Source organism: Cryptomeria japonica, chromosome 6 (assembly GCF_030272615.1).
Source record: "Cryptomeria japonica chromosome 6, Sugi_1.0, whole genome shotgun sequence".
In the NCBI taxonomy this organism is placed as follows: domain Eukaryota; kingdom Viridiplantae; phylum Streptophyta; class Pinopsida; order Cupressales; family Cupressaceae; genus Cryptomeria; species Cryptomeria japonica.
Genome location: NC_081410.1, coordinates 186,482,635 through 186,554,723, shown reverse-complemented (window position 1 = coordinate 186,554,723; position 72,089 = coordinate 186,482,635). Strand labels below are relative to the sequence as shown.

The window sequence follows — 72,089 nt, the reverse complement described above, 5'->3', positions numbered from 1 at the left end:
TTTTAAAGCGCGCACATTAATTGCCAGCAGAGACATTGAAGCAGCTAGGTGGATACGTTGATTTGCAAACGCATGTGTCGAACTGAGACCTGCGAGGTAAAAATCACAAAAACTCTAAATTTTGATTAGAAAATAGGGACGTGGGTCCCATCGGGCGTGCCAAAATGAAGAGGGGAAAACATGCAAGGTTAGATTCAATGGTTAAATACTAAAATAAACATTCAAAATGCAAAGAAAACCATTTTATACCTTGCTAGTTACCTTCTCCTTTGGATTGAGCCTTCGGTGAAGTGGAACGCGCTAAATGCTCCACTTGATTGGATTGGCTCCTTGTCGATATGTGGTTTCTCTCCAATGCATAACAAGTTGAGTAGAGAGATAGAGGTAAATGGATGGATGCAAATAGATGGAGGGTATGAAAATGGATGCTAAGTGATTGGGATGTTATTTGACTATAATGATGATGCTTGAAAGGAATTTCTAAATGGCAGCATAAGATTACTTGAGTATGAGATGAGAAATGAATGGGAAGAGACCCCAATGTATAGATTGGAAGGGAGAGGAATGAACGGTTGATATTGAAGATAAATCAAGGATGGAGATTGAAAGAAGGTGGGGACATGGATTGAGAGGACAAGGTTTGGAGACCAAGAGATTTCTCATAAAGGCATTTATTATCTCCACACTCCACGAGGTGCATAGGGAATAGATCCTCAAGTACCTTGGGGAAAGAAAAAGGAATTTAAAATACCTTGGGAGAGGACAAGGGAATTAAAAATTCTCAAATAATGGATTGTATGGGGAAAGGAAATGGGAAAAGGAATTAAAAAAAATCCTTGGGAAGGTGAGAGACATAGGAGAATGTGAGATTTTTAAATCCTTGAATTGACCCAATTAGGTGCATTTAAGGTTGGAAGGTGAGGAGGGTACAATAAGACTTAGCCATTTATGGCTATTGGTTGACTTGGTGGCTAATCCTAAGGATAAGCCACTACCAAATGATTAAGGGAGGTGGTTAGATCAAATAATAGAAGATTAGAAGACAAGTGGAATTTGTAGGAGGATTTCACAAGAGGGGAGAGAATGAGTGGAGGAATTAAAAATTGAGGGATAATGCTAAGTGGGTTTCTAGAAGAATTAATTAGGCTAAGTGTGAATTAGGAAAAGTGATTTGTAGGAATCGTATGATTTAGTTAATTAATTTGAATTAATTAACTAAAGGGAATTTTAGAAGAATTAGGAATAATTAATTTATTAAATAAATCAGTTTTCTGGACTATAGTGATAGGATTATTTAAAATAAATTTAATTAATTCTGAGAAAGAAAAAAAGGATAACGTAATTAAATTTATTAATTAAATATTTAATTTAATTAATTTTGGATGTCTACACTTACGACAAATTTGCACAATACCAATGATTAACTTATAGACAACAGACGAATAAAATATCATCCTCCTTCCTTGCTCTTCTAGTTCAAGACATTTTTGAGTCACTTGGGAGGCATGATACAAAAATTAAGATACAACAGTTGAACAATTTTGTTTAAAGTGTTTAAACTAGGATTAAAAAGATATCATCGATTTATATTTGTTTGTAATGTTGAGTTTGATAGTTGTTGTGTTTTGATAAATTTCGATGTTCAATGTTGAATTTCGTGATCTTTGTTTTACGAGTGTTGTCTCGTTGTTGTTTTGCCTGTTGTGTTTAAGCTCAATAGGGCTTGTCCCAACTAGGTTCAGGAATGTGCCCCCAGTCCAAAAACAAACCTTTATTACGGATATATAAGATGATCCAAGCCAAATGAGAAATTACATATAATGCATGATTATGTACAAAAGGCTTTATTATGGATATGTAAAATGGAAACGAGTGGATGCTGAAAGATGCATGAACTGATAGATGGAAGAGCTAGTTGATAGATAGCGCCTATTTCCAGGTTTTCACCATCTATTTTTATTGCACTTTTTCTCTTTCTTTCTTTTTCACTTTTTGGGGGATTTTTTGTTTTTTCACTTTTTGGGGTTTTTTTGTTTTTCACTTTTTTGGGATTTTTTTCTTTTTTGAACATAAAAATTTATGAGATGCATGTCATTGATAGGCTCATCAAAAGGATAACTTGCTAATGTTAACAATTGGTAGGCCCCATAACCATATGCAACCATAATGACAAATAGACCCAACCAGTTTGGTTCAAACTTCCCTTTCTTTTCACAATCTTGTTGGTTGCATCGATTTTCTTTTAGTACTAGATCTCCAACCTAAAACACCCTATGCTTGACCTTGTGATTGTAGCTCCTTGACATCCTCTCCTAATATGCTCTCAGATGATTAGAAGCATTATAGCGATGCTCTTGTAATAATTCCAACTCTTGCAGTCTGGATACTCGTTGTTCTTCATTTGGAATGAGACCTTTGAGTGATACTCACAAAGATGGTATCTCAACTTCAATGGGCAAGATTGCTTCAAATCTGTACACAAGGGAATGTGGTGTTCCTCCAGTAGGTGTGCGGATACTTGTATGGTAGGCCCACAAAGTAGGATTTAATTGAACCTGCTAGTCTCTGCCAACTTTATTGATTGTCTTTTTTAGAATTTTTAAGATAGTTTTATTGGATGCTTCAATTTGACCGTTTCCCTTAGGATAATATGATGTGGAGAATCTGTGTTGGATCTTAATTATCTCACAAAGTTCTTACACATCCTGATTTTTGAAGGGGCGCCCATTATTAGTTATGATGGAGATGGGAATGCCATAGCGACAAATAATGTAATTCCGGATAAAAGAAGCAATTTGTTTCCCTGTGACCTTAATGAGAGGTGGCACTTCAATTCACTTTGTGAAATATTTTATGTGTGTCAGGATGAACTTATGTCTATTGGAAGGAGGATGGATCTTGCCCACTAGGTTGAGATCCCACTGAAAAAAAGGCCACGAACTTGCGAGAGGGTGCAACTCCTAAGCCGGTGCATGTATGAGATTACTATGAACTTGGCATTGTTTCCATTTCTTAGCATACTGAAAAGAGTCTTTTTCCATAGTAGGCCAATAATAGCCCAATTGCATGAGTTTCTTGGCAAGAGTAAGACCACTTGAATGAGTGCCACAAATACCTTCATGAACTTCTTTCAAGGCTTTCTTAGATTCTTCATATTTGAGGCACTTGAGGAGTGTACCATCCAAACCTCATTGATAAAGTGTGTCAGCAATGTTGTCTAACGAATGGATTTTTAAATGAAGTTTTGCTTTTGGTTTCTTGATAGGTTGGGGAGAAGAGTATTGTATTTCAAGTAAGTATAAATTTGACCATAACGAGAGGAATTGGGTTTGACTAGGTAGAAAATGATTTGGATGTCAGGACAATCATAGGCTAGGCAAAATAGTTCTTCCAACAAGAATTCATAATAATCTTGATTTTCCTGTGTCTATAGGAGAGAAGAAATCATAGCCATGACATCTATTACTTTGTTGTTAGTCCTTGGGATTTGTGCAAAATTGATTTCAACAAAATACTTTTTGAAGTCATATGTTGGAATCCAAGAACATTGAGAGGGGGGGTGAATCAATGTTCTATCAAAATGATCAATTTTAACCTTATTAAAACATGTATTCACCAACTGGTATACCGATACATATAGAATTGAAAGAAGTAAAGCAACCAATAAGTCAATCACACAAATGAATACCATAACACATAATTATACGTGGAAAACCTCAAAGAGTAAAAATCATGGTGGGATTTGTGACCCGCAATATCAATCCACTGGCCATATGAAAAGATATTACAAACTATAGGGGCTTGCACTTGCAAGAAGGCTTACAGCCTAGAGAAAATTTCTCAATCACAAAAGGAGCCTCACTGACTACATACAAATCTAGACTACAATCTGGAGAAATGATTGAACTGCAATGATAACATCTCCTATGTCTGAATACAGTTTTGGTTAAGCTCTGTTTGTTCCAGTCTGAAACCCTAAACCCTTACCAAAATACCTCTTACATAAATATCCTCACATACATGATCTCTCTTATATATTTCGCATCTCCTTTACATTGCATAACCTTACATATCCATATCCTTGCCTATATACAAAATGATCTAATCAACTAACCTATATACCCCTTTACAATCCATCATGCCTTATGTCGGCTTACAAAGATAATTACAATATGAATATACATGTCGACTCAATAACATAAATACATGAATATCAAAAATAATTATCGATGTTGGATCTCCCAAATGATGTTGGCCTCCAATATTGATAACCTGAATGTGAACTAAGTCGGCCTGCAATGCCGGTAACAGAATTCCTTCCAACCTGTCGGTGCCGGTGAAGTGTCTACTAGTACACAACTAAACCAAAATATGAAGCCGGAACATGTTGCCATGCTACCATCAATGACAACATATTGAAACCAACCAATTGAGTGTCAATTGCCAACAATCTCCCCCTTTGGCATTGATGGCAACACTCGTGTGAAAAATGATCATGATTTCCATCTGTCGGTTTCATCCTGAGCCTGCTCCCCTTGAGCTGAATATCCATCAATGATCATAATAAAAAATACTCCATACCTCTTGAATATTTTTCACCTATACTCCCCCTTTGACATCAATGCCAAAAATACCAAAAAATACCAAAAACCAAGACGAAGAATGAAAGACTGTATAATGAATGTCCCAAAATACCTTACCGGAGCTAAATATATTTGAAAATTTCCGGATAGGCCTTCTTCAAAATCTCTAGATAAGTATCCCAACCTGATTTCAAAGTGCCAGAAATATATACAAGTCCATTTATCATATGGGCATATGACTCTTTCTCATTAAGCTCTGTGGGTGTGGGCTTACCAACCATATCTATACACTCCTTCTTACGTACACTAAATGAATCCAACCAGGGACTCACCAATCCTCTAAGATCTCTATCTCTCCTTATTATTTTATCTTTTTCCCTCTCAAGAGCTAAAACTTGGGTTTCCAAAACCAAAATCTGACCATCTATAGATGTAGTCAATGAGTGTGAACCATCGAAAGAATTGACTATACCTACAATATCCTCCTAAATATCTTTAATCCTTTTATCTGTCTCTCCAGTAAGTAAACTTGTGTTACAACACACTCTATAAATATTAGTGCACTCCCTTAATGCATTATCAATCAACTTTAATTTATCATTAATCTCCTTCCTCTTTGACTCAATCATCTGATCAAATGTAGCTCTCTTTGCCTATGTAAACCTCTCCAATGCCTGTCGGTTTGATATCTGCTGTAAAGACTGAAAGTCCTTTGAAATGTGCTCTGAGATTACTTTAAGATTGACGAATGGGCTAGCCTCTTTGTCAAATTTGCACTCTGGGACAAGTCTATGCAAAACAGTGATAGATTGATCAATAAACCCTTTGTCCATAGATCCTTCCTTCATCACTTTTTTGTGCAGCTATCATCACGATTTCAATAGAACTCATCTCTATTATGCTTTTCTTTTCAACCTGCGAGGTGTCAATTGACAACAATGATGGACTCACTACCGATTCCTTGTCGGATTCCCTTTTCTTCTCCTCTAATGGTTTAACTTTTATAGCTTCCTCACTTGCACTAGTGGCTTCGCCACTTGGTGGAGTCTCAGTTACTGCCAGGTCCTCCTTAGGAACTGTGTCCTCATCCTGTACATTTTGATCCAGAGGACTGTTGTGCTCAACATTAGTAACCTATACATTTGCAACCTTTACACTCTCCGATTCTATCGATATCTCAACATTTGCCTATACATTAGTCTCTATCAAGGGCTCTATATCCAATATCTTAATATTTTTCAAATTTGAGGGTGAAGTACCCACAATACCTTTACCTTTCTCTTCAACCGGGATGTCTGTAGTATCTGTCTTAGGTTACGGTTAAGTATAAAAATCATGGTTTGTTGAAAAGAATTTAACCCATGCTTTGTGGGTCTCCTTGACTATCTCAATAACCCTACCTAACATAAGACTGATTATTCTGTGTTTGTTGTGAAAGATCTTTCTATCTGCAACCTCAAGTGTCCTGTCCATCTCCTCTCGAGTAATAGAAACACAAATAGATAACAACTCATGAATCTTTATATGCATGTCCTCTTCCATTACTGATAATCTTCTAGCATCTAATATGTCATATAATTATGTCAGTATTTGGTTTTCAATTTCTAACAAGGCTTTCTTATAAATATCCAAATACAACAAAACCTATTCCTCTACTTCTCTCTGTTCATCGTCATCCAAATGCTCATAATAAAATTGCACATTCTTCAACATACCATCTTTAGGTATTTCATCTACTAATTATCCACAAGTCTTGGGTGGAATAATAGTTACACTACTAGATACAAGTGCAAGATCAATGTCATCCTTCTTCTTTCTTCTTCTAGTACCAGATGGGGATAAAGGTGTTTCTTTTGGTGCTATTTTCTATGCCAGTACCCTGATAGTAACTTTCCTAACCTGTTGCTTCTTTGCTTCTACCTTAGTCTCTTCAGTTTTCTTCCTTAATACCCTCTTGAATGCTAAGGGTGTGTCATCATCAAATCCATATTCTGCTGCAATTGGCTCAATGAATATTTTGGCTCTTTCCTTTTCCTTCCTTTCTCTGAAACAACATCAATTAATGCCTTGATGTCCTGTGAAACCTATTCCACAAACTTGCTTGCCTTGCCTTGCTGCTTCTCCCTCTTCTTCCAGTTGAACTCAGTTTCAACCTATTTCTTTTTCTGCTTAGCAGTACCAAAGTTTTTTACAATTTCATCAATAGGTGTATCAATTAGCAACTGTGCATAAGCATCTAGAATCTGTGCATAAACTTCATAGCCCATTTCCTCAATCCAAATCTTTTGGGGTTTTACAACTTCCATCAAATTTTCATCTTTCTTAACCACAAACCATATTCAAATGTTCCTTGTAAGTATCTAAAAATCCTTTTCACCGCACTCATGATTTTCTCTAGGATTGCTTTGATATCTTGATGCAATGCAAACAACATTCATTATATCTGGTCTAGTCTGAATCAAATATAGCAGACCTCCAATCATAGACTTGTATCTTGTAGGATTTATCAGTGCAGATTCATCTTTCCTTGTCAATGTCTCACTTGTAACCATAGGAGTACTAACTGGTTTAGAATTTCCAATACCAATTTTTGTCAACATCTTCCTAACATACTTAGTTTGACAAATGAAAATACCTTTATCAGTTTGAGTAATCTGCAAACCTAAGAAAAATTTCATCACCTGCCCAATCTACATTTAGAACATTGACAGAGAGCAAAATTAGGGTTCTGATTTGCTCTATTTCTACATTGCTTAGCCATGTGACCAAATTTATTACAAACAAAGCATCTACCATTAAATTTACATGCATTAAGTTGCCTTAACGGTGCCTTATGGTTTTGATCTTCATTTCCAGTACCAGAACTCTAACCTTGTTCAAATCCAAGTCCACTGGAATCTCCATTCTGTCTTTGTCTCTTCAATAACTCATCTAGTTGTGCTGAACTAATCTTGATTTTTTCTTTATACTCACTTGCAATAGCCAGATCATCTCTCAGAATTATCATTTGTCTCTCAGGCTCTTGTTCATTACTCTAGGCTTGTACTAAATCAGTTCTCAACATATCATTTTCATGAACCAACCTACCACATTCTTCAAATTTGTTTTTCAGAGATACAACAAAATTTTCTTCCTTTTTCTTTTGGTCTTCAATCTCATAGTTATAGCTTGCATTTCATTCCTCATAACCATGTTCTCTTGACTTAGCTTCATATATCTCTCATTAAGGGCATCTTACTCATCATTATCCTTATTCTACAAATGTTCCTTCCTCCTAGCTTGAAAAGATGTCAGTCTCTCTTATAGGACAAGATTGAATTCCTAAGTAGAATAAAATTCATCTTGTAACTTCAAGTTCTTCATCCTTTCAGCATTATAATCTTCAAGTGCTACCTCAAGTTGCTTCTCCAAACTTATATCCATGGATTTGAGATTCAGGATCTTCCTCAAGCTATTAAACTTCCTCTGAGGCACAAGGCTCTGATACCAATTGTTGGAATCCAAGAACACTAAGAGAGGGGGGGTTGAATCAGTTTTCTACTAGAATGATCAATTTCAACCTTATTAAAACATGCATTCACCAACCCGTATACCGGTACATATAGAATTGAAATAATTAAAGCAACCAATAAGCCAATCACACAAATGAATACCATAACACACAAAAATATACGTGGAAAACCTCAAAGAGGAAAAACCACAGTGGGATTTGTGACCCACAATATCAATCCAATGGCCATATGAAGAGATATTACAAAATATAGGGGCCTGCACTTGCAGGAAGACTTACAGCCTAGAGCACACTACTCAATCACAAAAGGATCCTCACTGACTACATACAAATCCAGACTACAATCCTGAGAAATGATTGAACTGCAATGATAGCATCTCCTATGCCTGAATATAGTTTCGGTTAAGCTCTGTCTGTTCCAGTCTAAAACCCTAAACCCTTACCGGAATACCCTCTTACATAATTATCCTCACATACATGATCTCTCTTATATATTTTGCATCTCCATTATATTCCATAACCTTACATATCCATATCCTTGCCTATATACAAAATGATCTAATCAACTGACCTATATACCCCTTTACAATCCATCATGCCTTATGTCATCTTACAAAGATAATTACAATATGCATATACATGTCAGCTCAATAACATATATACATGAATATCAAAAACAATTGTCAATGTCAGATCTCCCAAATGATATCAACCTCCAATACCAATAACCTGAATGTGAACCAAGTCGGCCTGCAATGCTGGTAACCAAAGAATTCCTTCCAACCTGCCGGTGTCGGTGCTAGTGAAGTGTCTATCGGTACACAAAGAAATCAAAATATGAAGCCGAAACATGTTGCCATGTTTCCATCAATGACAACATATTGAAACCAACCAATTGAGTGTCAATTGCCAACAATCATCAACCCTTTATTTGTAAGGCATTAGTTTATCATCCTCTATTTGATATTCATCATTAACTTGATTGATACCAATTAAGAATCTCCATAAACATGTAGCTTTGTGATGTTTCATTCTATGGCCATTTTTATTCTGATGATTAATGCCTCATATTCTGCCATATTATTGGTGCAAGGAAAGCTCGATCTGTATGACTTTGGAATGGTATGACCTTGAGGTGTTATAAATAGTATACCTGCTCCTAATCCATGTTGCATATAAGAGCCATCAAAATATAATTTCCAGGATTTTTTTGTAACTGTGAGAACATCTGCATTTGGAAACTCAATGTGTAATGGATTTTCATCATTCAAGGGTGCTTCTACTAGCTGATCGACAATCACTTGACCTTTGATAGCTTTTTTTTGTCGATGTAATCAATATCAAACTCGCTAAGGATCATGACCCATTTTGTTAATCTCCCTGTTAATGTTGCATTATTGAGGATATATTTCAGTGGATCTATTTTGGCTATCAACTTGACGAAATGTGTTAGCATATAGTGTTGCAGTTTTTGAGACGCAAACACTACAACTAGACATCCTTTGTCAATAGAGGTGTAGTTGAGCTCATATCCAACCAGGGTCTTGTTGATGTAATATATAGCTCGCTCTTTTTCTTTGTGATCTTGTTGTGCTAGAAGAGCTCCCAATGATACATGTGTGGCTGATATGTAGAGCAACAATGGTTTGCCTTCGATTGGTGACATTAACATGGGTGGATTCATCAAGTATTCTTTTTTTTTATCGAAGGCTTCTTCGCACTTATAATTCCATTTGAATGAAACATTCTTGTGTAGCAAATGGGTGAATGGATGACACCTATTGACTAATTGAGCAATTAAACTTCTAATAGACTGCAGTCTTCCTTGCAGAGAGCATAGTTACATTATGTTCTTAGGTGATTCCATTTCCATGATTACTTTTACCTTAGCCGGATTTTGTTGACAAGTTATCTCGAAAACTAGTTTAGCGCTTTGATGATAAATTCTAGTGCATTGAGATTAAAGATCAGTACATAGAACCTCTATTTCAATACATGCATCACCCAGAATAGCACATCCCTATCACGTTTCTGCACATTTACAAGATTCAACTCTATTTTTTGCTTTTTTTCTATTTTTAGCACATATAGGCAACAAAATAGCCGATTAAGAGAATCTTTTAGTGTACTGTTTCTTTAATTAGTGCACAGAATGAAAAGAATAGCACATAGATGCTCTGTTTTAGGGCATTCGTTTGTGATTATAGAATTTCAATTTTTGGAGACTAATTTGCACTTTTTTGTATTGCGGGTACATTAATACGTTGTCAAAGACCAATATCTAAAACTACTAACAATGTTTGCAAGGGCTGGAGTTATTTCAAATTCATTAAATTGGGAATCTAGCTTTAATTAGGTGGTTAAAGAACACCATGTCCTATGTGTTTTTGATGATAGGTGAGTATGCTCTCCCCTTCATTAGGTGATCAAACCAGACGCATCGAATCTTTCATTTCAAGTAGTGCATTACCTTAGAAGGCCTGCCCTCTCGAGTAGCCCAAAGGTTGGGTGAGAGGGGAATGACCTAAGTGGGAATGACTAAAGCCAAGTTCATCCAACCCACTATAAAATAAAAGTGGTCTTGATGAAAATCAAGATCAATGGAAGTGCTCAAGAATAGTTCCCCTCCATACCTTTGGGTATATCAAACCTCGGTTCTTAAGGCTGGGAGACCTTTTAATAGAGTTTATATCCCGACACTTTGAAAAAATTCCCTTAGTAGTACCATTAGAATAGAAGCCACCTTTTTAAGCCTTGGTGCGATAATTTTAGTGCAAGGGGATAACAAGTTTTCCCCCCAAGACACTCACCATCAGGCTCCTTAGAGGAGAGGCAGAAATCCTTAGCTTTACATAGGCTACTTGTAGCCTTCCGAGGAGAGGATGATTGGGTCATCCTTCCAATCCTAGAGGCCCCTATCTGCCACCTCTTGACAACGACAATAGTGGGTATCCCCTCTTAGGGTTCTTACACTTGCGTCATGGAGATTCCAAGTTGTGGGCTAAGTTACCGCATTGTATCCACTCCTTAGGCTATAACTCCTTGAACTATCTTCTATGTGTTAATACCCATAGAAATTTGGGCTTTCTTTGAGCCTTGAACATACAACTACTTGAATGCTAGCTTCTATGTTTTTAAATAATTAATCAAAACATCATCCATTGAAACACATAAAAAGTTAATCCGGGATAAACATCAAACTATCAAACTACTTAACATCGAACATCACATAGTAGTTTAGTGCACCACTATCATGGAACAATGCATTGATAGAAAACAATACCGCATTAGAGTTGTCAACTAGAGCATAAAGTGAAAATAGTAACGCATCTCTATCAAAGAGAAATGCCTAACTTTCAAACATTAGTGCATCCCTATCACATAGCAACACATTAGCAACACACATTAGCACATAAGAGTCATAAATTAGCGCATACACACCCTAGATTAGTGCATAGGCTAAAAATATTAATGTATCATAGAAACAAAATAACACGTTGCAGAAACCCAGAACAACGCATTACAGAGACAAATTAGTGCATTGATAGGACATCATAGCACATAGATATTACAAACCAACACATTAATTGAACAGTGTAGCGCATACATAATTTATTTTAGTGCATTGACATTTTCACAGACCCAACAAAGAGCATAATCTAACATTTCACAGAAAGTAAAACACAGATTCAGATACCCTTTTTAGAGTACCTTTCAGTTTTCTCATCCTCAGATCAATTCAAACTGGGAAAAACAGATCTTACAAGTGAATCCTTTTTAACAAAGCTTATGATCAAATATCCTAAAGTGCATAGTTGACATCTCTGATCTTTGATTTTTCAGCATAGTTTCTTCATCAAGATTTATCATCCTTTATCATGAAACAAAGGCTTTTAAATCATACCAACCTAGTTTAAACAATAGAACCTTTCCTGTTTGACTTGGTTAAATCACATCAAAACTTGCACTCCAAATACTGATCAAAAGATTAAAAACCATAATCACTTGTATGCCAGTTTTGATTAGATACTAGAAGAAGAGACTTAGACAACAAAAACAAAAACAAAAAGCTACAATGGAAGAATAAATTCCTTTTAGATCACGCAATCAAGATGATGACGATGAAGAAGAAATATTGGAAGAAACAATTAGGGAAGTGCAACAAGATCCCAGATTTGGGAAATTCATGGAAAAGGTGTTAGAGTTTGATAAAGAGAAATATTTTATGATGTTGGCAAATGTGGGTATGAAATTTCCTCAAGACTTTGATGTAACACGTTTAAAACAAACTGAAGGGACAAGTGAAATGTAAAACAACAAAACTCAAACTAATTAAACTCAAACACTTGGTGACAAAAACAAAGATAATCAAAATAGTGAAACAAGAAATAATGTGGACAATCCCCTCTTAGCACTTACACAACAAATACAAACACTCCAATAACAAATACAAGATATACAAAGAGAACCACCAAAGTAATAGTCTTTGGAAGACACTTATCCATATCCCTTTGACATGAGTTTGAACATGATACCGTTTCCACCAAATTGTAAAATTTTCAAATACGATAAATACAATGGCAAAATTGATCCCCAAGATCACGTAAGAGAATTTTGCACAATGAGCATGGAGTTTGCACATAATGAGACATATCTTGTGAGGTTATTTCCAAGGAGTTTAGGTGGACAAGTTATGGAGTGGTTTTCAAAATTACCACCTGGTATTAGATCATTCACAGAACTTGTGGATAAATTTGTCTCTCAATATTCATACAACATTCAACATGAGATTACCATGCTTGATTTATGCAACACAAAACAGAAAAATGGAGAACCATTCATGAAATTCTTGCAAAGATGGAAGTGGTTGTTTTCTAGATACTCTCACCCTGTACTTGATAACGAAAAGATGGACATTGTCATTCACAATATAAATAGTGAAATGAGTTATAGATTCAAATTACAATGTCTCTGAATTTTGAAAAAATGATTGAAATGGAATCAAGATTGAAGATGCTTTGGTTAAAAGAGGATTATTAAAACTTTATAAAGAAGGAACTAATCCTTCCAACAACAACAATAACAACAACGATAAACCAAAGTTTTGGACCAAAAATAGAAACATTGTCAATGATGGAGTGGTGGACTCTAACAACTTAAAACCAAAGCAAACCATCTTTAATCTATCAAGTTGTACACTAGTGGCTAACCAAGATAATAATAAACCTAAACCGTCTTTTCCTAACTTTCGTAGAAAATTTACACCCATTGGTGAACCACTTGGATCGGATTTGAAAAAACTTCTTGAAAATAAATTGATCACATTACCGAAAGTAAGAGATTTTGATCAAACAAATGATTGTCAAAGATTGAAGCATGTCATTCAAGACTTGATAGATAATGAGGTAATAATGGTAGGTGGACATAAAATAAATGAGTCACACAATACATTTAAAACTCCACTCCCAAATTACGAGAAGGGTGAAGTATCAAGACCAAGAGACAACAAAGGAAAATAAAAAGTTAATTATGCTCACGCCTATGACAATGTGGTTAATGTTATCGTGGTTTAAAAAAAAAACCATAACTTGAACCTACACATGTCATCGCGAGAAGTAAAGCTAAAGTAACTTTGTTGGGGCCAACAACTAACACACCATCCACTTCCAAACAATACAACATAGTGGATCAATTACAAAGGATACCCGCACAAACATCTATATTGGAGCTTTTAATGGACAAGAAATCATAATTTTAGCATATTCCAATCCATTCCAATATTGCAGTAATTTAAAACTAGTCCAAGATCTCATTGTCCCACATAACAAAGAAGCATCTTCTTCTACTTCTTCACCTAAGAAGAGTTCATTAATTTCAACTTTGGCAAATTTTGAGAAGAAGCTACAACTGAAAGATAAAGGAATAGGAATATTCTCTACAAGATTTACCACTTTCTCCTAGATTGTATGAGAAACCATAAACTTCAAAGCAACAACTAGTGTCAAAACCACTCAAAATATTTGACGGGGCATTTTTCAAAGCAAGAACTCTATCTGAAGAAATCGAAGATAAAGACATCTTACAGTGGGTATATAAAGATGGTGAATTTCAACAAGAAGTTAATAATGTCAACATACGGACAAAAAAATATGGAAAAGGATTTCATGTTCTAAAAAAAAATGGGATATGACGACAAGGGTCCTGTAGGAAAAAGAAAAGAAGGTATCACAAAGCCCATAAAACCTCCTTCTCAACATGCCAAGGACAAATCGAGACTAGGTTTTGGACAGGACATTCTAGTTCGCACAAAAGAAGAAGAAGCAACATGCAAACAACAAAACAAAGAAGCAACACACAAACAACAAGAGGAAGAAGCAATCCATAAACAACAAAAGGAGGAATATGAGCGAAGACAAGAACTCGCTATCAAAAGAGAAGAAGCTACCCATAATCTATATCAACAAATTTTCAAGCTACAAGCTTCCAGTGAGATTGACTCTAATGAGTGGGAGTGGGACTCATATCATTTTGAAGAATCCTCTGAAGGATCCTATTATGCAAAAGATGTTGATGTGGATATAGTTCATTCTTATGTAGGGCAAACGCTAGAGCACAAATCACTTGAATCAGAGTCACGATCTATCGATTCTAACTCTATTGAGGACAATCAGATACTGATTGAGACAGGTCATCTCGAGGAGAGTGACATCTTGAATTTGGAAGTAATCACTGAAAACTTTGACAACTCCATCATGACCCTTAACGCTTTTAAGACCAACCAATTAGACGATCCTTTACCTTCGGTGCATCTAGAACTTATTGATTGAGAAAAAAATGGACCCATTGAAGTAAACACTTTCCTGAACAATTATGTCATTGCCCTATATCTTAATGTTGTATAACCTATAGAACCCAAAACATCTTTCACTAGTGAACTCGATAACGCATCTTCTAGGCAGGGAGGTGCCAAATCTCTCAGTCGCAAAAGTAAAATAAACAAATAAAATATCAGATCTAATGTTGAAAACCATTTAATAACAACATTAGATCGAGGAAAAGTAAAAACAAATGATGTATCTGATGGTGAAAATATCCTTGAGGCGCTAGAGGATGGGAGATTCGACACTCTTCCTAGATATTATTAGGAGAGGTCTTCCATACTGATTGAGCCAATTGAAGCGGTTGACATTGGTACATCAGACAATCCAAAGATTCTACATCCAACAACATCCCTATCAGAGTAGGAGAAGTATAATTACATTGAATTCTTCAAAAAGAGAGAAATAAAATTTGCTTGGTCATATGCAAACATACCAAGGTTGGATCCCGATCTCATAATGCATCACTTAAATGTATCTCCACGAGCTAAACCGTTTAAACAAAAACTAAGAAAAATGCATCCTCACATAGCTCTCCTTGTAAAAGCAGAATTGAAGAAATTGTTAGATGTGGGGCTCATAAGACCAGTTGCCTATCCAAAATGGATGTCGAACATTGTTCTTGTTTTGAAGCCAAACAAGAGTATCAGGGTCTATACAAATTTCAGAGATCTCAATAAAGCGTGTCCAAAGGATGACTTTCCCTTGCTAAACATAAGTCCATCATTATGGACTTAACAATGTGATATGCCATATTTTCTCTAATAGATGGTTTTTTAGGATATAATCAAATCAAAATAGAATGCAAAGATCAAGAGAAGACAACTTTCACGTGTCCTTGGGGTACTTTCTGATGGCTTTTGGACTGAAAAATGCAGTTGCTACATATCAAAGAGCAATGACGACAATTTTCCATGACATGATGCACACTTTCATGGAAGATTGTGTAGATGACTTATTAGCAAAACCATACACTAGAGAAGCACATCTTGAGATCTTAGATATGATCTTTCAAAGACTAGAACAATACAAGTTACGTCTCAATCCAAATAAATGCGCCAGAATAATGTGTGCAAAAATATGTGAATTAATCCATTAAAAGCACTAAACACACATCAATGAAATATTATATCAAGGAAATAAATAGTAATAAATAAAATTAGTAAACCTCTCCTTGATGTCATCCCATTGTCCTCTATCTTCAAGGACCTTGCAGATCTATGGATTGGCTCTCAACAGCTACATGATCTACAAGATGACTACTTGAAGAATGAGTAGCTACACGATCTAGATGAAATACATGATTGCTATGATATGAAAATTATGCCAATATTGTGCTAAATGTAATGCTACTATGCTAGTATGCTAAATAATAGTACTAGATTGTAAAATTAAAGATCATGGATGCAAGATTCAAAAGTTAAGTAAGTAGAGCTTATGAATGAAAATTGAGACCATTTATAGATTTTCCAATGCATGAGATGAGGTGGCAAGATTCAATGATGGAGATTTAGCCTGGAGAGATGAATGGTTATAGATGGAGAGGTTAGAGAGGAGGTTGAGATATAGGACGCTTGTCATCCCTAGAGGGACGAGTGGCAAAGAATCTCCAACAAATACCAACAAGAAGGCAAGTGACATAGAGATGAAGGACACATGGCAAAGATGCCATGTATCCTCAAGAGAGAATGGACACTCAAAGGAGGTTAGGATGAGGAAGTTGGAGGGGATAGGGTTAGTTAAACCCAAGGTTAGATTGGATGGGTTAGGCTAGAAAGTGGTTAGTTTAGGTGGTTAAGACTTAGGAGTCATGTGATGATTTGGATTAGAAATTTAAATTAATTATAAAAGGACAATTAAATAAAACAAATTGATTGAATTCATTTATTTAATTAGGAAAATGGAAGAAACGAATTATGATAGGAAGAATTAAGGAAATGAACTATATAAATAAAAATTCTTAATTTATTTATAAGTAGAAGAATAAAGGCTTATTAATTAAATAACTCGTATTCAATTGATTCTCCCCAGACCAAATTTTAGTGTATACAGGCTCATTTTGGATTGGAAAGAAGGGGATTTGGTTTGGTTTGGATAGGAAAGGGAAGGGAACTACTTGTGCTATTTTCTCCACTCTTTCTTGGAGTTTTGCAAGTTTTGCTTGTGCTAACAAAATTGAGGTAAGTTGCTTATTTCCGCTCTTTTGGTTTATGCTTTATTTTGGAGTCCATACTCAGCCAAGTTAAGGGAGCACAAGACTTGCCCATTAGCGTTTAAATATTTTATTTTGAGTATAATTTAATTATAATTAATTTTTTTAATTTAAGTCATTTTGTACCCTCATAATGCTCAATTTTGTAAAATGCTTGGAAAGTAAAATTGATTGCACAAATTGATGTTGTTTGTATTTAGAACCAAAAGACACATTTTAAATTTTAAAATTTTTAAAATTTTAAAAATGATTTTCTTTTTAATGGAGATTCCTTAAATTTCATGTTTTCTATGTTGGAGGAATTTTTGTTTTGTTTTATTTTTTAGTTTGATTTTGAATGTTTCAGGATGTAAGAAAATATGTCTCCTCCATGATATTTTGAGCCAAACATTTTAAGACTATTTTGAAAATTTCATTGAGCCAAATTTCTTGCCTTGTTTTCAATGCCACATTCAATTTTAGGAATGCGATGAAATTAGGATGTGGGTGTTAGGGATAAGTAGAGGAGTGTCTTTTGATGTTTATTAGGGCCCAAATCAACTCGAGGATATCTTGTGTGGAACTCTCTTAAACAAGTGAAAAATAATGAAACTCACAAGAATTGAAACGAACCAAGATAATAGTGCCTACTAATCTTGGATTACTTGTATGGGCTCAGTATGAGCATGAAGACATGTCCACTTGAGGAGTGCTGAATCTTGTAGATTGAGTAGCCTCATCTCTTGTGAGAGTTGTACTTCAATTTTTCTTAGCTAATATGATGTTACTCCCTACTCCCTCTCTAAGATGTTCGCTGAGTTGTATTGATGGTAATATGGAATTTCATTCTCATGTTGTTATAGATTGATCTCATATTCTTGTATGTCTTTTTGATTTTGTGTGTTTGATGTGAGTGTAGAAATACTTCCCCTCTCGTGTATTGTGTGAGTGTGTTTGGACCTATGTGACTATCTCCAAACATAATGGGGTGGACCTAAGGGTACTGCACAATTGGATGGAGTGGAAAAAATATTTGGGGATTGACGGATCATAGAAGGAGCTTGAGACATGCATCAAGTTGGATAAATGCTTCAATAATAATTCATTCATATTTTTCTTAAATGATATAAAATATCTATTGAAGGACATTTAGGCTCATGTATTGTATTGTAATCAAATTATTGGACCTACACAGTGGACGAATTGTAAAAGGACCGCATATGTGTTACCAGTGTTATACTCACCTTTACATGCCTTGACATTGGAGTTGAGCATGCATGCTATCTTGTATGCTCTCTAATTTTTTAATATTATTGATTAAATTGAACTTGGGCATATTTATTTGGGTTTTAAAATGAACATATTGCTTAGAGAATAGAAATTTGTCATTGAAACACTAAACGGGTCATGAAAAATTAGGTGTCTCTATCTCAGGACAATGTCTTATTTCAAGACCATTTAGGGTCCCTTATGTGCTCTTGAAATGGATGGAGAGTGTGGAACATACTTCCCCCTTTTCTATTCATGTTTTGAACCTTGTGTTGGAGCCTTGAAAGCTTCCCAACCCCTTATGAACCTTCTCCTCTACAAGTTGGGGTGTCTTGTGATTGGTGGTGTAGGATCTCTAGGATCCTTTTGTCATTTTTCCACATTTTAGAGTCTAATTTTTGTTGTATGATTTCCTAGGTATTTTATGTGTTTTGGGCATGTTGTAGGCCCCAAGCCTTAGTTTGGGTCTATATAGTGAAAAGAACACCAACACCAAAATAAGACTACAATATTATTTCAAGACTATAGTGTTGAATTTTGCAATGCAAGCACCTGCAAGATCAAATGAAAAACAAGAACACCTTCCACAAATGAGAGCTGGACAAAAGAATGCTATATTGCTAAAAAAAGAAAGAATACAAAATGAGTTACAATTGTACAATGAGGTGTTTATGTAGAAAGCATGGTGCTAAATCTAGGAGTATTAAAGTGCAAGCATGAGGAGCTAAATAAAGCTCAACTATAGCTAACTAGATGCATAAAATTTAAACTAGGTGCATGACTAAAATAAGCATTCCTAAGTGAAGCAAAAAAGCAAAAGAAAGCATAACTAGTTGTAAAAAAGCAACTAATAACTAAATATGCTCTAACATATAGCACCGGAACATAACACTTGTGCTAGTATTGGACACTTGCACTAGTCTTGGACATCTACACCTGGGAGTTGGAGTCCTCCTAAGGCATTTTAGTCCATCTATACATCATAAATCAAATATTTGTAGACATTTTATGAGAAAAATTTATAAATAAAAGTTGTTCCCAATAGTCTTATTAGTCTCTTAAATTTTCTCTCTCATTGATAGGTATTGTTGTTAAGGAGTTATGCCAATTTTTTCCATGGAGGATATGCTTTGGCACCAAAATGTCTAGTTGTTGCATCTTAGGCCAGGGGAACCCTTCTCTTAGGGTTGTCATGAAAATGAATGAAAAACATGTATGTTATTCTAATTTGATCAATTCTTGTAGGAGGGATAGTTTCATTGAATGATCTAGTTCCCTTTCACGCCTCTTATTATTTTTCTCTTAGAGTGCAAGACTAAAATGTTAGTTTAGGACTCTAGTGCCAAAACATGACACTAGTGCAAGTCTTGGACACTTCAATTAGTCTTGGAGATTTGTACCTAGGCATTAAAGTCCTCCCGAGGCATTGTAGTCCCTCCATACATTAGTCAACAAGTATTTCTCAACATTTTTTGGGAAAATTTTGTGAATAAAATTTGTTCCTCACGGTCTTGTGAGCCTCCTACTTTTTTTTTTAGCTCATAGACATACATTTTTGTAAAGGAGTTATGCCAATTTTTTTCCTTGGAGAATGTGCCTTCACAAGAAAACATCCTATTGTCGCATCTTTGACTTAGGGACTCACTCTCTTAGGGTTATCGAGAAAAGGCATGATAAACATGTATGCTCCTCTAATTTGATCAATTCTTCTAGGAGGGATAATTCTCTTTCAGGTCCCTTATTATTTTCCTCTTGGATTTGATGCAATATAGAAATATAATCTTTCACCTAATTCAATGTTGAATGCTACTTGATTTGGTTGCACACTTTCATTTGAGACAAATTTCACCTAGTCTTTTACTATCCTTAGACACATGGACTTGACAATGAAAGAGAGAAACAAGAGACATGTCTCTTTGTTTAATGCAGTTATGCTTGTGTTTGTTGATTTCTTTGCTACTTGTTGGTTATACATTTTTCATGGGTTTGTGTTGCTTGTCATTCATTTGGTTTTTAAGTGTTTTATTTTTTGTTGATCGTACATTTTTCTTGGGTTCATGTTGCTTGTCATTCATTTGGTTTTTAAGTGTTTGATTACTTGGGTGATAATTAACTAAATGCTTTAATCTAAATGAATGAAAATAAAACACTATTCTATTTTTTCTTGTATTTCAACAAATTAGAATGTGATTTAATTAACTACTTCCAATTTCACAACATGAAATTTGTATCTTGCTACTAAGACTTAAATTTAATGACTATGTGATCATCTTTAAACATTTTTTTTTGTATGAAATTTTGAATAGTCTATTAATAAAAAATAAAATAAAATTCCTAAGTAGTGCCTCAAGGAAAGGATCTCAAGTTCACTTCTCCCCCTTAGTCATTTCACAAACAAGCGCATCAATTTTTATCCCAAATCCCCAATTTTCCCTTGGAAAACGGGAAAAAGAAACAAATATCACAAAAGTGCATAAAAGGTGACGGCAAAAAAGTTTCTTCCAGGTGGTCATTAAGCAAAAAAAATCTAACTTCATATCATACACCACATAACCATTGACCCTCGGTGCCCAATATACATTTGGACCCAAAAAAAAACAAACCCATAACAACTTATAATTCCTTTTATCAAACAGCCGGTCTTTCAAAAGCGGTTTTCGTGTTGATGTTTCTTGGTGCGGGAAAACCCCCATTTGTCGTAGTTGCCGCGGAAGATCGGGGGCGTAGGTCTTCTTCCTCCAGAGATCGACCTTCGTGGGGTTTGAGGATGACGCTGGTAAATTCATGGCGAGCTATGTTTTACAAAGGGCCAGGCTTCATCAACTAGGTCTTTAAACGAGGCGCATCAGACACGCCTTGCAAATACTTGCCTTTTTTTTCGTCTTTTTTCTCCGTGGATATGGGTAGTTCAGAAGAGATGGGCGAAGAAGGAAATTGTCCACCGGCGGAGGATGCAAAGAAGTATGGCGTAACCAAGCCCATTTCGATGTCGGGACCCTCCGACTCGGATCTGCAGAGGAATCTCGATTTGGAAAAGGTCGGTCTTCCAATTTTTAAAAGACTTGCATTTTATTTGAACTATTTGACCTGGGATTTCCGGCAAAATTTCTGTTGGAATTTTGATATATTGATATGTAAACTTATGACACATTTATCTTGATCCGCGTCTTCATCTCTTTCTTTTTCTGTGTTTTAAAAATACTTGTTTTAAATTTGTTAAATTCTCCTGGCGACGAACTTTGTCTCAGTTGTTGTGTCCAAAGATTTTTCTTCCCATAAATTCATCCGGTACTTGGACCCTTGCATCTCCGGTATCCAGGGTGTATGATGTGGTATTTTATTAAATTTTCTTTGTTTTGATGAGATGGATCACCAGTATTATCCAAAAGCACTTTCTTTTATTGACATGGACTGTGGAAATATTATGTCTCTTGCCTTTGACTTGCTTAAGCAAGCCAATTACTTTTAACACTTAGTTCATTTTATTTGACAAGTCTTCCAAATGCCTGCTTTTTTTTTTTGGTTTTCGTTTCCCTATGTCTCAAGTTTTAGGTTTTTAGTTAGAGATTCGGGATTTTCACGAGTTCAACATGCTGACATTTTCGTGGTAAACATTTTGAAATATGTCTGGAGTTAGCTGTATTTTGATATTCAATTTGGCTGATTTCCTTTGTCTGGTATCTTTTCCTTAAGCCTAACCCCTCACGACTGAGAGTTTTTTCTTTTTTTAAATTCAATATGGAATTGCACCTGGGATTGCGCTCTGGGTTTGCTATAGCGAATGTGTTGGATGTTGGGTTTGCTATGTTTCCTGGGGTTTGAACCCGTGGCTCTGTAATCCAAGGCACGATACTTTTATCAATGGAATTCATCCTATTTGATACTTTTATCAATGGAATTAAGCCTATTTGATACATTTATTACTAAAGCCTATCCTATTCAACTAGCCTTACAATTTCTTAAGTACTTACCTTTTTGACCTTTTTTGGTGATTTCTTTTCCATGTTACTACCTTATAAGGTTCTTGGGCTACGATTTCTGCTAAATTCTAGTTAATCCATAGGTAGACTTTTTTGCATGCACATGCGCACACATACTCCCAGTGGGATTTTTATGCCATTTCTGAGGGTAATTCCATTTGTCGAATTTACTTGGAACTTGCATTTAGTGTCTTGTGTGACGTATGTTATCCATATCAATATGTGTATTTTGGATTTGAACATGGTGCTCCACTTTGGAATTCTGTTTTCTTTCACTATCCTGTTTGACCAACTTTTAAAAGTATCGTTTTTATTATTTTTATGATTTTCTACTTCGGTGGTACTGTTATCAAAGGTATGGTACTTTTATCAATGGAATTCATCCTATTTGATAATTTTATTACTCAAGCCTATCCTATTCAAATTAGTCTTTCGATTTCCTAATGACTTAACTTTTTAATTTTTCTTTTGGTTCTATTTTCTTTTGGATATAAACCTTTAAGGTTTTTGGGCAATGATTTCAGCTAAATTATAGTTATTTCCAGAGGTAAGACATTTTCACTTACACATGCACATGTGGAGTATTGTACCCAATTTGAACACTTCAATATGTGTATTTTCAATTTGAACCTGGTGATCTACTATGTAATTCCGTTTTCTTTTATTATGTCAATTCATCCCATTTTGACCAACATTTTAAAGTACTCTTGCTTTTGTTATTTTTGTGATTTTCTACTTCCTATTATGGCCTTTAGGGGTGTTAGGTATTATTTTGAAAAAAATATCTGGAACCAAATTCATTCTGACATATTTTTGACTTGTAAGCTCTTCTTCATGGGGGCAACCATAAACTTTTTTTTTGATCGATAAAAGGCCGAAGCCAAAATTTTATTATTTTTTTATAAAAAATATTACATCTCCATTCAGTGTGGGCACCGGTAGGAAAGAATGGAGATAAGAAAACCTCCGGTCTAGCCCAGATCCCTTCTGGGATCAGATATTATAACCAACTGTACATTTTTACAAATCCTCATCAGAGGATGGAGGCTGACATATTAAGACATTTTAGATTCTTTCTGTACATAAAATCTTTCGGCACTTTCCGGTTGAATCCATCTTCCCAACTTTGGCTAATCCACTAATGCTTCGAGCTTTAACTTCTGTCCTGTTTCCCGAATAAACTTAAATGGCATGATTGTGGTGTATATTCTCTGTCAAATTTACCTGGGACTTGTACCTAGCCTTTTATGTTCTGTTGGGTACACCACATCAGTGTGTTGGATGTGTTATTTTATGTAGTTGCAAAACTTTTTCAACGTCTGCTAGGGTTTTATCATGCGGTTCCAACATGAAATAGTCAATAATTTCATTATTTGAGCTCAGCTTATTTCATGAGTCTTCCAATACATCTAGAGCTTGTCGTTTTCTTCACTTTTATTATTTAGGTCAAATTTTTTTGTTGAAGTTTTGAGGTTTCCACAGGCAAACATTGTGATATTTATATTTGAATCCAATTGTGTTTTATCAGTTATTCCCAAGCAATCATTTTGACACATACACTTGGAATCAACCATGTTTTGACAAATTGGAAAATTTCGTTGTGCCATGATCGAGGGGTCTTCCATTGAATTCACCTGAGCTATCCCATCAAAGTTATTCAGTGCTTGCATCTGGCCTAGCAGTAGGGTATGTTTCATGCAGTATTTTATCCAGTTTGAGCACTTTATCATGCCTCGTGGGTCTAATCTTGGATCCCCAATAAGAAAATCCATTATATTCTACCACTAGCCCATCCCATTTGACCAAATTTTTTCTATTCATTATTTTACACAGTTTCAGCACTTTATCATGTCTCGTGGGTTCTGATCTTGGATCCTTAATCTGCAAGTCCGTTCTTTTCTACCTTTTTATCTCATCCCAAATAAATTCTTAAATAGCTGTGATTTTCAGGAATTTAATATCATTTTCCTCTTTATATCTTTGTCATTTGAGTTTCTTGGCAATAATTTCTGTTAAAGCTTTGATATCTCCACAAATAAGCATTTTGACATTTACATTGGGGACCAGCTGTGTTTTGACATGAAAATGTTTTGAATTAAGTATCTGGAAATAAAAGATGGTATGACACTGTTGGTTCCAGATATACATAAAAAAATAATATCTGTTTTCTTTTAATCTTAGGGCTGAATATATGCATGATTTCTGTCTATGTTTGTGATTGGTTTGACTTTATGTATGACTTTTTTTTGATTTATTTTGCTTTGTAATGGAGTTTAAGCTACCTTAGGCAATGGTGCTTTGGTCCCAAGGAGGTGTTTTACAAATTATCAGCATATTCTCAGAGGAAAATTTATGGAGAGTTTGATAGAGTGGTATGATGTCACTGCCTATCTTTATCAGTAAAGGTGCATTAGACTGCATCCTACAAGAAGTGCAAGAGGAGATTTCATACAAATTTTATAGAAAATCAGCTCAAACATGCTAGCAATTTTTTTTCACAAGATAAATATTACACAACTGAATCAGTAGAGTTTGACTGGAACTCTCACACCAGATCTGGATTGATTTATATTCAGCGAATCTGCTGCAGAATAGATGTGTGATTGCCCTAGATGTGATGATTCCCACACTCTGTAATTGTTGAACTTGAGTTACTGGACCATGTCTGGTTATTTCTGTAGTCTGCCACTCCTCTGAACTCCTTAAATTCTGTCCTGGGCTGATATACAGGATTTTTCTTAATCTCAGCCATGGATTGTTCCACCTTATCAATCCTCTGTTCATGGTTACATTTCATAACCTCGACATTCTGAGAGAGTTTTTGAGTTATGATCATGAGTTTTTCCGGCTTGCTGGGTTCAGGGGAAGCAGTGAAAATGTCAATTATTCCTTTAACCCCCATCTTGAGGGTGTCGATTTCGCGCTCGACCCACTTCCAGCAGCGCTCCTGGCTTCTGGTGGCTTCCATGACAAGATTCATCAGACTACCATCTTTCCCCTGATTATCTTTCTGGACATTGATAGGGATGTCCAGTTTAATCCCTTGGTCCGTAATCTTCAGGCTGTGATCCTTTGCCACCAGCTTTTTCTTTTTGGTGAGGGGTTCGGCCTTGGAGATCAGCTTGCTGTTGGTTTTCTATTTACTAGCTGCCCATTTGGGGGGTTCTTGCTGCCGAGCATCTCAGGAGTGACCATCTTTTCCTTTTCATCCGCAGGTTCATATTCAGGGTCATCAACAAGAACCCCACTATCATCCAGGTCGATCTCCGAGTTAGAGACGTCTTGGACCTCCGTTTGCAGACCAATCTCGGCAAGCGGGGGCACAATTTCAAGGGATTTGGCGTGTTCCATGATAAGGACGATAAGTCCCTCATGAAGAATAGGGTTGCTAGGGTTTTCTAGGTGTTTTTCCAGGCTAATCTCAAGGGAGGAGGCAAGATAGTAGGGAACAAAGATAATTTTACCATGGCGAAAATGATTTAAAATAGTGAAATGGTAGGAGAAGAGACTTGCATACCTGCCATCAAGGGTGAAATATCTCATTATAAACTCAGCCATGTCAGCCCATGGGGCCATGAGGTCTTTTCTATTATAGCCGCCATCGGCCATCTTGGTGACTCTGGAGCGCTCCTATTCTTTGACAACTGTACTTAGGATGGTGTCTTTCCTCTATCATGTGGGAAGGCTTCCCTTATTCAATCATATTTAGACAAAATTGAAGAGCATTTTCAATATAAACAAGATAATAACAAGAATTTGTCGTTTTGAGATTTTTTTAGCTTACTCGACAAAGAAAATAGATCTGCACATTTTCAAAAGTAAATATAGATCTGCATGTTTTCAAAAGTAAATATAGATCTTTGATTGACGTGCAAAAGATTTCAAATGTACATAGACTTTACATTCCACACATTTCAACTAGCAGTTAACGGCATGGACTATAAAGATAAATCATTAATCATCATTTAAAGAGTATGGTAATCACCAAGAGAGCAAATGGAAGCACAACTTTCTTTGTCAACTTCTATTAAGGAAATGTAACAATGTTTCATCATGCAACTAGAGTACTGATATTGGAATCAGTAAACTGCTTATTGTGCTTTAGCAGAGGACACATAAGCAGTTTTGAAAACATTGGCATGGCAAATTTAAACTGCTCTCTGTAATGATCATAAGCAAGATCTGATCTTTATTTGCATTTTTTGAGGATTCACTACTACACAATTACTATCAAACAAAATAACAGATTCTAGGTTTTTTGGCACAGAAGCAGATTGATAGATCTATTCACTTGCACCATTTAAAAGGTAGTTTCAATCAAATAGATCACTGTGAAATCAGCTGTTTCACCAGATTCAGATTAAAAAATGTAGTTCATAGAATATCAAATAATTGGTACATTCAATAAACTGATCACAATAAGACTGGTAGCCTAGTGTCAGATATTCATCCACCTCTAGGTGAAACAGAGCTGTTTAGTACCTCCTAATCAAATCTGAGGCAGGAGGTTCAACTGGATTGAGTAAAACACCTTCAGATTTGTGGTCTCTGTCTTGAAACACCCAGGGATTTGATAGATATGCTGAACCTGCTGCGAATATCTTTTGATGTAATGTGGCTACAGAAAGTGTGTTGAAGCAGGTCATCTGAATCAGTAGAGTTTGACTGGAACTCTCACACCAGATCTGGATTGATTTATATTCAGCAAATCTGCTGCAGAATAGATGTGTGATTGCCCTAGATGTGATGATTCCCACACTCTGTAATTGTTGAACTTGAGTTACTGGACCATGTCTGGTTATTTCTGTAGTCTGCCACTCCTCTGAACTCCTTAAATTCTGTCCTGGGCTGATATACAGGAGCTGCCAGCCAAGAAACTGCAGATGGGCTGCAGCTGGTAGCACCCAGTTGGCAAAATTAATGATTTAGGGCCTGAGTGTTATGACAATGTTCTCCAATCTTCAGTTGATGGCGATCAGACATTGTAAAAATATTCTTGATTATTAGACGAAAGTTTCTAATCAGATTGATATTAGGGGAATGTGAGGATATTAGCAAGACAAGGATATAGGGTTTTTGTCATAACCTTAGAGAGTGGTTAGGATTTTTGTCCCAGCTATTGCCACTTCAAGAATGTCTCCCAAAATTCACACCAGTTTCTAGATGTAACAAGATATGTACTTGTTAGAAATTGGGCACAAGTGTAATGTCTCCTACTGGGACTTTCCTTAATTTGCCCCAGAATTCCTAAATATGAGGTATGGTTGATGTAAATTGTCAACTTAATACCTTAAATTAGAGCCTGCAACCATGTTAGTTATCAAAGATAAATAAACATATAATCCAACCATGTTGCAAATAGAATTCTAATCTCTTGTATAATATTCCTAAGTTGCCGGTACGGGTATGTGGGTACGGTACATTGGTATGGCAATTTTTTTGGGGGGAGTTTGGGTATGTCCCTACAAAAAATATAAAAACCATAAATATGTACATATATGCAGCCTAAAAAGTAGAAACAAAAACTAAATTTAGAATCACAAATATCATCCATATGCTAAACAAAACTTGGAACTATCATATATGATATAAATATAACAAATTTACTATAAGTCTAATTTGATATCCATTTGTCAAATTTGAATGTTATGATAAATATATCGAATTCATTGTTCATTGGTTCAACAATAAAATAACGCAATTAATAATCAGCATCATATGGGTCGCTAGAAAGATCAAGTTTAACATCATCATTGACATTAGATGATGTAGCTAGATTAGTGGAACCACATGCAGGCTCACTGCCACTTGCACTAGCAGCAAATTGGCTATTATTGTGTAATTTAAAAATTTGTAAAAATATCATTATCATATATATTTTTGCTTAAAGATTATGAATAATTTTCTTTTCACATTAAATTAAATTTAAATATTATTATATTTAACATTTATTATTTATATAAATTAAAATATAAATCATTAATTAATAAATTTTTATTTCGTTTCATTTAAAGCAAACTGATAAAAAAAATCTAAAACTATAGAAAAATTTGAAACAAAATAAAAATTTACATACCTGTCTGCCTGCCGTTGCCGTCCCCTAGCTCCCTTTGTCGCTTGCCTGCTTGCTGTCGTCCTCCTGCCTGACTGCCGTCGTCCTCCTGCCTACCTTCGTTGAAGGTTCTCTGTCGTTGCGCCCTTTTCTTCCTGCGTTGTGCTAGCCAAGGTGTCAAGAGCTCTTTTCTGCGTCCTTTTCTCTTTTCATTTTAGGGTTTAAATGACTTATTTGCCTTCCCCGAAAGTCAAAAGAAAAACCTCTCGTAAATCGCACGTGACGTGGATTCGTCGAAAAAATGCCAGCAATACGCCACGTCAACATCAGATTCTTCGGGATGCGTGGGTCAAAACGCTGATATGTTTCAGCGACGAAATGGAGGAATCCTGTCCGATTCCACAGGGATTCCAGTTTGAATCTGAATCCATGTCGAATTGTACCCGGATTTGGGGGAAAACCTAGGTGCACTGGTAACCTAGTAATATTCAGAATATACATATGGGATTCCTTTAAGGTTCTACCCAAACAACCCATCATCATTATGGAGCACCAGTTGTGAGATCATACGAGGCGCCTTGAGATGTTCCATCCAGACCAGGAGCACGGAATGACAACGTCATTCGGTCTCCCAGCCCCACTTGGGGTGTCTCTACCGGAATGGATTCCTAGCTAGTTGCCTTCTTCCTCATATCCATTATCTCCCCTCCCTAATGGAATGGCAGACTGGATATGAGCTTTAAAGGAATTGACTTATCTATTTTTTCTTGCAGAGCCTACACAGTAACACAGATAACAATATATTTAAGTATGTGTATAACAGTAACTGTGTGTTATTAAATAGTATTCTTATTTCATATCAAATAGAAGACGGTAACAGTTCAGCTTAATCAGAAATGATGTGCATCATAAATCATACCAAAATTCTCAGAGCAGTAATTATCCTGCTGTCTTAATTAATGATGATGGGACTGAAGTTCCTTGCTTTTCAAATGCTTCTATTTTTCGATGCCTCCTTGAATGCATGGGTGTTGTTCTCCTATACCCCTTCATCGGGCTTGAAAGATTATGTTGTCTGCCAAAGTGGCGACTTTTCAACAGTGGACACCACACCTTTGTTAATCACACCCTTTCACTTAATTGTTGTCTCCTTAATTTTGTTTCCATTAACCATTAGTTTATTAATCGCTGTGATTATGAGAGCCTTAATTACTTATCGCTGCCTCTGGTATTTAAGCCTACATGCTGTGATTACATAATCTCTTCAATTAATGTTTGTCATTGCCTTTGGTTTGTTTCTATTGCTGACCATATTCTGGTTAATATTAGTTTGAATGCTGCTGATTACCACGCTATGATCTTACTGTTCTATCACGATTTTTTTGGGAGCTAAAACTTGCAGGAAAAACTCACTGAATTTTTGGTAAGTTTGTCACAAAAATTTGGTGAGTTTGTGGCCAAAACTTGGCTGCATAAAAAAAGGCGCAGAAGCATCAAGAAATTATCTTTTTTTTTTCTTGGGTGTTATACTGATGAATCTACATCTGAACTTGATTTTGTCTTCACAATTTGCCCAAAATTATTCGATATGAGTAACATTAGAGTGAGTTTGCCCAATATTTCCTCCATCCTGACCTGTTATAAGACAAGTGAGCCTTAAGTTGTTTGAAATTTGTTGTAGAAATTTCATGATTGAGGATTTTTGGAGCACTTCTAATTTAATGTGCCAATGCTGATTGTGAAGTGAACTCCCTCGCAAGACTTTCTTCCTGAATATTGTTGTGTATTGTGCTATTGGCCTATTCTCTTGCATACTGAATGAGTAATATTTTGTCACTTATTTGCTGGGGCAAAACACAATGATTATACTTGAAGGCACAAATGTGTATATAGCAGTACACAGATAATTGGGTCTACCTGTTGCTTCAATCACTAAGAACATTCATATTTTCTTCAGATATGCATTTCCGATAGTTCCCTTCAAGGTGTCTAACAATGAAGATATGTGCATCTGTGATGTCTCAAAATGTTTGTTGCATTCCTTCATTTGGATTCAGAGAGAGAAATTATAGATAGATTTTCCATTCATGAAGACCACCAGCATTTTTCAGGCCAGCAAGTTGTTGCTTTCTAGTGATGTGTAGGCAAGGCAAGAAATCATATAAAAGTCCATTGACTGCTCTACTTGCAAGAGTTTATCATGTATAGAGTTGCCAGTAATAGCACCCTACTCAATTATTTTTAGCAATTGCAAGCATCAGATACATGCAGTGACTAAATTCCCTGGATTTATTTCCAGCGATGTGGTTGAGCAGGATAACAATGACAGTTTTTGAATTGTCAGTGTCAATTTGGAGTAGGGTTCGGCAATGTGCTTGACTGCCTATCATGTCATGTGGAGCAATTTTTTATTTGTCTGATACCCAGTAAAAGTCATGTGGAGCAATTATTTATTTGTCTGATACCCAATAAAGGGTGGATTTATTTTGCAATTGCTTCTTGGATGATCAGTAAGGTAGACAATCATATAGATTTCTCTTGTTTGTAAAATTTTCAAGAGTTTTCTGTTTAGGGGATTGCAATGATAGCACTCTAGTCAATTATTCCTCTGCCTCATGCGTGCAAGATGAAATTCCCTGTACACAGTTTTCTGCAATGTAGTTGATCAGGATAACTATGTCGCTACCGGAATCACTGAGGTCATCTTGCAGTTGGGTTTTAGGAATATGGTTTACTGTCTGTTGTGTTTTTTTAAAGATGATTTTTATTGGTTGAAAGTAGTTTTTTGTAACTGCTTCTTGGATGATTATCCTACCATGAAATTGAATGTATGTACAAAAGGATTTAATTGAGCACCCAGAGAGACAAAGGCAGTATATCTTGCTCAAGGAAAGAAATTCAAGTGAGTAATATTTTCTTTCTTCCATGAACAAATATTATATTTCGATACCTTAATTTAGCTTGCCAACATTGCATGGTGTGACAGTTATGTATCGTGTAGTGATGTAGGTCATAATTTTGCTTGGAATGTTTTTGATAAGGATAAACAGGTCTTACAAAGACCCGAAACCTAAAGTTTTACAACAGCCGGCCAACAGCCAATCCGGCAAGAAACAACAACAAAACAGGGGAGCATCCCCGAACAGAAACAGAGACAAAAAAACACAGACAAACAAGCCAAAGGAAAAAAGCTCTCAGTTAAGCGAGAGCACCAGATCCTTGTCCTTTTGGATGGAAATCCTGTTGATGTCCTCAAGCTCCTCCATGATGAATCTGGAGGTACCTTGTTGCTGCTTCTGCTCCTGGTTCTGGAACTGGGTCTAGTGGTTTTGTTGTCTCCAACAGCCACATCATCTCCTCCAAGTTCTTTCACCGGGTCACTGTGGAAGGATCTATAATCAACAACCATTTCGTTGATCTTTTCAAGCCCCTCAATGCTGTTGTTCATGGCTTCTTTACTAATGTCGACCAGATTCTTGAGATTTTTCTTAATCTCAGCCATGGATTGTTCCACCTTATCAATCTTCTGTTCATGGTTACATTTCATAACCTCAACATTTTGAGAGAGTTTTTGAGTTATGATCATGAGTTTTTCCGGCTTGCTGGGTTCAGGGGAAGTAGTGAAAATGTCAATTATTCCTTTAACCCCCATCTTGAGGGTGTCGATTTCGCGCTCGACCCACTTCCAACAGCGGTCCTGGCTTCTGGTGGCTTCCATGACAAGATTCATCAGACTACCATCTTTCCCCTGATTATCTTTCTGGACATTGATAGGGATGTGCAGTTTAATCCCTTGGTCCGTAATCTTCAGGCTGTGATCCTTCGCCGCTAGCTTTTTCTTTTTGGTGAGGGGTTCGGCCTTGGAGATCAGCTTGCTGTTGGTTTTGTATTTACTAGCTGCCCATCTGGGGGCTTCTTGCTGCCAAGCATCTTAGGAGTGACCATCTTTTCCTTTTCATCCGCAGGTTCATATTCAGGGTCATCAACATGAACCCCACTATCATCCAGGTCGATCTCCGAGATAGAGATGTCTTGGACCTCTGTTTGCAGACCAATCTCGGCAAGCGGGGGCACAATTTCAAGGGATTTGGCGTGTTCCATGATAAGGACGATAAGTCCCTCATGAAGAATAGGGTTGCTAGGGTTTTCCAGGTGCTTTTCCAGGCTATTCTCAAGGGAGGAGGCAAGATAGTAGGGAACAAAGATAATTTTACCATGGCGAAAATGATTTAAAATAGTGAAATGGTAGGAGAAGAGACTTGCATACTTGCTATCAAGGGTGATATATCTCATTATAAACTCAGCCATGTCAGCCCATGGGGCCATGAGGTCTTTTCTATTATAGTCGCCATCGGCCATCTTGGTGACTTTGGAGCGCTCCTTGTCTTTGTCAAAGAAGCTCGACAAGTCCTTCTCCCCAGTTTTTCTGTCCCTGTAAAACCTTCTTCTAGTCGTAGCTAGACTAGTGACCGTTGCCACCAAAGTTTCATTAATCTGATATTCGGCACCATAAGCCCTGAGACTCCCTTTTTTCCATCCGTTAACAAAGGCCTCCGTAATCAAAGGAGAGGGGCCATGAAGCCGGTCCAGGTAGGGGACGAGACCACCATCAACGACTTCCTGCGAGACATCTTTATTTTTTTTCCACTTCTCACAAGTAGAGGGCTCTTGTCTTTTCTTATCCCCTCCCATTATACTCCTAGTCGCCAGATAATAGGAGATCACTATCACAACCAGTTGTAGAAAACTAGTCGCCGAGGATGTTTCTAGATTTTTGATTAGGGAAAACCAGAAAGAGCCGTTTCCCTATCAACTCAATCATGTCATGATGAGGGATCATTGATTAACGTAGTAATCGTTACGTGCCAGATCGCACAGGTTTTCGGGGAGAGCATCCCTGCTACTCCACTAGTTGGTTGCCACGTATCCCTCCGCCAGATTGGCCAGTAGATCCGCCGCCTTATTGCCTTCCCGGTATATGTGCGAGATTTTGAAATCTGTCAGATCATTAATTATATTTCGGCAGTCTTTGATCACGCTGGCAATCGTCCAGCTAGGATCCGTGCGACCACTCAAGCAGTTGATAGTGTTTAGTGAGTCGGACTCCAGCAAAACTTTAGTAAACCCCTCTCTTTTAGCCATGTGTAGGCCCAATATGGGTAGCACTGGCTTGGAATGTTAATGAATACATAGGGTGGTATTTCCACCAATGGTATGCATATAGGTCCTACTATGTAGAGTATAGATAAAGGACAACCTTGAAGTGAAGGCAATCTGTGTAGACAGAAGAGTTTCAAATACTTTTAAATTATCATATCAAATTTCTGGAAGCCATAAATGTCAGAGGAACAGTTTTGTGAAATTTGATTCACATTGATTTCTTTGATATTTATGGATGTGTACTTTTATTATTTATGGTAGCATTTTGAATGTAATGAGATCAATGATAGTGGTATTTGTATTTTAAATATTTGAGTCATGTTTCTTAGAACAAACTTTAAATACTGGTGGTTATTGGCTTTTCACGAGCACCTGTAAGTGCTCTTTTTTTTATACAGGTGATGCTTGTTAGGATTGCTCTCCCACTCATCTTGCCGTTCCTTGAGATTCATTAAGATCTTGGCATTGTACTTAAAAAGCCAATTTCCAGGTTATCTCCTTCTGTGTGAGCCAATACAATGTCTGGAGGGTTGTGAGTCTTGTAGCTTCTTGGTATGTTGTGCCTTACACAAGTGACAAGTTTTTTTAGACGTTATAATTATGGTGGAATGGTGGTTGCATGCACTAGAGCAGAGTTATACAATCAAGAATATGAACTATTTCTTTTACTATGTTCTAACCTCTTCATCATATCATTGAGGCCAAGGTGACCATTGATGGTCTAATTTTTCTTATACCTCCGAAATCAAATAGAATTGTTTTCATTTCCTGGAACTGTTACTTTATCAGCACCCGGCAACCTTAATGTGCAACGTTGGAAGATGGTATGAAATTATGCATAGGAAGAAGTGGTGGTGAAATGTAGCAGTGAGAGCAGGGAAGCACGGAGCAATGGAAGCTAGATGAAATACACAGGGAAATCTGCTTCAGAGTTTGGTAAAGTATGAACCAGGGGAAAATTAGGTGGGTGAGGGCATTGAATGTTAAGCTGCCAGGAGCTTGTAAGGTCCTTGCATTTTTTTTAAGGTTTTTGGTGGAGATTTGTAGTCCAGGTTCAAAGAGTGCATCGAGTTCCTTGTTTGCAGGCTCTTTTAATGACATAGCCACATTTGAGTGTTTGGGGTGGAAGTGGAAGGGGAGTGTCATATTTGCTTAGTGCAAACCATGCCTCAACATTTGTGAACTTCTTGTTGATTTTATACTTTAGCTGATTTGTGAGACTTGGAGGGAAAGCAGCACTTCTGTATGCTTTATATTTGGCAAAAGTTGGAAAGTGGAGGGAGAACAGAAGCTTTTGTACACAATTGCCTATGCAATAATTTCACAAGAATCTGGGAACCCCAGCTAGATTTAATATTTAGCAGATTTTGCAAGAGTTGTGGAAATTTAGAAATCATAAGCAAATTCGCATCACAGAAGAGGTGTAAGAATCTGCAAATATTGTTCAATCATGTTCCTTTGATAGTTCATGAAAAGGATAGATTATGAAAATTGAGAGCATAAATGACAATACACATTTTAAAGGTGTGTAGGGTGTATGAGGCTCTGCTTTCTCTGTTGCCTAATGACACTTAAGACATTTGATACAAGGTGGATTTGAAAAAGGAAGGGAAAATGAAATGTTGGATGACCCTGTACCCAAGTTTGAAGAGTACCTCAAGTTTTTGAGTGGCAAGCACAAATTCAAGGATAGTAAAAATTTAGAACAAATGCAGACAATCTTAACAGCTTTCACTTGTCCATAATCGTGTTCATGGGTGCTGAAATTTCAGCTTCTCCCTCATTGGGCACACTCAAGATCTGTGGCCAGAAACATTGCCTCTGGCTTTTCTGGAAAAATTCCAAGTTCTCCTATAGTTTTTCTAAAAATATTTGCAGTACTATGTAGACTGTGAAACTTGGAGTGGTAGCCCCCTCATTAGGACTTATTTATTTACACATCCTTTGAGTTATGGCCCGGATTCTCATTTACACATCGTATGGGTTATGACCCACTTTGCAATTATATCACACTTTCTGTTCTCTGAACTTTTTTAAGGTGTTTAAATTTTTTGTCTACCTCTTTTACTATTGGGAATGTGAGCTAGCTTATCGTTTTTGTTGAAAGAAATGTCTACCTCTTTTACTATTGGGAATGTGAGCTAGCTTATCGTTTTTGTTGAAAGAAATGCAATTCAGTTTCTCGGTCGAGTGAATTTTTACAGTTACTCTTTGGACTTATTTACATTTGATTAAGTATTTTTCATTCTTTTGGATTTTGGGTATTCTGAGCATCCTAATTGTTTTTTGGTGGGAGAAATGCAGGTTTTAGAGAGTGCTGGATTATATGAGAGTGAACAGCAGTCTACATTGAGGGTGGAAGTTCTTGGCCAAATAGAGCAGGTGAGGATTTTGAATACTTCTCCCAATAAAAAGAATTTGCACTAAACTACATGTTTTTTTATTTAGTCACACTGTTAAGATTTTAGTGTATTGCTATAATGAACTGTAGTATTAATAGCTGTCATATCTATTTTTTTTAGTTCTTGGATCTCAACACTGATGTTTCTTTGTTTGCTAACATTACATGTGGTTGATATGCCAATGTCAATTGAATGCTGTTTGTGTCATATGAATCTAGTTGTCTTTATCATACTCTAATTTAAGGGAGTTGTGAGCTCTTATGAATTGGGTAGACCAAGGTTATTAAGAAAGGACCAAAGTTTTCTTTTTTTCAATGAGATGAGATTTAGTCTTAATGACAGTCACGTGGAGATCCCAGTATAGGGATGACGACTCCATCCTAATCTCCATACCCACATTTTCTGGGTATAAGATTCATGTAAAATATCCGTGCCCTTATTCATTTACTCCCATACATTGATTTGAAATGGTGTCCCAATAACTGCATCCCCTTGTCTTCTCTTCTACTTTGCCTTTTTCTCTTCACATGATTGCTCTATACTATTTCCTAATTTTGAGTGCCTATCATTTCATTTCTTAGTTATTTCTCTGACTCCAGGACATGTTTAAATAGTAACACAAGTTTTCCTTTAACATCTTGCCCACTTCCAGCATTGAATGTAAGCTCTCATCTCTTGTACAAAATGTTTATTGGTTTGTACCCCAGTCTATGCAATTTTTTTGATCATGTATCCAAGGCTGTCCTTTCTGGCAGAAATGTGATTGTATGCTTTTTCAGAAACCTGTCTTGAATTATGAGTTTCTTTGCATCTATGTAACTTTGAGAAGAATTGACAGCTAGTAATCAGTACTCATTCTGTTGCTGTGTAATGCCTATACTATAGCACATCATATCTAAGTGTTGAGCCTCTTCTCTTAAAGCATAAGGCAACTGGGGAGTTTCTGAGGAATTTGTAGATAAATTCATTTGAGAGCGAAGCAACCCAAAGACAGAGGTATTGTCAACTATTAAGCAGTGCTTGTAAACTCAATATCAATTCAATGGTTTTTACTTTTTAGTATCTACAAATATGATATAATCCGCAATGCCAATGGCCATTAATGTCATAGTTTGTGGAATTTTGCCATTAGGAATAATCTAACAGATAAGTTAATGAGGTAAATACTTGATACCTTGTAACTTTATGCTTTTGGTTTAATTTTTAATTGATGCTTGTCTTTGTTCTTTTAATAATTGTTTTCCATATTAAAGATTTTTGATTTATTTTCACAGTTGTACATAATATCATCTTCCATGTTAAAGTTTTTGATTCCATTTTACTGGCAAGACAAGCTTCTGGGTTACCATAAAGTTTGAATTTTATACACTTGCTGATACTTTAAGTCTTGTTGATTTCGCCTAGGAAGTGTATATGAGGATCCTTAATCAGATCTAGGTATCAGGACTCCTTCATTTTTATTTTGACTTTTTCTTTTTGAATTTCAATTGAGAAATCTAGTTCAAGTTCATAAACTCACTTTCTTAGTTGTGGTCACTTCCGGTTACCCAATTACTTCTCTCTGTTGTTTTCTGACATCAAGAACTTGCTTCCTCTGTCTACAGATAGTAAATTTATGGGTCAAACAAGTCGCGCGGGATAAAGGTTGTACTGAGCAAATGGTAGAAGAATCAAATGCTAAGGTGTTCACATTTGGTTCATATCGCTTGGGGGTAAGTATTAGATTGCATACTATGTTATTTCATGATCAACAATTTTTTTGTTAATGTATTCTTTTTAAGCAGATGACTTTCAGGTTGTTGCATTGATCCAGTATACAGATAAACAAACTTGATATGTTTATGTTTGAGTTTTGGATAAACTTGAGTTGTCTTTTTCCCTATGACCCACATTGCTTGGACATGGAGAATCGTAGATAACAGCTGGTTATTTAGTGTGTCACTTTCTAGATTATCTTTGCATTTGTAGGTAAAGTTTGGTTCTATTTTGCATTATTGCTTCTTTCTTGAGTTCATTGTTTTACTTGTTGACTTATATGTTGCCTGTGTAAATAGAGGCTGTTGCTCTTTTTGTATACTAGCTAGCACTGTGCTGTCAATCAAGTTCTTCTCTCTATCTGGAATCCTGGGTAAACTGTGTTAAATTGTTTCATCTGGATACATTTATTACATTGTTAATCCGTGGAAATCTTAAATTAGTAACTTGCTATTTTCTTTGGTTAATTTTGTCTGTGAGATTGTCTGGCAATTTCTTTAGCCTCATCATTTTGTATAGTGTCTAAAAATGGAAGTAATTGTATCAAATATAATTCTTACTGCTGCTCGGTATCTGGGGTGATAACAACTTACTATCTTCTTGGTGATTTTTGTCTGTTAGCATATCTGGATATTCTTTGGCCTTGTAGTTTTCTAAAATGTATAGAAACTATAACATAATTGCATCAAATTAAATGGTTACTTCTGAGGATGTTAACAACAAAGCAAATACATATACCTTCCTTGTAACTATGCAAACTTGTTAGCATGCCAAAGAAACTCTATTTTGCACAATAGTTATTGAAAATACTAAAATAGTGAATTCTAATAAATTAGGTCCTCTCAGATGGTAGTTAGATGTGATCTGAAGCCAAATTGGTCCTTATTAGTGTGCATGACATTTTTCTGTTGAAACATATTGATTTTGAATTCATTAATATTCTTTCTGTTGGTTGTTGTTGTTGTTGCTACTTTTAGTTCTTTTAATTCTTGCCACTTTTAGTTCTTTTAATTCGTTGTTGTTTCTTCTTCCCTAATTCATTCGTAGATATATATAATGAGATTACTAACTTAAAATAGACTTCTTTTAAAGGTTAAAAAATGTTGCTTCTTGGATTTGCAGGTGGACAAAATAGAGTCAAGTTACCTATAAATGAAACTGGAGTTGGATATATTGCTAATCAAGTTCTTTTGCATTCTCTCAATCATTAAATAGCAAAACTTCTTTCTTAATTTAATCTCTCAAAGTTTAAAAGTTTCTTACAGGCATTGTTACATCAATGCTATGGATTTTGATGCAGTGATAAGTCACTTGTCCTAGGTGAAGTACTGTTTCCATTTAGAGCCAGTCATACACAAATCATGTTTATAGCTATAATTGTTTGTTTATAAACAACATTTCAGCCAAAGAAAGTCAAAATGCAAAATATACTTTTGCTTAATACAACTACTGTTATCATACATGCAACCTTTCAGCACTATTTCTGTTTTAGATGGTGGTTTAATTTTGCTTTTGGGTGATGCACCATTTATTGACTCTTGTTTCCAGCTGTTGAAGAGTTGTTTCTTAAGCAGTCTAATGGTAGCTAGAATGGTTATTTTATGATTATGACTAACCCTTAATAGTGAATGCCTGTTTTACACTGATGGTTCAACCTTTCTTGCCTGTTTATCCTGTCCTGGTAAACTATCAGTGTTTCTTAGGAAATGCAACTACTTTTTATAAAAAGGTGCACAATAATCCCTTAGAAGTCCTTATTTATGTCACAGTGCACAATAAATGGCTATTTTGTGTGATTTTAGGTCCTTTGTTTATACCATGGTTCAAAAACTGAGACTTGGTAAAAGCTCAGCTAGCATAAATTTTCACTCGTTTGGGGTTTGGGTAGACATTTATTAAAGAAATACATAAGTTCATAAACATACATTAAAATTACATAAATTTGTAAACTAAAGTAAAAAATACTTAACTTTATACACATAAGTATAAAAAAGCATAAGAAACGAATTTTAATTCTTGCACAAGTAGGATTCTAGGACAATTATATCAAAATCATTCAGACCCATAGCAGTAGAGAGCATTTTGAATTTTTTTTGGAATTTTTTTTAGCAAGCTGGAGAGTTTTTGTAGAGTACTTTGCAAATACTTGATAAAATTCAATGGGTACTTACCAATAACTTGTGCTTGGTTTTGATGTGTAAGTACTTGTGTATCAGCAAGTTACTAATAGGACAATGGTTTGTATTTTTCAGCATTTTAATGCCTAGATGTATCTCTTGTAAATTGGAGACATGTATTATATATAACCATTTCCTGAAATTTGTTTTAACTCTATAGAATCACACTACAGTCTTTTGTTTGCAAGTACTTGCTCGCATTATTTCTCTATTAGCTCTCTTGCTTACAGAGTGGAGTTCCTGGATCACTTAATGAATTGTCTACTGAACTTCTGCCTTGCTTTTGTACACCTCTTCATTTTTATACCCATCTTTATGGATAGTCTAATTGATTTAGTAGTTGGGTTTGGCAAGGAGTTGCTAGCATCTATACCAAAATGCATGCCCTTTCAAACATATTGCTACACATTCTTGGAAATTTTTGAGTAGCCTCCATGCATATATCATTAGAATGGATTGTGGGGGCTCATACACTAATAGGGTCAGAGTTCTTTATGATATATGTTACTACCTTTACATATATAGGGCTTGGGCTCTTAGTCTCTAGCATGTAGATCTGCATTGGGACTTTTACTTAATGCTCGTGGAAAAACAAGTAGCATTTAATGGTGCATTTTTGAACCCCCTCATTTCACTAAAAAAAATACAAAGAATTAGAGTAGATTTTGTATATTGTATTGTAATTTACTGTTGCAAGTAGTATAGGATTTTATTTCATTGGTTGAACATGTACCTTGCCATATTCTAGATTTTGGAGTCTCTTGCGGAATTGGTGCTTAGTGGCGAGGATGGGTGTCTCTTGTGGGTTGGTGCCAACGAAGCTTGTAAGAAGATACAGATATAAAGCAATATTTTGTTGTGGTTTTCTCCTGCAAGGGTTTACACGTAAATCTTGTGTTCTATATTGTTAGATCTTTTTTGTGTGGATGCTTTGATTATTGTTCTGTGAATGCTGAGGTTTCAAGTAAGTGGAAATAAGTGAAAATTGTCTTATAGTGATTCACCCCACTCTTAGTATAAGTTTGCATCTTTTCTTCAATTGTTATCGGAGCAGGTTCCTTCTATAAAACGTAACTGCTTGAAGGGAGATCTTATAGAACACACATAACCAAGCAAGAATCATATGGTTTATCATCAAATCGAGCACCTCTATTTCATGGGACAAATTATGCCTTCTAGAGCATAAGGATGGAGACATATTTGAATGCCCTTGGCTATGATATTTGGCAATATGTCGAAAGAGGCTTTTCTCCACTTGCTACTCCCCCAACAGATCTAGCTGGAATAAGGGAAAGTGAGAATAGTGCCAAAGTCAAGAATGCAATATTATGCGGTCTAGCGGAATTTGAATTTGTAAAGGTCATGCACATTGCAAATTGACGAAGGATATATGGGTCAAATTGAAGAATATTTATGAAGGAGATGATAAAGTAAAGAAAGCAAAGCTACAAACCCATCAACAATAATTTGAAAGCCAAGGATGGAGACATATTTGAATGCCCTTGGCTATGACATTTGGCAATCTGTCAAAAGAGGCTATTCTCCACTTGCTACTCCCCCAACAGATCTAGCTGGAATAAGGGAAAGTGAGAATAGTGCCAAAGTCAAGAATGCAATATTATGCGGTCTAGCTGAATTTGAATTTGCAAAGGTCATGCACATTGCAAATTGACGAAGGATATATGGGTCAAATTGAAGAATATTTATGAAGGAGACGATAAAGTAAAGAAAGCAAAGATACAAACCCATCAACAATAATTTGAAAGCCTCAAATTGAAAGAAAACGAGAACATAGCTACATATTTGCTTTGTGTTGATGATATTGTTAACACGATAAGGGTCTTTGTGAAACAATTGAGGGATTTGTGATCGTTCAAAAGATACAAATAATTTTACTCTATAGATTTGACTCCAAAGTGTTGACAATTGAAGGATGAGAGTTTTAGACAATATGACAGGACAAGTTGCATGGGATCCTTACTGCATTTGAATTGAGTATTGAAGAAAGAATATCAAAATGGGTAGCAGCCTTTCTTTGTTCTGGAAGAACAAAAAACAAAGTTCAAGTGAAAGTTCAAGCGAAGAAGAGGAAGCATATATTGCAAGAAGATACAAGACATGATCCACTAGATGCAAAGGTAAGTATACTCTCAAATGTTTCAATTGTGGTAACATAGGTCATTTTGCTGCCAAATGTCCATAGGTTGCAAGTGAAAGTAGTGAAGAAGTACATGACAAACAAGGTAAAAGACAAGAAAAAATATTATTGCAAGAAAAAATATTATTGCAAGAAGTACACTCAAGGGAAATCCGAGAAGAAAAAGAGTTTCTAAAGACACAAGAAGAGCCTATATGCTTGAGGGAGTAATATCTCATTTGAAGAAAGTGATGAAAGGTTTTCAAAAAGTGATAGAGAAGAAATTCTCTTTATAGCCATGGGAATGAAGGAAGAAGCTCTAAGGTGTGAAGATAAAGGAAATGAAAAGGTCGAAAGCAAGGAAGATACCATAGCAGATCTTGAAGAACTTACCATGGCCATAGATGAAATCAAAAGACTAGAGAAGTGGAATTCAACATTGAAAGACCAAATTTGAGAAGATGGTAAAAAAGTTCGAAAAGATAATTATGGATTTGAAGACTCAAGCTGAAGAAGTCAAACACATTGAAGATATTTTAAAAGACCAGCTAAAGGCTAAAGAATCAGAGTGTGAGAAGCTTGAATTTGAAATCATTTCATTGAGGAAGGAGCTTGAAAACACTAAAGATCAGCTCAACAGAACAAAGTTTGATAAAAGTTTTGAGATGTTAGAAGACCATATCAACTTACAAAGATCACCATTCATCAAAAGTGGTATTCAATTTTGATGGCAAAAGTTCACAAACTACAAAGAAGTTGGAAAGTAAGAATTAGCTGCAACCCCCAAAAGTTTCAACAATGAGGTGATGATAAGGAGGTGAACAAGAAGAGAATAAAAGGGAAGCAAGGGCGAACAAAGAGGCAAACAAGGAGGATAAAGGTTCATAGTTTCAAAGAACTAATGAGGACAAACTCAAATGGTCCTTCCCTAGAAAGAAGCCACACATAAGCGGGTTCAACTATTCCTTTCATGGCTATTGTTTTTCATGCAATTGATATGGTCATAGAGCAATAGGTTGTAGAGTGCATATAAGAAATGCTTTTGAATTTTCCAAAAGGAACTTCAACTCATTCACTCCTCTAATGGATGATAAATGGTCAACCCTTGTGTCATATGTTATTGTAGACACTAAAAAATGGTCAACCCCCGTGTCTCCTATTTTTAACATATCATGTGTATAGTCTGACCTAATTCTCCAAATTGAGGTTTATGGATGTTGGTTTGACTAATTTGGCCTCTTAGGTTTAATTAATTATTCAAACCCCCTTTTACTAACAATTATTCTAAGTCCTAAATAAATAAATTATTTAATTTATTTATTTGTCTCCTTTGTCCATTAATTAAATAAATTCATTTTATTTATTAATTAATTCATAAATATGAGCAATAAATTAGTAAATCATTTTTATTAATTTATCTTATATATCTTCCTCCAAAATAAGATTAATAAGTCTATTTATTAATTCATCTTTATCTGCTTTTTGTTAGGAGATTTATTAATTATCTCTATTTATCCTCTCGTGAGGATATTTCCTTATTTTCTTAATTTTTTATTCTATTGTTTTATTCTCTTATATGAGATATCTAATAATTTTTAATTATTAAATCTTTTCACAAAATCCTCCTCATTTTCGAATTTGGAAACTAATATCAAGCTTGAAAAACTCGGATTTTGGAATAACTCGGCAAGGCCAAAAAATTTTAAAAACTCGGGATTTGTCAAAACTCGGCGAAACTCTGTATAACTCGGCAACTTTATCGAACATTTGAAAAAACATTTACATCAAATTTGTATAACATATATGATTTCCATGATATGTAAATCAAAGTTTTTTGGTAATACATAGCAATAAATGCAAGTATCCTAGCATAAACCAAAAACCAAGTGCAACATATGAATAAGAGTTCAATACATATTAACGTATCATAGTGACATAGACTCGTAGAGTCATAGACCACAAAACAAGAACCTCTGAAATTCTGATTACATATCAAGTTCAAAGTTTGGTATCAATGAAAATAAGAAATCATAAATTGCGTCTACGACTAAAGCTCAAAATAGATTGTGGCTGCTGGGTGGGTGGTGCTGAAGTAGTGGCAACACCCTCAACACTAACATGTGTCTCTGCTGCATGATCAACCTCTTGCTCCTCCTCCTCACGTGCTGCCACTTCTGCATCCCATTCCTCTCCTGCCCTCTCCAACTCACTCAGCTACTCATTAGTAAGGAATGGATCCAAATCATTATCAACATCATCAGGAGAAGCAACCCATTCTGCTGCATATGGATCAATGTCATCCAAGTCAAGTGCTTCATGTGAATCTTGCCCTAGCACCTTCTTCTCATGTAATCGAATGTTGTACCGCACGTAGACAAGATTGTTCAAGCGTTGTTGAGTCAACCTATTGCGCTTTTTTGTGTGGATGTTTTAAAAAACACTCCAGTTGCGCTCACAACCAAAAGCACTGCAAGGCTGTGATAATATGCGGATGGCAAGCTTTTAAATATAGGCTGTGATAATATGTGGATGGCAAGCGTTCTGGCACCATAATCTTCCCACCACAAATCTGCAAGGATACGAAATGTCATTTATAACTTGTAAAGATTTCAATAATCTTAAAGAGAGAAATAAATGGTAAAAATTAAACATATGTTTTTTTTCACCTGGTCGTAAGGTGGCTCTCCTACGTTTGCAATCAGGTGAAGAAAACAATTCCCTTAAGGCCTTCTTATAGCTTTGCAACTCATCAAGTATCAGGTCTCATCATCAACTAATCTCTGAATGCATGTGTCAAGGCCAATTCTAACCTCTGCATCTGCTTTGAAACTCGGAGAGTAAAAAACCTTGGGATTCAAGAAGTAGGCAGCAGCATGAATATGTTGGTGGAGTTGATGGTACCACCTCCGATCAATTATGCGCCATATGGGTTCATACTTGGTCCTGTTTGACCCATACAAGTGTTGAATCGCCTCTTTGGCCTTATCCATGGCCTTGTATAGATACCCCATGGAGTTATGATCCCCATCCACCATTCGTAGCACCCTCACCAACGCTTCTGACACCTAGATATAAAAAATCTAACAAAATCAGCAGATTGAAATATTAGAAAATTAAATAATAAATCATCAATTAAAGTTTCAAAACTTACATTGATGATCTCCTCCACTATCTTGGCAAAATTAGTATCAAAAATGACAATCACAACCTTCTCTGTTTCAGGTTTTGTAGCATAAGGACTCCCTAACCATCTTTCACTCACGAACATCCGCTTCAGGTTGGGCAATGTAGCAAGTATGCTCTGCAAGGTGAGGAAATTGGTAGCAAAGCGTGTGACCCCTGATCGCACAAGATCCTTACCATAAGTGTGCTCTCTCATAAGATTCAAGACCCATGTGTGATTGTAGATGTATTTGGTGATATTCCTTCCATATTCAACCACTTTCTTTACCCGACTTAGTTTCCCTATGTCCTCAAGGAGCAAGTCAAGACAATGGGCAGCACAAGGGCTCCAAAATAATGTCGGATGTCTAGCCAGTAGAAGTCTGCTGGCTGCCACATATGCAGCTGCATTATCAGCCACAACATGGACGACATTCTGCACTCCCACATCCATCACCACCTCATCCAACAGGTTGCACAAGGTCTCCGCATTCTTCACTTCATTGGAGGCATCAATTGATTTTAAAATTACTAACTGTCCCCTTGAAGCAACTAGAAAGTTAACGAGTGTCCTATTCCTACCATCTGTCCATCCATCAGAAAGAATGGTGCAGCCATTCTTTTCCCAAATAGTCCTTTGCTCTTCCACTAATGCACGAGTGTTTTGGACCTCATCCTGCAATAACGGTTCACTTACCTCGTAACGACGTAGGGACTTGAACCCCTTACCTGCCACAGTCAACGCTGTGACCAATTGGTCCCAAGATGGACTAGAAATAGCATTGAACGGAATATCGTTGTAGATAAAAAATCTAGCACTCGCCACCTTGGCTTGTTGGTGAGCCTCTTTATTCCATGCAGTGCCGAGCAATCCAGGTTGTGCACCAGGAGTGTTACGTGGAATAAAGAAGTTTTCCATATTGCTGTCTAAAGTTCCCTTTGCTCGTATCCATGGCCCAAGGGAAAAACTAGATATCCCCACATTTGTATGTGACCCTATGGAACTCAAAGCCATTGCCTCTGCTGTTCTCTTTTTTTTTGCCTTCCTTTGATCATATGCTTCAAGCGTTGCTATTGCATCTCTCGTAGCCTCTTTGGTACATTCCGTACAACTTGTGGTATCTCGGCATTGAATTTTTGCAAGGTGATATTTGAACCTATTAATGCTACCTTTTACAATCTTTTTGCAATGGTTGCAAAAAACATCTTGTTTTGGACCTGGTCTCCCATGTTTCCAACAAGGGTCTCTCTTTTTGCCACCAACTTCAACTGTAGAAGCTCAATCCATTTTCTTTCAAAAAGATGTGGAAAAGAACCTAGCAATAGAGAGAACATTTAGAGATCAATAACATTGTTAACAAAAAAAATCACGAACATCCAAAAATTACAATGACTGTATAATTGTATTTTATTTACAGTCATCTATTAATAGACGACTATCTAAAATTAAAAATTTTAATTGGTTGTGTATTTTTTAAAGTTTTTAACTTCAAATTTAAATTAAAATGAAATACACATTGACATTACACAGTTGACAGTCATTTCAAATGACTATGTATTACAGTCATTTCATAATTGATTGTGTAATACACAGTCATTAATTACAATGTACATTAATACACAGCCATTTGAAATGACTGTGTATTACACAGTAATTTGAAATGACTGTGTATTACACAATCATTTGAAATGACTGTGTATTACACAGTCATCAGTCATTTGAAATGACTGTGTAATACACAGATTGTGTATTACACAATCATTTGAAATGATTGTGTATTACAGTCATTTAAAATTTTAAAACACAGTCATTTTAATTGATTGTGAATACACAGTTGATTAAAATTTAAAATGACTGTGAATTCAAAATAAAACAATACAATCAATAAAAATTAATAGTAAGTGTAATACTGCAATACAAAAATGAAAGGACAAATACAAAATCACAATAGTTTTTTACAAAATACAAATCATACAAAAATAAAAAACAAGTACAACTTAGAATCTTGCTGCAAATGCAAAAAGATCTAAGAAAAATCACGAATAAAACCTGGTCGCGCTTGCCTGCGACTTAAGTCGCATTTTTCTCGCGTTTTGTGCCGTGTTTTTTGGTGGGTTTTGGCTATTAACGGTGAGTATTTGCCAAAAAAATCGTGGCGATTATATGAAAAAATCGTGTTGAGCTTTTCTGCGAGTAACTTGCTCTCCATTATGGCTCGCGATTACTCGCGAGTTTTCTAATGGCTCGCCAAGTTTTGCATCTCTGACTAATATCTTTCGTTGATTTTCAAAAATTAATCTTTTTGGCTTTTTTAAATTCCAAAATGAAGTATGTATCTCCAAAAATGTGCTTTTTGTGAGGAGGTAATTAATAAATCTTATTTATTAATTTTCTCATAAGAGTATATTTTATTTATTTTTAATTCTTCTATTTATCTTTCTTCTATCTTCATCCTTTCCTGAATGGCAGCGCTGCTGTGCACTCAATCAGGTCCATTCATTTAACCAAAAATCTTTTCAATCTTAGCCATCCAATCAATCTCCAATTTTTCTATAAATTGAGCCCTATTCTCATTGATTTTCAACCACATCTCAAGTATCCTCACGCTGGCGATTTTTCTATCATCTTGCTTCTATCACACTTGCATTTTGTAGGTGAGATCCACAACACATTTAGAGGAAAAACAGAAACAATGGAGGAGCTATGAAGGAGATTTATGCGGCTTTGGTTTGCATTTGTTTTGAATCTCACTTTCATTCCCTTTATTGAATGAATTAGGATCAATTTCTTAGCTTATTATGTTTTGTGGTTACATAATTTTAGGCTTTGGTATTTTTTTCCTATTTTCCTAGTTACAGATATAAGTGTAACAATTTTGGGCACATAGCAAAGTTATGCAGAAGTACTTTTGCCGAGCCTCTAAGACAATGTAAGGAGGATGTTCATGACAAGATAAAGGATTCATCAATCAAAGTTTGGAAGGAGGAGCAAGAAATGAAGGAAAGATCCATGCTTGTACAATTTGCACTACATGCTCAAGATGAGAAAGACCAATGGTTTATTGAGAATAGCTGCTCAACCCACATGACTGGTGACAAAAACAAATTGCTTTCTCTAAAGAAAGTAAATGAAGGAACAATAAATTTGGGTACAATGCTACAACAAACACAAAAGGTAAAGGCACACTTAGTTTGGATAATGGAAGAACAAAAACTAAGAATGTCTTTTATTTTGAAGGATTGAAGCATAATCTCCCAAGTGTGAATCAAATGTGTGACCAAGGGTACACCCTCATGTTTCATTTTTCGAGGATGTAAAATCATGAAAAATGGAAAATTGGTAGTTGATGCTTATAGAACAGATGGTAATCTGTACATTCTCAATGAAGTCAAAAGTGATAAATGCTATATGGGGCAAAAAGATGATGGTTGTGGCACTGAAGGATGGGACACCTAAACTTTAACAACATTGCAAAGATCAGCAAAAAACAAGTTGTAAAGGACATGTTGAAGATAGCAAAGCCTTAAAATATTATTTGCAAACATTGTCAATATGACAAACAAACAAGGGCAAGCTTCAAGTCTAAGGAGTATTCTATGACAAAGCCTTTGGAACGTGTTCACATTGATTTGTGCGGGCCAATGGGGAAAAAAAGCTTACAAGGTGAGAGTTATTTCATGTTGTTGAGTGATGATTATTCTAGGACGACTTTGATAGCTTTTGTTAAAGAAGAATCTGAAGCAATTGATAAGTTTAAGGCCTTAGTAGAGAATGGAACCGAGCTGAAGATCAAATGGCTTAGATTTGGCAAAGGAGGAGAATTAACCTTAAATGAACTTGAAGAATATTGTGACACACATAGAGTAAAGTGGCAATATTCAAGTGCAAGAACTCCACAACAAAATTGAGTTGTTGAGAGAAATAAGAGAACAAATCAAGGTTTGGCAAGAGCTCTGGTCAATGAATCCAAGATAGTTGATACTTTTTGAAAAGAAGCAGTTCATACAATTGTTTACATTTCAAATTGAGCACAAATCAAGGTGGATAACAACAAAACTCCATATGAACTTTGGAAGGGAAGGCTTGCATCGATAAAGTATTTCAAGGTTTTCAAAAACAAATGCTATATGAGAAGGGATGAAGAAGATTTGGGAAAATTCAATTCTAGAAGTGATGTTGGTGAGAATTGATATAACAAAGATTGCACAAAGTTGTTGAAAGTGCAAATGTTAGAGATGACAAAGAAAGACATCAAAAGGAGATAGTATAAGAAATAGATTATGAAGAAGTTAAGCAAAGGAATCCAAAGACTCCATCAAAGGCACCACCCAAGACACCATCTAGATTTGTTTAAAAGAACCATCTTGACGATTTGAGCATTGGAGACATAGGTACACAAATTCAGACAAGAAGGCGGCTTGCCAGTATAACAGAACATGTAAACTTGTGTTTGTTTTCCAAATTTGAATCAAAAAACTTTTTTGAAGCAAGTGAAGACAAGCACTGGACAAAGGCTATGGAAGAAGAATTGGATTAGATTGAGAAAAATGAAATTTGGGAACTTGTCCCAAGACCTAAGGATAAAAATGCGATTGGCACTAAGTAGGTTTTCAATAACAAACTCAATGAAGGTGTCTAAGTTGTAAGGAAGAAGGCAAGGTTGGTACGTTAAGGATACACTTAAGTCAAATGAGATGACTTCGAAGAAACATATGCTATTGCTACATGTATGGAAGCCATAAGGATGTTCTTAGCCCCTGCTAGTTTTAAAAACTTTAAAGTCTACTAGATGGATGTAAAATCAACCTTTCCAAATGGAAACCTATAGGAAGAAGTATATATTGAACAACTTGAAGGGTTCATTCTATCAAAGAATGAAGAATATGTGTCCAAGTTGTTGAAGGTCCTTGCTAGACTAAAGCAAGCGCCAAGGGCTTGATACCCAAGGCTAGATAGGTATCTTCAAGAGCTAGGCTTTAAATGATGAATTGCAGATAGCAATTTGTATGTCAAGAACGAAGGAGATAATTTGTTGATTGTTGTCGTCTATGTGAATGACGTCATTTTTTGGAGGAGACAGTGAGGAAACTTGCAAAGACTATGCCTCTACCATGTAGAAGGAATTTGAGATGTCAATGCTTGGTGAGTTATCTTTCTTTCTTGGTTTGCAAATCTCCTAATCAAATAAAGGAATCTTTATATCACAAACCGAATGTGTTAAGGAAATGTTGATGAAGTTTGGGATGGAAGATTGGAATCTAATAAGTACTCCTATGATTATTGGTTGCAATTGAGCAAAGACAATGAATTTCCTACAACAAATCAAACCATGTATAGATTTATGATTTGAAGTTTTCTATACCTCACAGCTACACGATCTGATATTATGCAAGTAGTTGGTTTAGTGGCACAGATTCAAGCAGCTTCAAAGGAAACCCATGTAAATGCAGTCAAAAAAATATTGAAATATTTGATGGGAACTATGGATTATGGATTGTGGTATCCAAGAGGTGAAGATGTCACCTTGACAACACATACAAATGCACTTGTGGAGGAGCATTCTTTCTTGCAATTGCCTTGTATCTTTGTTAAACAAGAAACAAGCATCAGTTTCACTATCTACAGTAGAGGGAGAATATATTGTGGCAGCAGCTTGTTGCACACAGGTTCTATGGATGAAATAGACATTGAAAGATATTAATGTTGAGTATGAGCATCCCATCCCCATACTTTGTGATCAATGAATCTAGTTATGCACTCTTGGACAAAGCATACTCTGATTGTATCATTTCTTGAGGGAGCAAGTACTTGAGCAGCAAGTAAAGTCGGAGTATCCGGCTACAAAGGACCAGATTGCATTTAACGAATCCTCTTCCAAAAGAGACTTTTTGAGTAAATGCAGTCAAAAGAATATTGAAATATTTGATGGGAACTATGGATTAGGGATTGTGGTATCCAAGAGGTGAAGATGTCACCTTGACAACACATACAAATGCACTTGTGGAGGAGCATTCTTTCTTGCAATTGCCTTATATCTTTGTTAAACAAGAAACAAGCATCAGTTTCACTATCTACAGTAGAGGGAGAATATATTGTGGCAGCAGCTTGTTGCACACAGTTTCTATGGATGAAATAGACATTGAAAGATATTAATGTTGAGTATGAGCGTCCCATCCCCATACTTTGTGATAATACAAGTACCATCAACATATCAATGAATCTAGTTATGCACTCTTGGACAAAGCATACTCTGATTGTATCATTTCTTGAGGGAGCAAGTACTTGAGCAGCAAGTAAAGTCGGAGTATCTGGGTACAAAGGACCAGATTGCATTTAACGAAGCCTCTTCCAAAAGAGACTTTTTGAGTACTTGAAGGAGAAATTGGTAGTGAGGTCACTCATCCACTCTCTAAGTTCTGCAAGAGAGCATGTTTTCAAAGGAAGCCATTCAATGTCTTATTCAGTTAGCCTGGATACCCTTTGCCATTGACGTCAAAGGGGGAGGAGTCAAGTAAGGTGGAGCATTTCAGTGAGGGGGAGTTCTATGATCCATTTGCATTCAGAAGATTATTTTATAGGGTTGCCTTCAATGACAAAGAGGGAGATTTTTTGAGTGTTGTCATTGATATCAAAGGACAACAATTAAGATGATTATTAGAAGCAGAAATTAAAGAAATTTAGGAGCTGAAATAAAAAATTAATGCAATATTATATAGGCAGCAATAGTACATGAGATGCACATGGGCTGACCAATGTCTTGTGCAAATGAGGTTAAAAAATATATTTTTGCCTAGAGGGCCGACCTCCTTGGAAAAGGTTTGTAACTTAAAAAAAAAATAAAAAAAAAAAATATTAAATCTGTCTTGGCTGACCTCTTAGGGAGAAGCAACTATCCTTGGGCAAGGAAGTTTGTAAACAAAGAAAACAAAAAACAAAAATATTTAATCTGACTTGGCCGACCTCTTAGGGAGAATCACCCTTCCATGGTCAAGGAAGTTTTAAATTATAAAATCTTTTATGCTGCTGGCCGACCCAGTTGCAAATGCAATTTAAATAAATTAAAAATTATCATGCTGCTGGCCGACTTAGTTGTGGAGCCATAACCTTTGGTGAAAGGTTGCATTTGGAGGGATATAAATAGAGGTCACTTGGATTTAAATATTATTCCTATTTGTAGAGCAGAATAAGAACAGATTTAAGGGCAGAATTTGAGGGTATACTAAAGCAGATTTATGAGCAGCATATGAAGGTTTATTTGTGTGCATGAAGAGTATAATTAAGAAGAGGTTACAGCAGATATATATCAAATACATGAGCAGATTTATGAGATTTTTTTTATCTCTTTTTGTGAAGACATTGGAACAAATTTTTGCATGATTTGTGAAAAAGTATTGTGAAGACTTGATCAAGGGTATGAGCAGATTTGTGGAGAAATTTTAAAGAGGAAGTTTTGCATACATCTATTATATTGTACATTGAAGGTTGGAGCTTCCTATTCTAAGAGATTGGGAGGTTGGTGCCTCTCATTGAAAGAGATTGGAGTCTCTTGCTGAGTTGGTGCTTAGAGGTGGGGATTGGTGTCCCCAATGGGTTGTTGCCTATGCAGCTTGTAAGAAGATATATATATATATATATATATATAGCAATATTTTGCTGTGGTTTCTCCTGTAAAGTTTTCCATGTGAATTTTGTGTTCTCTGTTGTTAGATCTTAGTTGTGTGGATGCTTTGATTATTGCTCTGTGATTGCTAAGGTATTTTAAGTGTAAATAAGTGAAAATTGTCTTATACTGATTCACCCACTTCTTAGTATAAGTGTGTTTTTTTTCTTCAACTTCTATGAATAACTATCTGACATGGAGCTGGTCTTTTTATAATTCAAACATTGCATGGTAATTGCAACAATTTGCAGTCAAGGAACTGGCTACTTTGGTGTTGGAGTTAGGTCAAAATACAATCTTTTTTAATGATTGGCTTCAATGTTTGCTGTTTAATATCTTGTAACAAGTTGTTTGAATGAAAGATGGATATTTTGGCAGGTTACAAAGCTTGCATTGCAATAGTTTTGGTATGTTTGATGATGACAAGTATTTGAATCAGAATCCAGTGATGGTACCGATCTTTATGTTTTATGTAAATGATATGATGGAAAGCTCCATGCTGAGTATTCATATTACTGATCTTCAAGGTAAATAAAAGCACATTATATTTGAAAATGATCATCAGCTTAACTGGCATATAGAATAATATGTATCCATTTTGTGGAATGCAGGATTGACTTACAGCTGCGTCAGGTGCTCTTTATGAATATTTAATAATTTGTACAAAATGTCAGATCTTATTTCTTGGTCTATTGCCTACTTTTGTTATATGTTTCAAAGATATGATTGCATGTATTTGTGAATCTGTGTATATTTTATGGATGTATTGACAAATCCAAGTAAAATCATAATTTATTATCACGCTATGCACTGTTTGTTTGTTAGAATTAGATTGTATAATCTAATGCTAGTGAATGCTCATTTCACAAGTGTTACTAAGGATTTTTCTGTTTATGGTGAGGGATGCTCTTGGAGCTGTGTAACATTATTGACTTAACGAATCATTAATATCTAGCAGTGAAATTGATATATACAATTTTCAAGGAATTACATAACTATGCAAGTGGGCCATTAATTGATTATTGCTAGTTGTTCATAATATATATATCTTTCCAATTGAAGTGTAAAAGATCTTTCCTTTATTTTATCACGAGTTGTCAGCTTATCATGTCTGGATGAACAGGTGCATGGCCCAGGTGCTGATATTGACACATTGTGTGTTGGTCCTGAATATGCAAATCGAGAGGTTAGTGTGCAGGAAAATGACTATTGGGCTTTACAATATTAGTTTTGTTGATAATGATATAAACTGAGGTTCACTTTCAGTGACAGGCTGCTCTGTTGATGCAGGAGGATTTTTTTATTATTCTTCATGATGTTTTAGCTGGTATGCCTGAAGTGACACAGTTGAATCGTGTTCCAGATGCACATGTACCTGTAATGAAATTTAAGTTCAGGGGGATTTCAATTGATTTGCTTTATGCCAGCATTGCTCTCCATATTATCCCTAGTGTGAGAGATTGATCCTTAGCTAGTTAAGCTTATGTTGTATTGTATGTTCTTGTTTATCATTGGCTTTGCATCAAAGTAAGAAATAATTGAAATTCTCTTTTATAAGCTTACATTTTCCATGTTTATTATCTCTTTCTCTGAATTGTCTTTGAAGTTAAGCATATTTTGTATGTTGGATGTTCGCATATTATTATTTAGTCCTTTATTGTCTTTGCATCAAAGCAAAATTAATCCTTTATAGAGGCTTAGTGTTTATCTTGTGATTGTTTGTTCTGAATTACCGTTGCAGTTATTTAATTGTTTGTCCTGAGTTGCCTTTTCCCTATGCAAATCTGTCATCCCTATGCTGTGGGAAAAAATACCAGAATTTGCATGTAAACTGAATTTTTGTTTGCATTGTTCACTATTCAGTTATTATTATTGATTGTGAATTGTTTTTGACAATTATATAGTCTTTCAAAATAAATTTAAAAGATTCCCAACCACCACATAAATCTGATCAAATTTGAGATGTGAATCCGAACATCAATCCTGTGAAACATCCTCCCATACTTCCTAACCTTGTTGATATGTGGTGTACATAACCCTTAATCTGCTTCAGTTATCTGACACATTTATGGTCACTACTTACAGTCATGTTGGTGCTACTAGGCTACGGGTTGCAATGATATCTCAGGTTCATAGGTTCATAGTAGCTAAGTTGCCTAATTGGAATTGAGTATGGATATGGTTATGTGGGTAAGGTACATTGGTATGGCATGTTTTTGGAGGAAATGATGTAAAAATCACAAATATATAATACATATTTGCAGCCTTAACAAGGAATCAAGTTCAAAATGCCACATATCATGCATATTTTAAGCAAAACTATCATAAATATTACAAATTTGAAATACAATATCTTAATTCAAAAGCATAAAGGCAAACAAAATAATATATAAAGTAAATAGACAGAAAAATGAAATAACATAGGGCTTTGGACTCTGGAAGTAACTGGAAGAAGATGTGTTCAATTATTAAAGTGAAAACGAAAGAAAATGGGTGATGAATATAGTAAATAAATATTATTGAGAATTGTTATGGATTAAGCTATTTTTAGTGTTGGAGGCAAAATAAAATTAAATGGTAAAGTTCACTGGAGATGGTATCTCCTTGACTGTTTGATGTGGGCTGCTCTATCAACATGAAGACTAGTGATTTTCTCTGTTTGTTGTCTGCTGTTGCTGGGACTTAAACACATAAAAAATGTCTCATTCCTTGTTGCCCCGAGGCTTAAGACATGAAATGCATAATATGCCAGTTGTTCAGTGTTTGGAGACCATCGTTTGATGCTTCTTGAAAGATTCACTTGACACTGGAATCATTCTGGAATTGGTTTGGAAGAGCTATGTTGACCCTGAAATTGCCTGGGACCACTCAAATCTGAACCCTGACTGATTGCACATGTCATATGGATCGATTCCCAATTCTGGTAGTTTCACACCTGGAAATGTTGTATTTTCCAGCCGTTCTGGTAAACATGGTATACATGGAATCCAGTTCCCTAGGTTTAAAAATGGAAAAAACTTAAGAACTAAATAACAATATACTAGTTGTTAGAACCGGGAGAAACTAATTTTGTTATATATGTCAAATATGGTTCTTATACACAAAACAGATGTTATACACCATAAACATTTAAAATGCTATTTTACTATTTTACTATTTTGGGTTCAGCTATATGTTTTTTAACCTAAACCTTCATTAGTGTATTCTTAAAAAAATCCTCATTCTGATTTGAAATTTAATTTGTAGAAGAAATTTTTCGAAGTCAAACAATGAAATTTTAAAATGCCCCAACTCTCTCCCAACACCTAAAATATTCGGTCTGCCTTTGCTCTGTATCTTCTTGTCTTGCAAGTGTAAAATAACCATATATAAATAAAGCACTTCTGAGAAACTCAGGAAATGGCAAGGCTAATGCAGTGGGTTGTGATTACAAGGGGTTAATTGTTGGGTTTTCAAGTGTAATGCTTATATCCTTAGGCTTATTGAGCTAAGGTTATTTATGGGGTTTTCATGGTGTATTGTTATGATTTTGTCAAGTCTCTTTAATTGTTCTCTGGGAGCTTGTGCCTTAAAGTTGTACACTGCTATAATGTAAGTGGGAGTTTGCATCAGGAAGTGGATTAAAAATAACAGATACGTTCTATATATTCTTTTCAATATAGCATTATCTGCACCTTGTATTCACTATAATTTTGCTTGTATATACTATGAGTGCTTCCTCTCCCCCACTCAATGTAGTATCTCTTCATCCATCTATTGGGATTATGAAATTAAAATAAGTGATATGTCTTGTAGTTGATGCTTTTTTCATTTTTTGAGTTTCACACAGTTTGAGAACAATTTCTGTACAATTATATGGAGTTTGGAATTGGTTCTTGCTGCTTGTTCATTGTTTTCATTCTATTCTTAGCAGGGAACCATGATACTAATTTGTCAGTTTCCTGGCTAGTAAGAGTTGGCAAACTTTTCTCTGCAGGACTTTGATATATCACAGGAGTCAGTACTGTACAATTTGGATGAACAGAGTGTTCGAATTTTGAATGGTTGTAGGGTCACTGATCAGATACTTCGTCTTGTTCCAAATGTTAAGGTGCAACATTTACAAGGATTCACTTGTAGTATTTGGCTGGCAATCTTTTCTAAGGTTGCCCAGTTGAACTGACAATGCTTGATGTCTTTCTATTATTTTTGGTTTTTTTTTTTTTTGTGTGTGTGCAGAATTTCCGTACTACACTTAGGTGCATCAAGTTCTGGGCAAAGCAACGAGGTGTATACTCAAATGTGAGTTAATCGCATGTTATAAATTACTTATTTTATGTTATTTTTTCTTTTAGTAGGATTTCTGTCCATAAATTTGTCAGTTTTGTGTAGGTCACAGGATTTTTAGGTGGTGTAAATTGGGCATTGCTGGTAGCTCGTGTCTGTCAGCTTTATCCCAATGCTATTCCAAGCATGTTGGTGTCTCGTTTCTTTCGTGTTTATACCCAGTGGCGCTGGCCAAATCCAGTAATGCTTTGTTCAATAGAAGAAGAGGAATTGGGATTTCCAGTCTGGGATCCTCGGAAGAATCCTCGGGACCGAACTCATCATATGCCTATCATAACACCAGCTTATCCATGCATGAACTCAAGTTACAATGTATCAACAAGTACACTTCGTGTAATGACAGAGCAGTTTCAGAAGGGCAATAAAATATGTGAGGTAACATTTATTCTTTGCATTGAACTGTATATTGTCTTCATTTTGCAATTTTATTCATGTTTCAACTCTTTTTAAAACAGGATATTGAAATGAATAGAGCTCAGTGGAAAACCCTTTTTGAGCCTTACCAGTTCTTTGACGCGTACAAAAACTATCTACAAGTTGACATTCTTGCTGTTGATGAAGATGATTTACGTAATTGGAAGGGCTGGGTTGAATCCCGATTAAGGCTACTTACTCTGATGGTATGGAAGTTCTTATGCTTATTACTTTAAACATTGTAATTGATAATGATATCTCCCGTAAAGCTTATTAGTTTGACATTTACTTGTGAGCACCCACTTGCAGATTGAGCGAGATACTCTTGGGATGCTGCAATGCCATCCCTATCCTTGTGAATACGTTGACCCATCTAAGTCATGCTACCACTGTGCATTTTTTATGGGTTTACAACGGAAACAGGGAGTGCCCATACAGGAAGGTCAGCAGTTTGATATACGGCTTACTGTGGATGAGTTTAAGCAGTCAGTTGGTATGTATATATTCTGGAAACCAGGAATGGATATTTATGTCTCACATGTACGTCGTAAACAAATTCCATCATATGTTTTCCCTGGGGGAGTTCGTCGGTCACGCTGTGGAAGAGTTCCAAATCAAACTGGTAGGACATCTCCAGGGGTTAGAGAATGTTCACCAAAGACTCCTAATGGGAACTGTGAGGATGAAACAGTTGAAGAAGGCAATGGTAATTCTGCTGAGAAGGCAAACAAGAGGAAATATGAGTGCGTGGTAGATGTGGACAAGGCAGAAAAACGAGCTGCTGTGAGCCCAAATGATACTAATTGCATAAGTTCTTTGGTCTCTGATGTTGTAAACAAGTCCGAGCTGTTAACTCAGGCTTGTTCTGGCAAAGAGACTGATATTCTGAACTCAGATATTGGAGCTGAAACTGTTTTGAAACATGTGGAAGTTATAGAGAAGCCGAGTGACGGTTGTGTTGTGACTGGTGATCAACTGCAGCTCAAAAGTTATGATCAGAAAGAAACGTCAGAAGAGATGGGTTCTGGCACAGAACACCCAAACAGTTGTGTGTCAAGACCTGGAAAATATCAAAATGCTCTGGACGAGTTAGAGGTCTAACTTCAAAACTTGTTTTATGAATTGTTATTTTCTGTTTTTGCTTTTTGTGTTACTAAATGTTGACATATTGAAGTTGAGGCACAGCAATTCTATGGGAAAGACATGTTATGTCCTTACATGTATTTTTTTGTGTACTATCTGCTGTTTTTAATGATTTAGGTTGATGATACTAGATTAATATGCTACTGTCAGAGAGTTGTCTTATTTTCGTGTATGTTTGATTATTTATTTTTATGCTTATGTATTTGCTTACTTTCTCTAACAGGCACACAAGTTGCTCTGGTAACTTCAATTTCTATAGTTCAAGTTTTCTGTGATGTACTGATTTAAATGCTGGCATTTTTATTGTCCTGGTTCTGGATTTGTATATACATTTGGCTTTCTAGTATATAGTATCTGCTTTTCGATGACTTGTATGTCATTTGCAGAATGTTGTCTATATTTTTATGTATTTTGCTCGGCACATATGTTTAAGTTTGTTTGGATAGCTGCGACTTCTGCTTTTTTGTTTTGTTTTAACATTACACTGACATGATTTGCTGGCATGCTTGTTGTGCTGGTTCCTAATTTGAATGTGCATTTGGCGTGCCGATGATTAAGCCCTCAGTAAATCTTGGTGTGGTTTCTACAACTCAAAATGGACTAAATCCAGAAACTGTGCAGAAGCCAGTTTTAAGGCAAGTTATAAGTCTATTTTTTCATTTAAGTAGTATGTTAATTTTCCTTGACGATAGAATTGACAAATTATTGTTTGGCAATGACTGCAGAGTAAGTCTTGCATCGACAGCATGAAGAATTTCTAACCTCTTTCGAATTTCCTTCAATGTAACTGCCGTTGATGTGCCTTTGAGATTTTTCCTCCTGATGAAGTGGCTCTAGACATTGACTTTGTTAATTGAATCTTCAAATTGCTATCTATCAATTTGAATTTATTGTGGACACATGCAAGTGACTATTTAGTATTTTAATTTATTCGATGAGTATAAAGTATTCACTGGTTCTAAGGGAAAAATGGTGACACACTTGAAAACCAAACAAACCCCTGCCAGCAAAGTTGGTTGATGCACTGCAGCACCACAGTTCTTTCAAACCTAAGATGACATATCACTCTGTTATCATGTATGGGTATTTGTAGTTGACATGCTTCGTTCCCATTTATGGTCAAGAATGCATATATATAACAGTTTCTTCCCATTTTGTTATATGCATAGCAATACTCTTTATTGCAGTAGATCAATTGTGGCAAAGGACAGTCAATTTGCAACCCATTCAGCTGCGGTGTATCTATGCTGAAAAGTCAACGTTTTCTATAATTGGCAGAGGATTCAAGGATAATATTTGTCACTTTGGAATTCTCTATGGAGAATATATATGTTGTATTTTACCGTTAACTAGGTCTAGTGTCTTGGGTAAATGCTGTGTTGTATCCAACAATATCTGAACACTTTGTACAAACCTCCTTGTAAAATGATTTAAACTAACTTTTCTTTTGGAATGGATTCTCATTCTTCTGAATGTTTTCTACAATAATCATTATTTTTATATTTTACTGATTTGCATTTACCACATATTATTTAGCTTTTTGAGAATTCATTTTGGACATAAAACCAAATTCGAAACTGTAATATGAGCTAGTAAGAAAATATATTTCCGGACATTTACTTTAATAGTAATTGAATTATTTGTTTGTACTTTATTTAGATGGGTTGACCTGTTAGAATTATTTGATTTTACTTTATTTTTATATTCTATCTGATTGTAATCTAGTATCAGTAAAAAATAGTTAGATGGGTTGACCTGTTAGGATATTTGAAATCTTTTGTTAGTTGGTTAGATGTGGTGATCTGTTACAATATTTACATGCATTTAACACAGATTAATTGGCTTTTTAAAGAATTGTTTATGGATATAACTCTAAATTAGAAATTGTTCGAGGCACCTGAATATGAGTTAGTAAGAAATGCTTTTCTGGACATGCTTACTTTTAAATAGTAATTGAATCATTTGTTTTTGAGCTATTTTATCTGATTGTAATCTAGCTTCAACAAAAATTAGTTAGATGTGATGATCGATTACATTATTTGAAATCTTCTGTTCGTTTCTTTAGGAAAGGATAAGGCCATTCCAAGGTACACCATACAATGCACACAGCTCTTACCGTATAACATTTCTGCTTGTTTGTGTTGAGAGGCACATTTTACAGCCCACGTCAACATGGATTGTTATTGATGGCCATGATTTTTATGGAGATAACTTTTAGTCATAAGAAAACGAGCTATTATAAAACAAGCGATTTTTTTCTAAAGAATGCAGTATATTCATGCCTTCAGAAAGTAGAAAGTGCAAAGTTGATTGTCTCAGAACTATGAAGAATTTATGAAAGTTATATTACTAACATAAATGTGGAAATAACATAACAAAATAAGTTAAAGAAATAAATAAGACATGATCATGCCAAGATGGATATGTGCTCGTGAAGTTAAAATAAGTCCTGTCAATTTATTTAGTGACACTCTGTAGTTTATTCCAGTCTTACAATGTCAAACTAATCGATGAATCAGATGATATTTCATGCCGTCTATAAAGGTACAATGAGGAATTTCTTAACGGATATGTAAGGCCATCGTATTCTACTGAAAGGAACCGTGAATTTTGTTTCTCTGATTTTGGTAATCGCAGCTACTTTTCTTTTTTAGGTAATGTGCTAAGGTGTTATGGTCAAATAATTTTCTGGAAATTGCAACTAGTTATGTTCCCTAGATATGTACTGGGGTGTGATGGTCATTCTTCCACGGGTCAAATAATTTTCTGGAATTTGCAGCTGGTCATATTCCTTAGATATATACTATGGTGTTAAAGGTCTCGATTCGGTATAAATAATACGCCCATTTCTATTTCGTAGGGATGCTTAATGCTTCCTGATTACCATGTGGAATCTGATTTTATCTTGGTTTATCCAGGTTCTCAGTCTCGTGCTAGATGGATTTTTTTTAAATATATTGTTTTGCTGATGAAAAATTAAATAAATCATTAAACACGGTTGAAAAAGAATTAGCTTCGTGAAACACTGCCTTCTAAATTGATCTACGTTTCTTGAAAGCAGAAAGCAGACCAGTATCTAAAAATTATCCATTTTGAAGGATCCGATTATATGATTTGATTGTTGAATTTATCACAATGTCTGAACAAGCGGTTATTTGATCACCCATCCATAAGTTCAAATACTTCTAATCAAAGATAGAGGCATTTGGAAAAATAAGATATTGCAGATGTACGAAAGAATTTCCTTAGCATTTGTTGAGCAGGTTTAATCTGTTTAAACACTATCAATTCTGTCACTGATCTTGCGTTCTTCACTAATTAATTAGGCTAGGTTATTCTTTGCTCTTCTAAAAAAAAATCAAATCATTTAATTAATTAGATTGTCTTTTACTGATAATTAAATAATTCATATTTTAAAAATTAATTTAGACTAAACATGAGAAGAAACGTCTAGAAGTGACCATGTTTCACCCGAGTCTACTGATAAAACTCATGCTAATGGACGGATAACAAATTACAATGGGCAACAACAAACATAAGTACTAAACTAGTTGAAAAATTATGTCATTTAAGTTAAGAATTATGTTGTAGTTGTATTGTTGACATATTTCTAGTACGTTTGCTAATTTAAAAAATGTGGTCCACCTATAAGTTTGGTTGGAATTTTAATCGAATCTTTTTGAAAGAGTAAACAAATAGTTTTAGAATAATTTTCTAAAATAAGGGAATATTGTCACTTTCCATTCAATATGGAAACAATAGAATATCTTTTAATTACAACATTGGAATAAAAAACCAATTGATTTAGACAATGCATAAAAATAAATATTTTTATGGAATATGAATATACCAATAGTATTTTTACTTGTACAATTTTGAATCATTCTATTTGAACTTAGATTTAGTAGGATGATACCACACAAGCTTTCATGTGGTAAATGAAAGCACATTGCTGACATAAAATCCAATTAGTAGTTTGGTCATATCCAACTACATTGTTATGGCTATTCAAATTTTTGAGGCAAGGAAAATCTCCTTGTATTATATTCTTCTTTTATGTGAATTTTCAGTAAGACATTTAAATTGTGTAAAAACTATTGTCATATTAGGGTAGGTTATAAAGGGAATTCTCTAATACACCTCATGTTTTGATTATATTAAGTGGAAGGACCCAAATCCATAATAAAACAACCATCAAGGCAAGAAGGATGAATCTCACGAGTAGTGAGATTGGGAAAACCAAACAAGGCACAACTTCTCTTTCATGACATGAGAAAGAGGGAGAGAAGAGGTAGAAGGACCTTTCCTCCTACAAACTATAGTCCTAGCGATACTATAAATTGAAATCCCACAGCGAGAGGAAAAGATAGTAGACCCCTATGGGAGGACATAGTAGACAAAGGGGGAACAACAAGAAGGCCAGACAAAAGATGAGCAATGTTCACAACCGACCAAAGTGAAAGTTGGTTGGAGAAATTAATAGTATTTGATACAAAAGCGGACTCTGTATCAACTTGGCAAGAATGACTAGGCCATGAGTGAGTGTGGTCTCAAGGTATAACTAGATATAAATCTTCTTCCAAGTGCCAAATCTAAAGATCTAAATTTTGTGAACATTGTTTGTTTGGAAAGCATAATAGTTTGTGTTTTTGTAGAATTACTATCAGAAGTAAAGAAGTTTTAGATCTAATTCATTCAGATACTTGGGGAGATTCTGTAACGTTTATTGGGGTTCATCATATTTTGATTCATTTATAGATGACTATCCTCATAAGGTGGCAAGAAGAAATATGAAGTGTTTTCTTATTTTAAAAAGAAAGAAAATAAGTAAAGCTTTGGTAGAGAATTAGAAAGGTCAGATTATAAAATTTTCGAGCACAAATAATGGAGGTGAATTTTGTTCAAGAGAGTTTAACCAATTTTGTAGAGAGCATGGGATTGCAAGGCAATTGACGATTGCTAGGACACCCAAAAAAAAGTCATTGCTGAATGCATGAACTATGCAATAATGGAGCGAGCTAGATTATGGTTTGGAGTAGAAATTTTGGGGTGAAGCTATTTTTACAATTTGTTTCTTGATCAATAGATCACCTACTAGAACTCTAGATAATAAAATTCTTGAAGTATGGATAGAGAAACTTGTTGATTATTCATTTCTTTGTGTTTTTGGTTATGGTGCTTATGCTCATATTCCTAGAGAGAATAGAAATAAGTTGGACATGAAGTGCACAAAATGTATTCTTCTTGACTATGTAGAAGTTAAAAGGGGTACAGGTTGTGGGATAGTGCTGCCCACAAGATTATAATTAGTTGAGATGTTTGTTTCAATGAAAAATCAATGCAAAGAGGTAAAGAAAAACAAGGTAGAAAAGTTATTCCAGTAGAGGTGGAAAACTATGATGATAATTTGGAGGTTCTAGATGAAAATTACCAAGATGAATAAAAACCAAATGGGCCATAGGGTGAATCATTACTTTTTGTGTGGATATCCACTAGAGTATCCAAACCACTTGAAATGTACTCTTTTACTTGTAATTTTGCTTATTCATTACTGACTGATGTTGGTGAACCTAATTCATATCAAGAGGTCCGTGAAACTGCATGTGCAAGCAAATGGAGAGTTGCTATGGAAGAGAGGATGGAAGCTTTGCATAAGAACACTATGTGGGAGCTTGTGTCATTGCCTAAGAGGAGAAATGCTATTGGGAACAAGTGGTTCTTCAAATTGAAAAGGGAAATAAATGACAATTTGGATAGATATAAAGCTTGGTTGGTGGCCAAGGGGTCAGTGTGTGTGTGGAAAGTGGACCTGTATCTATATCTGCAATACACAACACTTCAATCAAGTCATTACATGCATGGTTAGTCAGATATAATCAATGAATAATAAACCATAACAAATCGACCCATTGCCTTCTAAAAGATGCGAGTATAAGATTGCTCTTAGATTATTTAACAATACCAGTGACTAGACAACATCAAGATGAAGGATTTTATCTATATGAACATGATGAATGCTAGATGGATGCAATATTGATCTAACAAGATTTAAGCGATATTAAGCTAAATGATTTAATCAATATGAAATAATTAATATGCAATATATCAATGAGTCTAGAACAAAAACAGTATAATAACGATGTATTCTCTAGCCTCCCTTTGAATGAGAGATGAGCCTGAATTTATAGAAAATTCAGAAATAAACCAACGGTTGAGATCAAATGATGATGAGCGGTCAAGATTTTTCAAGAGGAAGCACAATCCAGGTGAATTGATGTGATTGGATGCTTTTCTCAGTTTTAAAGGAAATTGAACTAAAATTAAGATAAAATCAAGAAAAAACTTATTTATTATCTATTTCTTTCAATTTTAATATTTAATTGTTTTAATTGCTTTCTTTGAGATTATCTATCAATTTTTAATTTGTTTTTTCAAGATTATCTCCAATTGATTTCTTTTCTCAAATTTTAATTCTTTTTTGTCAATTAATTCCTTTTTTGATTTATTTCCATTTTTGAAGATTTGTGCTCATAATTGATTTATTTAATTGAATTAATTCATCTTTCTTGATTTGTTTCTTTTTTTGAGGATTTATTGCAATTTGATTTATTTAATTAAATATGCTAGGATATTTAATTAAAATAAATAAGATAATTGTTTAAAATGATTTACTTGGAATGATTAATTAATTAAATAAATATTTAATTAATATTGAGTGATTGATTTGCCAGGTGACATTTGATGATTTTAGGAATTAATTGTGTGCTCAATATTTATTTAATTGCCTTTGGTTAGGACCTTGGTGACGTTGTCGAGATTAGAGGCCCATGGTTTAGATGACCATTTTTAGGGTATTACATTTGCCCCTCTTTGAATTAATGTGCGAGCGACGTGTTGGTTCAAATAATAGTTGATGTCTAGGAGATACTAGTTTTGAACTTGATTGATCACAAACTAGATGAAAGCGAGGTGTTTAGCTTGATTCGAAGCGACAAAGCTGAATGAAGTCTGGTTAAAGCGATACCGATCCCAAACTTGATTGAACTTAGGAACGATAGAAAACAAAAGATACTGAACTTGAACTTGATTGATCAAGAAGTGGATCTTATTGATCTAGAACTTGATTGATCTAGACACAGTGAGTGATGATAAAAAACCGATCTTGAACTTGATTGATCAAGACACGATGAGCGAAGAAAAACTGTCCAGCTTGATCCAAAGCAACGATGACTGAACACCTGCTTAGATTGAGTGTGATTAAAGATACTCTTTAAACTCTTGATTGAGTTTAAACGAATAATCAGCTTGATGAAAAGCGATGAAATTGATTAACGTTAAGAGATTGATTCAGACAAAGACAAATATCAGCTTGATATGAAGCGATGAAACTGATATGTCCCTAGAGATTGATTTGGTTCAGGTGATCAAGAAATCTCAACTTGATATAAAGCGATGAAGTTGAGATGCCCCTAGCGATGAGGTCTTATTTGTTTTTCTTTAGTTGAAAAGATTTTTATTTGCTTGACTTTTGATGAAGATTTGAAAATTTTCTCGACATTGAAGAATGTAAGGTCATAAGGTCATGAGTATGCCCCCTCGGGAGCGAAATCAAAAAATAACGAGGGTACATGATGATTATAGGCAATTTTGAGCGATGATAAGTTGTTTTGAGCACAAATGATTCAGAGGAACTTCTGAAATTTTAGCGAGAAATTGAGCGCAAAGTTGATTTGTAGAAATTAAATTGAGATTCAACGTTGATTTGTGAGAAATTGAGCGCAATTAGAAGAGAGAATGAACTTTTGATGAAAAGAGCGCTAAGTGGTCCAAATTTTGAAATTGACTAGCAAAATGATCTCGATTTTTGATTTTGATCCCGAAAATGGACTCAGGACAGTCGATTTACAAGCTCGTGATTTGATTTCATCGTACTTGTGTTGATTGGTTATGAGATGTTGTTCTATATGCTTTATTCTATATGTATGTATTTTCTTTTAGTATAGATGAATGAATGTGAATGAGTATTGGTGTCTATTTTTCTTTCTTTTCATATGCAAATAAATGAATGTGAATGAGTAATGCAAATTTTTTTTTTTCGTTTTTCTATGCAATAAGATGAATGCAAATGAATGATAGTGAATGTATGAATCTATATAATATGCTTATGTATGCAACTAAACATCTCAAAACACAAGTACTCGATCAAAGAAATGATGAAAATATACCACTTAGCAAAAAAATGATGACGCTCCAACTCTCATTCAACAGACAAAGAGGAAGCATTGTTACTATACCGAAATCACTCCAAATTCATAAAATACAGAATGAAATGCAAGATGAGATGCAAAATGAGATGCAACCTAAACCTAGTCACTGGACTTTGAAAAGCTTAATTGTCATCATTGAGTGTTTTACAATTATAGCAGGCATAAAAGAGTTCATTTCTTTTCATGTGCAATATTAATTATCTTGTCCACAATGACCCTTTTTCATTCATATTCTTGGACAAATTAGGCATGGACCCAGATTGCACAATAAAGAAATTTCCTCAAAATAGAGAAAGAAATGATGGGAACCTCCCTGTAGCATTCAAATAAGCGGAGTCGAGGTATGTGTGGCGATTTCACCTTGATGTGAAGGCTCTTATCACAGACACCCAACTAATTTAGATGTTCCCAGATCATTGGAATTATTTCTTCAAGCAAAAAACAAAGAAAATATTATGCCTCCAATCCTTGCTCCTCTTAGTCACAATAGACTTCCTCAAGTTACTCAGAGGGATAATAATCGAAAACCAATATAAAAGATAGCACACAAAGAAAATTTCCATGCATATCTCAAACAATTTAGTGATTGTTTTCCGTTATGTTGTTTTGCTTGTTTACTCAGTGATAAAACTCTTCAGTAGTCAGGAGACAGGTAACTGACTCGGAGTGGACGACCAGGTTTCACTAATGTAAGATTTACTTGGCTGACACTGCTTAGGACATGTAAAGTGCTTTGTCGATTACCCTAAGACTATGACAATGATTGATTTCAAGCCATGAGGGTTCCAACGAACTAGGATGTCACGAAAGTGACCAAAAGATATGTACAAGCGAAAGCAAAGATGCATGAAAGAAGGAATGTCAATGTTGCGTCAATAGATGGAGCGCTTGAGTATAAGAGGCACCTGTTTGCCAGGTTTTCACGTGCTTGGTAGAGATGCATATATTTTTTTTTACCAAGGTGCTTGTTTACCAGGTTTTCACGAGGGCATTTTCTCTCTTTTTTCCTTTTTTTTCTTCTGTTTTTTAATTTTCTTTTTTTCTTCTTCTTTTTTTTTTTCTTTGAATTTCTTCAGGACTTTTTCTGATTTTTAAGATTTTTTCAGGACTTTTTCCGATTTTTTAGGATTTTTTTGGACTTTTTATGATTTTTAGGATTTCTTCAGGACATTTTTTGATTTTTAGGATTTCTTCAGGACATTTTTTGATTTTTTTTTTTCAAGACATTTTCTGCTGTATAAGCTGCTGGAGCAGAGAATATTTAGGTGAATAATTTCTTCAGATGGATGGTGTTAATCGGTTCGCGAAGCTATTCTCCTTCCGATGTTGAGAGTTGATAAGCACCACAGCCAAAGCTGCAGTAACGATATAGGGACCCAACCAGTTGGGTTCAAACTTCCCTTTGTTGTCTCGAAACTATTGATTTTTAGGATTCTCTCTTAGAACTAAGTCATCAACTTGAAATTCTCGGTGTCGAACTTTCTTGTTATATCCTCTGGACATTCTCTTTTGATACACTCTAAGATGATCAAACGCCACTTGGCGACACTCATCCAACAATTCGAGCTCTTGCAACCTAGATATTCTATAGTCTTCCTCAGTAATAAGACCTTGCAAGGAAACTCTTAGAGATGGTATTTCTACCTCAATAGGTAATACCGCTTCAGACCCATACACCAAAGAGAGAGGTGTAGCCCCAGTAGGTGTTCTGATACTTGTCTTATAAGCCCATAATGCAAGATTGAGCTGCAGATGCCAATCCTTCCCAGATTTGTTCACTGTTCTGTGCAAGATAGTTAGTAGGTTTTTGTTAGATGCCTCTGCTTGTCCATTACCTTGGGGGTAATATACTGAGGACCAATGTTGCTTGATTTTAAATTTCTCACAGAGTTCGTTTAGATCTTTGTTCTTAAACTGTTCTCCATTGTCAGTTATAATGGACGAAGGTATACCATACCTACAGATGATATAATTAAGAATAAAGAGAGCCACTTGTTTTCCTATCGCCTTGATGAGCGGAACCGCTTCTACCCACTTAGTGAAGTACTCAGTGGCAGTGATAATAAATTTATGTCCATTAGATGACGTAGGATATATTTGGCCTATTAGATCGAACGCCCACTATTGGAAGGGCCAGTGCATTACAAATGGTATAAGATCCCTTGCAGGAGCATAGATAAGGTGCCCACGTAACTGACACTTTTCACAGGTTTTAGCAAATTTTATGGCTTCCTTCTCCATGTTTGGCTAGTAGTAGCCAACCCTTAGTAGTTTTCGCACTAAATTTAGACCGTTTGAATGAGATCCACAAACACCTTCATGAACTTCGGATAATGCGCGTTGGGACTCCTTAGTTTCTAGACATCTAATCAAAGTATTATCTAAACCTCACCTGAATAAGTCGTTAGCAATGATGACGTACCGTGACGCGTTTCGGATTAGGTTTCTTTTTTCATTTCGGGAAAGATTGGCATGGATAACTTGGTCACGTAGGTAAGAGTAAATGTGGCTATAACGAGATGAGTCATGTCCAATAATAGAACAGACTACCTGGGACTCAGGAGAATCATAGGCAGGGTAATGTAACTCTTCCACCAGGAATTCAAAGCAAAAATTAGACTCCTGTAGCTGTGGTATAGATGCCAAAGTAGCCATCGCATCCGCTGCTCTATTTACTGTTCTGGGTATCTGCTACAATGATACATAAGTAAAATATTGCTTGAGGTCATCCACCATCCTCTTGTAAGGCATTAGTTTCTCATCTCTTGTCTGATATAGACCATTGATCTGGTTGATAATGAGTTGAGAATCTCCATAGATGTGTATTTCCACGATCATCCACTTGATGGCCAACTTGATCCCGTTTACCAAAGCTTCATATTCTGCAATGTTGTTTGTGCAAGGGAAGAGAATCTTGTAAGCTTTTGGAATTGAGTATTTATGGGGATTAATAAATAGTATCCCGGCACCAGAGCCATGTTGAGTAAAAGACCCATCAAAGAACATCTTCCATGATTGTTCAGTAAGGTGCATGATTGATTCATCTAGGAATTCTATATGCAGGGGTTGATCGTCTCCAAGTGGAGCTTCAACAAGTTGGTTTGCGATAACCTGTCCTTTGATAGCTGTATGTTCTACATATTCAATGTCAAATTCTGCAAGGACCATGACCCATTTGGCCAGTCTTCCTGTAAGCGTTTCTTTACTGAGAAGGTACTTAAGTGGATCAATCTTGGCTACCAGCTTAATAGAATGTGCCAACATATAGTGCCTTAATTTTTGTGATGCAAAGACTAATGCTAAGCATGCTTTTTCTATTATAGTGTAATTCATTTCATATGACACCAATGTTTGGTTGATGTAATAGATAACTCGTTCCTTTTTATTGTCATCCCGCTATGCCAGAAGTGCCCCCAGTGAAGTATCTGTAGCTGATATGTACAGGATCAATGGCTTACCTTGAATCGGTGGCATTAATATGGGTGGATTAGAAAGATATTCTTTGATTTGCTGTAAATGTAGTTCACAATCTTTATCCCAGTTGTATTGAATCCCTTTCCTTAATACCTTCGTGAAGGGTTGAGCTTTGTCAGCTAGTTGAGATATAAAACGCCTTATGGACTGAAGACGACCTTGTAGACTTCTCATCTGACTGATATTCTTTGGTGGAGGAATCTTCATTATAGCTTGGACCTTTTCAGGGTCAACCTCAATTCCTTTCTTGGATATTATGTACCCAAGCAATTTTCCTGAGGTTACCCCAAATGCACATTTCTTCGGGTTTAAGAGAAGATTGAATCTTTCCATTCGATCTAATATGAGGCCTAGCTCTTGAATGTGTGTAGATCTCTTCATAGTCTTTACCAGGGTGTCATCAACATAATCTTCCATGTTTTTATGCATCATATCATGGAAAATAGTGGTTATTGCTCTTTGGTAGGTTGCTCCTACGTTGTTTAGACCAAACGACATAACATTCCAACAGAAGGTTCCCCATGCACATGTGAAAGCTGTTTTCTCTTGATCTTCAGGTGCTATCTTGATCTGATTGTAACCAGAGAATCCATCCATTAATGAATACATCTCGTATCCAACAATCATATCTACTATCATGTCAATGTTGGGCAATGGACAATCATCTTTTGGACATGCCTTGTTGAGATCCCTGAAATCTGTGCAAACTCTAATAGATTTGTCTGCTTTTGACACAGGTACTATGTTGGATATCCATTCTGCGTAGTCTATAGCTCCGATAAATCCAACTTTTAGCAATTTCTCTAGTTCAACCTTGACTAGTAGTGCCACACGAGGATGCATTTTTCGGAGTTTTGTTTGACTGGTTTAACTCCTGGCATAATAGAGAGATGATGCATGATGAGATTAGGATCTAGTCCTGGCATATCTGAGTATGTCCGTGCAAAGTTAATCTTCTTTTCTAAAAACAGATTGCTGAAATCTTTTAACTCTTCTTTTGACAGTGATTGGGCTAAATGAATGACATGCAGTATCTCTTGACTCCCAATGTTCACTGGCTAAGTTGGTTTGATCAATATGGAAGATCTCTCCTGGAAGTGGCTCTGTAGTATATCAAGTACCTCACCTTCAGGCGCCTCATAGAGGTTTTCACCTTTGGGTACGTCCTTTATTTTCTCTTTTTTAGAGTCTGACACCGCCACAATATGGTTTTCACTATCAGATCTTTTATTCTTATTTTTCTTGTTTTTGCGACTAAGATACTTGATATCCGCTTCAGTCATGTTTTCATTTTGTTCGCTAGTGGAAGAGTACATGGGTTCAATTGCATTGAGATAGTAGGCTAGTGTATAGTCATTAGCAAAAGTAGACACGTTCAAGGGTTGGTTATAAAGAGTATTATCAATCAGTTCCGGATGTATTAAGGATAAGGTTGGAACAGGCTCAAGGGAGTTCACGGTACTATCATCATTGTTTCGGACCGACCAATCGAGTTCCAGAATACTATTAGGTCCTGGAGACAACTGAGAGGTGGGGGGTGAATCATC

The 72,089-nt window shown here is 35.6% G+C and overlaps 1 protein-coding gene across 2 annotated transcripts; it reads left to right on the top strand.

The window, feature by feature from the left end:
* Positions 1 to 21,021: 21,021 nt before the first annotated feature.
* On the top strand, positions 21,022 to 60,254 carry LOC131077618 (nuclear poly(A) polymerase 4). 2 transcript variants are annotated; one of them, XM_058015150.2, is made up of 12 exons: positions 21,023 to 21,469; positions 35,929 to 36,006; positions 37,631 to 37,738; positions 54,042 to 54,104; positions 54,209 to 54,370; positions 56,895 to 57,008; positions 57,137 to 57,199; positions 57,290 to 57,619; positions 57,700 to 57,864; positions 57,968 to 58,753; positions 59,360 to 59,436; positions 59,527 to 60,254. In XM_058015150.2, the coding sequence occupies exons 1-12, from the start codon at positions 21,332 to 21,334 to the stop codon at positions 59,549 to 59,551; spliced, it is 2,109 nt and encodes a 702-aa protein (XP_057871133.1). In that variant the 5' UTR covers positions 21,023 to 21,331; the 3' UTR covers positions 59,552 to 60,254. The 2 variants fall into 2 exon arrangements, with proteins under 2 accessions (XP_057871135.1, XP_057871133.1); XM_058015152.2 differs by lacking the exon at positions 59,527 to 60,254 and having other exon boundaries at positions 21,022 to 21,469; positions 59,367 to 59,436.
* Positions 60,255 to 72,089: the final 11,835 nt, after the last annotated feature.

Coding starts and splice junctions, on each gene's coding strand:
- LOC131077618 (XM_058015150.2), top strand. CDS start 21,332: ATGGGTAGTTCAGAAGAGATGGGCGAAGAAGGAAATTGTCCACCGGCG. Junction 57,865..57,967: donor TAAGGCTACTTACTCTGATG/GTATGGAAGTTC, acceptor ACCCACTTGCAG/ATTGAGCGAGATACTCTTGG. Junction 58,754..59,359: donor ATGCTCTGGACGAGTTAGAG/GTCTAACTTCAA, acceptor CCGATGATTAAG/CCCTCAGTAAATCTTGGTGT.